Source organism: Mixophyes fleayi, chromosome 5, assembly GCF_038048845.1.
Source record: "Mixophyes fleayi isolate aMixFle1 chromosome 5, aMixFle1.hap1, whole genome shotgun sequence".
Lineage (NCBI taxonomy): Eukaryota > Metazoa > Chordata > Amphibia > Anura > Limnodynastidae > Mixophyes > Mixophyes fleayi.
Genome location: NC_134406.1, coordinates 75,954,561 through 76,026,649, shown reverse-complemented (window position 1 = coordinate 76,026,649; position 72,089 = coordinate 75,954,561). Strand labels below are relative to the sequence as shown.

At 39.9% G+C, this 72,089-nt stretch overlaps 1 protein-coding gene across 2 annotated transcripts; it reads left to right on the top strand.

The window, feature by feature from the left end:
* The first annotated feature begins 41,502 nt into the window (after positions 1-41,502).
* On the top strand, positions 41,503-70,512 carry ABHD5 (abhydrolase domain containing 5, lysophosphatidic acid acyltransferase). 2 transcript variants are annotated; one of them, XM_075212400.1, is made up of 7 exons: positions 41,503-41,727; positions 54,632-54,717; positions 56,826-57,198; positions 59,880-60,031; positions 63,585-63,696; positions 64,789-64,975; positions 67,604-70,512. In XM_075212400.1, the coding sequence occupies exons 1-7, from the start codon at positions 41,645-41,647 to the stop codon at positions 67,691-67,693; spliced, it is 1,083 nt and encodes a 360-aa protein (XP_075068501.1). In that variant the 5' UTR covers positions 41,503-41,644; the 3' UTR covers positions 67,694-70,512. The 2 variants fall into 2 exon arrangements, with proteins under 2 accessions (XP_075068501.1, XP_075068500.1); XM_075212399.1 differs by having other exon boundaries at positions 41,503-41,757.
* The last annotated feature ends 1,577 nt before the right edge of the window (positions 70,513-72,089 follow it).

Genomic DNA, 72,089 nt, shown 5'->3' with positions numbered 1-72,089 from the left:
CATACGTGTGGCCACATACTTTGTTTTTCACTGGGTTCTCCCTCTCCAACTGTGTTATAGGAGTGCTCTGGGTGACGGCAATCTCCTCATCTTCATCTTCCAAAGCTTAGTCTGCAGGGGCCGGTGACACCCCCATTTGTTTTCTCAGGTCTCTTAGCTGTTCTTTAAACTGGACATAGTTATTGTCCTGTCTCAGGGCCTCCTCTGTATTATTCTTCTGAAGTGGAGTATATCTCTTATGTACAAGCTCTCTTAAATCTGGAATCTCATCCAGTGGGTCACATTTTAACTTAAGTATGGTCTCCTCAACTGCATCTATATATTGGTAAAAATCCCTGTTCAATGCAGCGTATTCCAACATGACAGATTCCATGTTGTCTACATGTTCCATGTCACAGTCTGTCTGAAGAAGTTGTAATGTCACTCCGGTTGTAATATCAATTACTGTGTCTACATAAGTTTGGCAGCTCTTCAAGGATGAGAGGGAGGTATCCACAGAGGGGAATGAGATTAAAGATGCAGCACGAGCAGACATGGTTTAATAATGTAGAGTTCATTGACAGCACTGTTGGGCTTAAGGCAGCTATTGGTAGCTTGTTTTGTGGGGGCCAAAAAACAAACCAAGCATTTCAGCCACAAAAGTGGCACTTCTTGTCGCTGGAGTGTTTGCTTTGTTAAAATGTACATGTCCTTTTCAATACCTTACATAAAAGTGGATGGGAGGTGTAAAATCCATGTCCAGTGCAGAAGGAAAATGACCATGCACCTTTCTACACCTCAATGAATGCCACTACAAATACGTCCTCTACCCCTTTCCTTGTTTTAATGACGTTACAATGCAAGTTTAAATCTTATTTTTGCACTGTTCTGCACCAATGCACCAATGCACTCACTCCACCCAATTCTTCCCACCAGTCGGTGCAAACAGTGCCATATTGTTCCACAAACCTATGCACATCTTGATCCATGAACCCATAATAGAAATCTAGGTGCATCTGTATAAATCACATACTTGGCAACTTTTGTATTCTCCCATCTGGGATATCTCAAAGAGGAGGTCAAGTGTATAGAGCAGGGTGGAGCGTGACGCATGAAAACACACCTTTGAGACCACTGTACCACCAACTTCACTAGGAAGTGGGTGGGCTCCAGGAAAAAGACCTGCCCTCCCAATGAGCTAAATGAAATTCAGGAGTCTTCCGACAAATCTACACCACACCACCACCAATGAGGGTTTTTGTTAGGAACCCCTCCAGCCAGCACAACACAACCCGAAATCTACGCTGCCAATCAGGTGTTCACTGGAGCCCCTGATGGTGGGGACTGACTGGGCCGCAGACTGACAGAGGGTCGTGAAGTGTGTACCGGCTGGGGAGAACCCAGGCAAGAAGAGTCAGGTCCCCGCAGAGGTCAAGGGCCGGCAGCAGACAACAGTATCGGTAAACAAGCTGAGGTCAGGGGTCACAGGCAAATAGCAGAACCGGTAAGCAGGCCAGAGATCAGGGTCACAGGAAACACGAGCGAAGTCCAATTCAAAGCCAAGGGTCATACACGGGGAGTCAGTAGTGGTATCAAAATACAGGAACAGGAACTAGCAGGTCAGCAGACTGGAGCACAGAAGCTTTAACCGACAGTGAGGCTGCAGACCTCACTGCCTTAAATACTAGTGACCACCAATCAGAGCCTAGCTCTGAATCACACACAGCCCCCTGCCTGATTAATGTATGAGGCATTAATCAGCCCACAGGCTTGTTACATCAAGCCACAGGAAGTTTTATCTTCTGCGCATGCGCGCCCGGCTTCCTCCGTTGCCGGGACGCAGCGCAGGGCACAGAGCTTCCGACCGTTGTCTTGGCAACGGTCGGCCAGGATCCGGAAGTGACGCCCTGGTCGTCAAGGTGACGGCCGGGATGCCAGAGGGGGCCAGAAGCGAGCCGCGGCGGCTGTGAGTACCACCGCGGCTCGTGACAGTTTTAAGCTGCACCATAGCCATTTTGCATTTAGTAAAAGAGTCCCACTGTCTGCACAAAGTATTGGCAGCTGTTTTACAGGCTGAATTTATATTCATAAGAATACAGCCTATTAGTTTACTGAAAACTAATGATACGTTGTGGATGCTGACATTGGAGGAGAATATTATGTTCCTATGTGATGTCACTATTTTCTAATGAATTAAAAAGTTACCTGAATATAAGCTCAGCACAAGTCTATGCAAAGGGTGCACTTAAAATAATTGAGTGCAGTCTCACAGAAGTTGCTCCGCGGAATTGTTGAACAAAGCAAAATTTCTGAATGATTAGTGTTCATTTTTACCTGTAGATGTCACTACAATGCTGATTTTTTTTTTACATATCACACAATGTAAAGATATACAGCCATCATGAATTATATGATGCAGCAAGAAATTGAAAACTCATATGTCCTAGTTGTGACTATTTTGTTAGCATGTGCCCCTCTTTTGAGACTATGACATAAATTATTGTGAATACACCTCTTTATTACCTTGCAAAACTACTCCTACATCATTCCCACCTATGTTTTATTCGGAGTTTTAAATACTTGGGTCTATATATAATGTTTTATCTGAAAATGTGTATACCTTGCAAGAGATTTGAATGTGTCTACGTATATCATTGGAACAAATGCAAAAATGCATACGTTTAATATTAAAGCTCCTGTTTACTATTTTGCGGTGATAAAACAAAACCATGTTAAATAGGCTTCTCCATGCTAAGTATGGGGAAGCTTTCGCCAGAATCTCTTCACCGGCAGGGGCTACTGAAGCCTGTGATAGATAGAGAATCTTTGGCGAAAACATCCATTTACCTTAATAGAGCCTTAAATGTTTATTGGTTTTTGAATTGTCAGGATATACTTTTTTAAACTTTAAATTATAAGTGTAGCACAGAAACCCCAAGTGAGTCTTGCCGTTGAGATTTGCCTTGAGCATATCTAAACTGTTTCCTAGAACTAAGTTGATTGCGAAAATATACAATATCAAGGCTGGAGAGGCTCTACTGCAGGTGTTCTATTTCACATCAGATCATACACTAGTGTATTTAGATATAATACAGAATGAGTGGGATCTCCCCAAGATAAGATACTGGAGATACTGATAGTGACACATAACTATTACATAGCAGACCTTGTTCTTTGTACAATGAAGATTATTACAAGCCATATCTACAATACTTTCTTTTCTACACTGGGATATAACTACATGGGCCAGTAAAACTATAATCATATGTATTTATTTGTAGTTGTGAACTTTACCCTGGCAAGCTCACTCCTAATGTCCGCATGGAGCTGCTGTTGCCTCCTGTGGAGGGTACTCCAGTGACACAGATAATGCTTTTCAGCCCTATTGGCTGCATTTTTTTTCTGCACTGAGGACAAATTGTGGTGCTGGAGCCAAAAAGTGGTCGTTGACTATTGTCAGGGCCCTTAGCTCCATTTGTGTGAAGCTAGCCGCCCTCATGTTTACAAGTAAATGAGGATGTTCAGCATCCACTGATTGGCTAGCAGAACATGTGGGGCATAGGTATGTAAGTCGCGGTTCCTTTCAAGACCATATATAAAATGGCGGATACACTTTCCTTTCATTTGTCCCTAATGGACTACCTGTCATATCCCCTTCAAGCACAATAGTGGGCCGTACCAAGGCAATTAGGGGTGTTCCAACAGCTGGGCATTCACACACAAGAAATGGTGGGAAAATACACCTCTGCAAGCCTTGCCATTTTGTGACTCGTGCTCCATATTGAATTTAGAAACTATATAATGATTTTGTACAATGTCCCGTTCTGAGGAAGAGAGAGCTGGCAGCCAAAGTTCGCTTACAAAGAGGTTGAGGTGCTGGTGGAGCTAGTGATGGAGAGGCTGCACCATATAAACCACCAGCTATTCTCCCCAGTTCTGTCACCGAGGTTAAAAAGTGAACGCACATGTTTTTCAATTATATTATGCTCAGAATAAATTAGCAAAATGGCTGCCTTCAGTCAATATTATCAAACACATTTATTCCTCACATCCAGACTCTCTCCCAATTCTGTTGATTCTACCTTAAAAACATTGCCAGAATATGCCCTTTTCTAATTCAACATGCTACCAAAACTCTTATACATTCTCTCATCATCTCCTGTATTGACTACTGCAACCTCCTGCTATCTGGCATTCCTGACACCCATATATCCACACTTCAATCCATCCTAAATGCTGCTGCAAGACTGATCTTCCTCTCTTATCACTCCACATCTGCTGCACCTCTTTGCAAATCCATCCACTGGCTCCATGTGTCCTCCAGAATCTATTTCAAATTATTCACCCATACCTACAAAGCCCTCAACACCACCATCCCTACTTATATCTCAAATCTCATATCAAAATACTCTCCCTCCAGCCTTCTTAGATCCACCTCTGGCCTGCACCTTGTCTCATCTCTGGTAACCACCTCTCACTTGCCCCTACAAGACTTCTCCCGTGCTGCTTCCCACTTGTGGAATTCTCTACCATGCTCAATCAGGCTTTCCCACAACCTTCAAATCTTTAGACGTTCTCTAAATCTTATCTTATCTCTTATGATACTGTTCACACTAATACACCCTCACAACTGTCCCAATCTCAACTCTATCTAAGCCACACTCGCTCCTCTTGTTTCAGCTGTGCCCTCCTCCATTTAGAATGTAAGCTCTCTAATGAGCAGGGTCCTCCATACCCTGCATTTTCATGTCTGCATTTATTTTGTCTAGTTATCCTTGTTTTATATATGTCCTTGTTTCCATACTGTAAAACGCTGCAGAGGATTGTAGCACCTTACAAATCTACAATAATAATAGTAATAATAACACACAAATGTTGTGCAAGGCATGGGAATACCAAAACACAAAACCTTTACAAGAGAAAATACATTTAGAATTACATTGCGACCTGTTTAATGGTTTAAAAATTTGGCTACGGGTGAGTATCAGTCTGTAATTATTGTGTTACATGTAATCCCCAAAATGTACTTTTATATTGATAGGTATGTGTGCACCAGTATTTCTTAAATATTTGCCAGTATATATTGGAACATTCTTAACTTTGTACAGTTCACACAGGCGGGAGGACTTTAACTGCAGGCTTAAAGATAAACTCCAAGACCATGGCAGACATGCGAGGGGGACAGGTGGTGGACCCGTGGAGTCCTTGGACCTCAGCCCTCTGGAGAACACAGCACTGGCCTGCATCAATGTACAGCAGGTGCCAGGTATTGAACAGGTTGACACTGGTGAGAGTCCTCCCCCAAACACACAACAATCCCATCCAGGTAAATATTATACCATAATACATGCATTAAGTATTCAAATAATTTTAATGTTGTGACTAAACTTTTAATAGCCCCACCAATTATGTTTATGTTGCTTATATTTGCCTTTTTCAAAATGAGATTGACAACTTTTCTACACCGCCCCCCCTAAAGCCTAGTGCCCTAGACTGCAACCTAGTCAGCCTGTTAGATAATCTGGCCACGTGGTCAAGTTTGATATGGATTTACTGTGATCATCCCTTGGAGAATCACTAAGTGAAATGTATGCAAATGTAAAATTGCCATCAAGCCAAGGAAATGAAGTTTGCAGTTTATGCAGATTGTCAATTTATTTGGTGTAATTTTATCCTCTCATAAACCTCACATAAACACACATGAAAAAAAGTATACATTTCACATGTGAAATGACTAATGTGTGTAATGAAGTTTACTAGTAAACTAATCAACTTATGTGATGCTAAATGTTGGATGTTATGGACTCACTAAAACATACATAATTGTAATGTACTGTAATGTACTGTACATGCCGAGGATTACAGTGAGGGTGTATATAAACTCCCTGTCGAGGACACCAATGACATTGCAGAATAACATGGGGCACCTGAGGATACAGAAAGTCCTGCAGGTGGATCATAGACAGTGCTCATATGTCTGTTTCACTTAAGTTATTCAAAGAAATGAATGTCAACAGCACCAATGTGCAAGCGAAGCTAGGTCACACATGCAACACACACACTTTATCAAGCAACATTTTAAAAATTGTAATCAAGTATTTGAATAAACAGAGTCACTTAACACCAGCAACTGGGGCACCTGCAGCATCCACTGCTTCTGGGGAGTCAGAGGTTGTACCTTCTGCTTCTGTGCCTATTCCATCCCTTGCTCGGTGACCCAGAGGCATTTACGGTCCAGCAGCACTGGAAATATTGGACCAGGGGGAAAGTGAAAGTCAAAATGATATTTGAGTGTTTAACTTGTGTTTGTGAACGTCACTATTTTGCCTGTTTTTGGCACTAAATGCTCTGTTTTGAAAAAAAAAAAAATGGTTTCCTGGTTTCTTTGCAAAATTATAGTAATCATTGAGTTTGAAGCAAACACAAAGGTTCTTACATGTAAAGTGAGATGAAATCACATGTGAATTGAAGACAGAATGTTCTTGCAGTTCTGGAGGTCTAGGATCAACGTCATTTTCCTCCTGACCAGTAACCTTGACCTCTACCACCCATGGAACCCCACTCCAGATGGCAATATTTTGAAATATCACACACAAAGCTATAATGTCACACACAATATCTGGTGCATACGTAAGGGCTCCCTGAGACCAAAGTAATGGAATCGGGCTTATAAAAGCCTGAATGTCCTTTCTATAACCGATCTGGTTGAGGTATGAGTGGAATTATATGCAACCTCTTGCTGTGATTGTGGATGTAAAATGGAATTGAGGAGGAATGGGTATGCTTTATCTCCTTTGCAAAGAAAATAAAGGTAATTACATAATACATATGAGTATTATTCATTTTTTTTTATAACCAATGAGATTGTCACTAACAAGGTAATAGGAAAGCCTCACCTGCTGGTATCAGCGCTGCTATGTAAGGAGGCGCGGAGTCTAACCATGCCCCAGGTTTTCACCAGGAAACCCTGCAAGGAGTTTTGGACTCAGCTGCTGAGACGTGTCGGTTGCGGCCCTCCCAGGTAGCTACCAGCAAGGTCTGGTGAACAAACGAAGAAGTCGACAATCAGAACCGAGTGGGCAAAAAGGTACAGAGGCATCAGGCAGAAGAGTAGTCAGGAAGCCAGGGGTCGAAGCCAGGATATCAAAACATGAACCAGGGAGAATCCAAAGAGAGTGGTCAGACAGGCAGAGGTCAGAAATCCAGAAGGTAGCAAAAAATATATTTAACTCTAACAGGAGACAAGCTGGGAGACTGGATACTCTGGCACCCTAGCCTCTCATTGGTGGGAGTGGAGGTCGGCGGTCAAAAGTATCATAGGTGCTCCCCAGCCATTTACCAACCAGGCATTGAATCTGGAAAGATGCATCACATATAGCCTGGACATTGATCAAGTGGAAATGCTTTCTATTGGAAAACATACTGTAGTAGCAAGAGTTTGGTCAGCGGTGGTATTGTTGTAGGAATGTTGCGCAGTGGTTCTAGGTCACTCAGTACAATGCGCATAGAGTCCATGATGACATGACGTATAAGCCAATAGCAACGGACCACAACAGCATCTGCCATCCCAAAGAGGCCGACGCGTGGCCTGAAGACGTGACCCAGGGCCTGCAACACTGTACCAGTTGCTGGTTTCAGAGGGGACAGAGTTGGTCGTCCTCTGGAAAATTTGCTTGTGCAACGATTGGCTATATGTGAAAAAATAGAATAAATACATTCCCTTATGTATTGTGTTGGTTCCCCTTTGAAATTACACATTGTAAACAAAAAAAACCAGCTACCACAGCTTCTTCCTTGCTAATATAATTATTTTAATATTTTCAATTCAGTATAGTAAAGCGTGTAATGTTAGTATAAAAGAAAAAACAATTCATGTATGCAAGTAAGTATATACAGTACATATTGATAAAATATTTGTATGCAACTATGTATAAAGGAGAATAACATTTTTTAAGCAAACTAAAACTGCAAAGCTAATACATTGATAGAAATATCTTGCAATGCATATTTTGCAAATGCTTTGAAAGGGTCAGAAAGACAAATTATTATTATTATTATTGTTATCATCATTTATTTCTTAGGCGCCACAAGATTTCCACAGCGCCGTACACAGTACAAACAGTAGACTATACAGGGTGAAACAGTACAAAACAATAAACAAAAATACCAATACTTCAGGAACTCCAGGCAGGCTAATGCAATAAACACGGAGGACAGGAGGGAGAGGGCCCTGCTCATGTGAGCTTACATCCTAAGGGAGGGTAAACAGAACAGGCACAAGGGGACCCAGATGAGGCAAGGAGGAGAGAGCAAGATCGAGTGGAGGAGATGAGGGGGTTATGTGGATGGTTGGTAGGCTTTAAGGAAGAGGTGGGTTTTCAGTGCACGTTTGAAGGAGCACAGAGTAGGAGAGAGACGGATGGAACGAGGGAGGTCATTCCAGAGAAGGGGGGCTGCACGGGAAAAGTCTTGGATTCTGGAGTGGGAAGAGGTGATAAGAGTGGAGGAGAGGCGGCGATCATTGGCTGAGCGCAGGGAGCGGGCAGGAGTGTAAAAAGAGATAAGTGAAATGAAAACATCCGCACATGGTAACGTATGCAATGCTTTTAAATACATCCAAATCATTTTTCTTTGTTGTTACTGATACACATATGTGAAAGTTTCACTTATCTCTTTTCAGTATGCAGGTAGCAGTTTTATTTTTTTATTTTTTAGAAATGAAATGGCACAATGGCTACCCCCCCCCCCCGCCGCCATGATCTTATATAGTGTTTTATGAGATGAGTGGTAGCAGGTGTGCAGGTGAATTGTCAATCATCCCTTTAGGCTGTGAGAGCCAATGCTGTGTTTGATCAACAGTTTCTGACTAAACCAGGATTTAAATCTGGTGCATCTGTGTGGGAACCCCCTTAATGTACCAGGTCTAGGCTAGCCTGCCCTGCCCTCTGCCATTCCGACCTTTAAGTGTAGGCAGTCGTAAGTGTCATTAGTGTTCATTGGCACTACTCCCGATCTGGCATGCAGAAAGCTATTTCAGAAATGAACTTACGTCAATAGATGAATCAGGCCCTAAATGAACAAACATATTTATAAATTAAAAATGCTTAGGGAGAGAATTAAATTGAAGAAATCCTTCTGCAGGGACAACATTAATAAAAAGATCAAAATGGCCAGGAAAAAGAACACTTACCAGAAATAGTGAATTTGAAAAAAGAATTATCCATTTCATTGGAAAACAACAAATGGAATTTTATAGCAAAAGGTATTACCCACACTTAAAGATATGTACTCAGAAAAGCAGCCCTGGAAAACAACTTATGCTAGCCCACATTTATTAAAGCACCAATGAAAATAATCTTTCACCCTAATATCACATGGAACGCGAGAATTCATTGGACGATATGAGGTTGTCTCTCTCTGCACTGATATGAGAAATCAGTTTTTCTGGCTGGTGACAGAATAGATTGCTGGTCTGGGCTTGTATGAGGGCAAAACCTACTAGAAGAGTCCCTTCCTGCATCAATACATGCTGACACTGCGTATCATGCAATGATTAGAGGTAACCTGATCAAGATTTCCACTGCAGTGTCTTATTTTCTACATATATTCCATGTTGTACTTATAATTATTGTACTGATTTGCATGCTAATGTCACGGGTAATCTTGCATATAAGAAGCATTAGAATGCAGTATGGAGCAAAAGTGTGAATAATCTTCACTGATTGCACTGGCTTAAGTGGCCTTGACTAATGGGAAGGCAAGCTTAATGACTTTTGACTTAAACTGTTGTGACAATGGAAGTTATTTGCCACAGGCCTCTAAGAGAGGAGTTAAGTATTTAGTTGACATTCCGCAGGGCAATGCTGCAGAGTTACACATTTGTACAGTAGTCCACCTGGATTAAATAGATAAAGGTGGAGGACATATGTGTAACAAAATTAGAGTAAAGATTGTGATTTAACTTACATATTTTGGAGTGGTTTAGAAGTATCCTTTTCCACAGCTAACAGATGCTGACTGGGTGTGTCTGCACTGAGATGGATCAAGCAGAATACCTGAGGAGAACTCCTCTATAACTAACAGGTGGGAGTGTCACCTGTCCATCAAGATAAGACTGTGGGAGAAGTGTAAAGTATAAAAACCTGAGTTGTTCATTATGTGGTGTGACCGATTCCCAATAATTTGGCTGGTGTCTAGGGAGATGGTCTCTGTTATTAGGATCACAAGAAAGTGTGTGGAACTTTGTGTTACCAGTTACTTTGCCATCCTGACAATGAAAGCAGAGTACAAAGCAAAAACTTGTTCATGTGTGCATCACCAGAAGGGTGCCCGTGTCACACTATGCATTATTCCATTAAGAAAAAAAATCCACATAGTAGTAATGCTCTCCAGCATAGTGTATGCCATGTAATATCTAATGTCTTGTATCTAATACAAAAGGAATATCAGGAGAGAACCCATTATCAGATACTCTTTTTTTTTTTGAGACTTAAAAGTTCCAGCTCCCCAAACCATGGTATAAAGATGATGATGATCTTCAGAACGTGTGTGATTTAATAAATAAAGGTTTTAATAGCAAATAAATTAAAATCAGAGGCACCAATCCAAAAATATGACCAGCACCAGAGGTTATAGCTGTAGAGAGACAAACAGCATGGGGTTTCCCCAACAAAAAACACAATCAGCTTTAGGCTGAGCTGGTCACACTACAACAAGGAATCCCATAATGTCATAATGGGTGGTAGTCCTCAGCCTGGTCAGCACAAAGTTGAATTCCCTTGGAAATTGGGACCCCCTAGGTAAAACCAGCCATGTGCTATATATGTCATGATTGTAAAGCAGTAACATAACTGCCATTTAAAACAAACTGTGGAGCAGGTACTTTTGGGAAATTGCACTAAAAAGTAGGGATGTGCACCGGCGACTTTTGAGGTCTCGTGTTTTGTGTTTTGGATCCGGATTTTCATTATTTTTGGGGTTCGGATTTGTCTCGCAAAACACTTGACGAAAGGTCTCGGTTCGGATTTAAGGTTTTGGATTCGGATTTTTTTTGAAAAAAACATAAAAAGTTTAAAAATCAAGTTTTTGGGCTTATTTTCACTCCTACGCTATTATTAACCTCAATAACATTCAATAACAAGCATTTCAACTAATTTACAGTGTATTCTGAACACCTCAAAATATAGTTATTAGTCCAAAACGTTGCAACGAGGTATCTTTCTGGACTGCGTAGAAGAGTGGGTCACCACAATATATATAATAAGAAAACCATCAACTTGTATGATTCGCACCAATAAATGTACCTGGACTGCGTAGAGGAGTGGGTCACCACAATATATATAATAAGAAAACCATCAACATGTATGATGCGCACCAATAAATGTACCTGGACTGCGTAGAGGAGTGGGTCACCACAATATATATTAAAAACCCTGAACTTGTATGATTCGCACCAATAAATGTACTTGGACTACGTAGAGGAGTGGGTCACCACAATATATATTAAAAACCCTGAACTTGTATGATTCGCACCAATAAATGTACCTGGACTGCGTAGAGGAGTGGGTCACCACAATATATATTAAAAACCCTGAACTTTTATGATTCGCACCAATAAATGTATCTGGACTGCGTAGAGGAGTGGGTCACCACAATATATATAATAAGAAAACCATCAACTGGTATGAATCGCACCGAATAATGTACCTGGACTGCGTAGAAGAGTGGGTCTCCACAATATAAATTAAAAACCCTGAACTTGTAGGATTCGCACCAATAATGTACCTGGACTGCGTAGAGGAGTGGGTCACCACAATATAAATTAAAAACCCTGAACTTGTATGATTCGCACCAATAAATGTACCTGGACTGCGTAGAGGAGTGGGTCACCACAATATATATTAAAAACCCTGAACTTGTATGATTCGCAGCAATAAATGTATCTGGACTGCGTAGAGGAGTGGGTCACCACAATATATATAATAAGAAAACCATCAACTTGTATGATTCGCAGCAATAAATGTACCTGGACTGCGTAGAGGAGTGGGTCACCACAATATATATAATAAGAAAACCATCAACTTGTATGATTCGCACCAATAAATGTACCTGGACTGCGTAGAGGAGTGGGTCACCACAATATATATAATAAGAAAACCATCAACTTGTATGATGCGCACCAATAAATGTACCTGGACTGCGTAGAGGAGTGGGTCACCACAATATATATTAAAAACCCTGAACTTGTATGATTCGCACCAATAAATGTACTTGGACTGCGTAGAGGAGTGGGTCACCACAATATATATTAAAAACCCTGAACTTGTATGATTCGCACCAATAAATGTATCTGAACTGCGTAGAGGAGTGGGCACTGGGCACCACAATAAAATATATAAAAAACCTTCAACAGGTCTGCATTACACTGCACATACGGCTGCTCCTCCATCCTCTCCATCATATACATGTTGGAGTTTTAGCGTGTGACAACCTCTTGTTTTTGATAATGTCAGTGCATTTTGAATATTTTTCAATTTGCCCCACACCACTGAATGTACTTTATCTATGATACGCATCTATCTATCTTGACTGCGTAGTGTGGTGGCCCCGGTACACAATTTGGTAACGAGGCCACAATATAATTAAAAAACCCTCCACGGGTCAGAATTCCACCAAAAAAGGGTATGGACTGCGTAGTGTGGTGGCCCCGGTACACAATTTGGTACCGAGGCCACAATATAATTAAAAAATTGGGCATCAACTGTCACCGTTGTTTAATATCTGATACACCTAAATATGAACTGCACAGTGGAGTGGCCCCGGTAGTAAATTTGGTGCCGGGGCCACAATACCTCCTCCAACTTCCAAGTGTAGTGTTTATAAAGACAGACAGCGTCGAAGTGTTATTAGTTGACTTTCTTAACCCTAAAATTGTCCCTGTTGCAAATATTCGTGCAATGGACAGTTACTTTTTTATTGAAAGACTCAAGCTTTCAAGTGTAGTGTTTATAAAATATAAACAACAATACAGTAGTTTTAGAGCACGTCAATACCTCTTGTTTTAAATTATGACAGGGCATTTTACTTTTGGTTTAATTTCTTGAATTTGTTTAAATTTGGTTTTACTTTTTGAACATGGCAAACGACTGTTGATTGGTCATATAATGCAAAAAAAAAAGTTCCAAGATGGAATTGTCCTTGGGCCCTCACACCCACCCTTATGTTGTTGAATTAGGACATGCACACTTTAACAAACCAATCATTTCAGCGACAGGGCCTACCAAGCAACTTTGGCTGAAATGATTGGTTTGTTTGGGCCCCCACACCAAAAAAGCTATTCATCTCTCCCTGTACAGACTAAATGGGCTCTACTGAGGCAAGATGTCATCCTCATCCTCAACCTCTGATTCCTCTCCCCCTACAGTGTGTACTTCCTCCTCATCACACATTATCAATTCGTCCCCGCTGGACTCCACAACCACAGGTCCCTCTGTAGTATCTGGAGGGCAGTGCTGTACTTCATTGAGGAATTGATTATTCATTTTTATAAACATCATTTTTTCAACGTTGTGAGGAAGCAACCTCCTTCGCCGCTCACTGACCAGGTTCCCCGCTGCACTAAAAACTCTTTCCGAGTACACACTGGAGGGGGGACAACTCAGTTAAAACATAGAGCCAGTTTGTACAGGGGCTTCCAAACTGCCTTTTGGAGTTCTACCACGTCACTACCTCTAGTGAATTTAGATTGCAAGGCTTGTAAATATAAATACTTTGAAGATAAAAAAGCAGGCTGCACAGACTGTGGAGCTAGAAAGTTAAATTAAATGGACCACGTTACTTTGGTGGCTATCTATGCCCCCCCCCGCCCTACACTTGTAGTTGAATATAAATAAAGCAGCCTGCATAGACTGTAGAACTAGAAATTCAAATATACAAAGAAATGGACAAAGGCAGTTTGGTATCTGTCTGCATCAGATCCCCTCTCCACTAGGAGTAAAACAGAAAACTTTTCAGCCGTTATATAATCTAGAATATAAATAGAAATTGAGAAAGGCAATTTGGTATCTGTCTGCATCATAATCATCAACATCCTCCTCAGCGCCAGCTACATCAATATCCTCCTCCCGGTGTACAACATTCACACCTTCATTAGCCAAATCTGTAACTGGACTGTGGGTGATCCTTCCAGCATATGCAGAGGGCGTGCTGCAAATGCTGGATGGAGTCACCTCTTCCCGTACAGTGATGGGAAGGTCAGGGTTCACAACCAACAACACCCTTGGACTCGCCTTGGGGATTTGTGATGTCATCTGTTTAGAAGGCAGAGTTCTTTGCTGTTTTGTTGTTGTTGCTGACAGCATAACTCTCTTAAATTTTTTGTAGGGGGGGGAGGAGGAGGGCTTAGATCCTTGGGTGAAGCTGGACCACTAGTCATGAACACAGGCCAGGGCCTAAGCCGTTTCTTGCCACTACGTGTCGTAAATGGCATATTGCCAACTTTACGTTTCTCCTCAGATGATTTTAAGTTTCTCTTTTTGCTATTTTTTGAGAACTTGGGCTTTTTGGATTTTACATGCCCTGTACTAGGAGATTGGGCATCAGGCTTGCCAGACGACGTTGATGGCATTTCATCGTCTATGTCATGACTAGTGGCAGCAGCTTCAGCATTAGGAGGAAGTGGGTCTTGATCTTTCCCTACTTTATCCTTGGGAATAATGGGGAAATAACTATGCCCTTAGAAGCACAGAGCACAGGACACAGCACCACTGGACTGAACAGGACACGGCACAGGACCCAGCAGCACTACGGAACTCAGCAGGACAGAGCACAGGACACAGCACCACTGGACTGATACTGCAGAATGTGTGAACCTTGTAATATTGCAGTACCACTGGACTTTTACTGCTGAATGTGTGAACTTGGTAATATTGCAGTACCAATGGGCTTATACTGCAGGATTGGTTGTGCAAATTTTGTGGTAATTAAAAAAAATTAAATTAGTTTTTGGTATTTTTTTAAATAACTTTTTTTTATTTTTTTAAACACAGGGGAATATTGGGGAAATAACTATGCCCTTAGAAGCACAGAGCACAGGACACAGCACCACTGGACTGAACAGGACACAGCACAGGACCCAGCAGCACCACTGACCTCAGAAGGACAGAGCACAGCACACAGCACCACTGGACTGATACTGCAGAACACAGCACAGCACAGCACAGCACAGAACTAAACAGCACAGCACAGAACTAAACAGCACAGCACGAGATCTACCAGGACAGAGGACCACCTAACACACCCTCCCTCTACCCTGATCAATGCCCGAGTGAAGATGGCGGCGACTAGCGGGGAATTTATAGGATCCGAGTATCACGAGATCCGACAACGGGATTATGAGTCAGAGCCTCAGTTTCAGATTTGAATTTGGCGCCAATACCCGAATCTGTCTCGGATCCGACTCGGATCGGCAACGTTCGGGTGGGCTCGGATTTCAGAAATCCGAGTGCGCTCATCTCTACTAAAAAGGAATATTCAGTACTTGGGATATTATGTTGATTTGTGCACTAGAGATTTGTGACATTGTTTTGGATTTGGCTGCTATCATTAAGGCAGTTTCATGCAGTTTTATTTCTGTAAATGTTTTCTGAGATAGTCAGGGAGGTAGTCTTCCTGTAACAGTAATTTTGAGTTGTGGCATTGTTTCTGGATTTAGTTACTCTCATTACTGTAGTTTTAAAGTTTTTCTGCAGATATATTGTGTGATAGTCACATGATTGTACATGAATTTTGTACATGAATTTTGTAAGCATTATGCAGAGGAAATTCTTATAAGCTTATTTTGTTGCTGTGTTTGGTTATAGTATTAGGAGCAACCAAGTCTAGATATATACAAGTCCACAAGTAGAAGCTCATCTTTGACATAATGATTTAATAAAGGAAATTATCATTTTAAATACTGGCTGAAAGAAACTCAATTATTGTAAGTATTGGTAAAACATTGCTGTGGGAATCTGGATATTGCTTTGGACTATGCTAAATTGTTCAAAAAGTATACTCCAGCCTACGCCCAGGAAATAAAAGTAGAAAGATGTCTTCAAGGTGGGAAGCTGGGTTTCTCCAGATAGATATTAATTGTGAAGTAAAGGGTGCTAGGGAGCATCATGACACAACATTCTTGCTATTTAATCTTTTACTTAACTATTTTATTGGATAAGCAATCAAGTCATAATACTCAGCCATCTGTCCCAGAAGGACACTGCTGTACAAAACTTGCTCTTCATAAAAGCAATGCTGAAGTAGATTGTGACTGGGTCCACAAACATCACAATTACATCTGAACTGCACATACAGTGCCAGCTCACTCTAAATGATTCACCAAGAACCTGACACAGCCTTCCTGCCAGGTAAATGTACTATGTAACTATGAGTCAAGTTTTCACTCAAGGTGACACTCTGAAAGCCAGAATTACTGGTAACATATTTCACAGCCTGTTCTTCCTAATGACGATGTGACATTTTTTTCTCCCACCAGAACCATAATAGTTATAAACAGGTAATAGAACCAGTGCCAAGCTAAAGACTAAGGAGCAATACACAGTACTAAACTATAGAGAAGTTTCCGTGACATCTTTGCTGGTTTTGAAGGGGTGCAGTATCCATGTGTCTATCTAGTGATAGTGGGGCTCCTTTAGGGAAAGGAAAGGATTCCTGTAATGTCAGCTACCTTTGGAGGAGGTAGTGATTTGGGCTTACAGTTCATGTAAGTGCACCATGCCACCATAACTGGGCTTTCAACCACATTGGGATCCCTCCATTTTAAATATGCCTCATGTCCTACCAGTTTGAGTGACATGTATGCCCAACAGTTTGGTACAATAGGGCACCCATGTAATCAAGCAGGTGTGTCCCACTGATAATGAAGTGTTGAAAAGAAGAAACTGGAGAACTTAAGTGTCTCTAAAAAATGTACACCCAAAACCTTTTCCCATAAACCACTATAACTGCAAGAGTCACTCTCTCATGACTTCTGCGTTGTTTGGTAAAATGTGGCTTGTCCATTGGGCTGTGAACTGTGTCAGTCCAGCTCACTTTTCATAACATACTCCAGTGGGGGACCCGCACAATTCTACTTATTGATGCCTTTGACCCTACTTTGTCCAAGAAGAGTAGTAGCTAGTAACCAAGACTGACATTAGGAGGAAGACATTACAGTCAGCACAAGTATCAGATTTATAACTAGCTTGGCTTGCTATGGTGGTTAACTCAGATAAACAATTTGTAAGCGTATTGTCATGTTTTCCTTATGAAGAGCAACTGTGCGGATATGCTATTCCACTGAAGTCTTGCGACTGTCTACAATAATAAGGCCATGTTGGTCAACTGCTTGCTAGCTCAAACCATATTTCACATAACAAAATTGCTGACTTAAAAATAAATATTTTTCCTTTTTTCATTGTTTGTACCAACCCACAGTAACAAAATTACTATTCTTGTTATGGTATATTTGGGGAATATACCATGCAGATATCATGAAAGTATAGACTTTCAAAGAGTACAAATATTATGCTATAAAGAGAATCAACCTGAAATAAATGGATTGCTTGTTTCTGAAATTAACATCTATGATTCTTTCCCTTTCAGGATATCTGAGAACACTACTCTTTATTAATAATTGTTTGTATAATTCTGAAGTACATTTATGAATGGGTCCACAAATATCACAATTATTATCTGCAAAAACAGTGCCAGCTAATGACTCATTCTAAATCAACCACAGAAAACCTGACACAGCCTCCCTGCCAGGTAAATGTACTATGTAACTAAACTCTTAAAATAGAAACTGTCCAATTTGTCTATTGCTGGCAATATACCAAACATGAGAAAAGGCTGCCCTGTAACCCACATTTATCAAAATCACTCAAATTTCATGGCCACTTGTGTGCTCACTGTGTCATTACTATAAAAGGAATGTGTTTATGAAACTCATTGTTTTCCTAGTATAACTTGTATAGGAGTCTTTGCCCGTGATAGCAGGACAACAGCTATCATGGGCAAAGAGCAAGATAGCTGTCTGCATTACGAAGGTGTAATCAGCCAATGAAACAGCTCCCTATGAGCTGAGCCCCCTCTAGCAGATTTGCTGCAGTGCAGTTATGTCACCGCACTTTGAAATACCTTCTAGTTGCTGACATCACTGGGCATCAGTGTAGAACTTCCATGAAAACCTCAGCATGTGGAAGCTGAATGTCCTACCTTGGCCAGAGGTCAAGGATTTGGGCAAATATCAACATGAAGAATAAAGATAATAATGTTGGAGCAACTGCATTGCAGATACACCTGATAAAAATAATATGACACTCTCTGGCTTAAGGTTCAAATGGAGTATGTATATCAGGCAGGCCGGTTAACATTCCAGGCTGTTTTATTCCTTGCACTTGCCCATCTTTCATATAGCCTCACAAAAACATAACTGATGTTGCTAATGACAATGAGGGGAATAGACAATTTCTGCCTCCTCCTAACTATCATTGTTAATATAACGAGTACACAAAACAAGTTGCCTAAACAGCAGGCTGTGCTATCAAACACAGACACATTACCAATGGTAGGCCTCAAGACTATTAGCTGATTGTCCTTTTTTATCCTCAGAAAACTGCTACTTGGCTAACGCCCAGATTTTTAAATGCATTAGTGTAGCACAATGGCAGAATAACATCATGCACATCATGAAGTTCAGTTACGAAATAGATCTGAGGTGTAGTGCAAAACTTCCTGATTTTACATCAGTGTGCTGGGATAGCCCGCCCAACGCACTTGAAGGTGCACATTTAGGGCCTGATTAAAGGATGCATACTGAGCTCAATGTGCAATTAGTTTTAAAATGCATGTAAAACTGCATGGTACCAGGGCCACAATACCTACTCCAACTGGACTGAATACCACTGCACAGATGTCTTCTCCTACCTCCTCCAACTGGTCTAAATTCCACTTGACAACTGGTTGCTCCTACATCCTCTGCAGCATATACAGGGTGTAGTTCCAGCGTGTCATTACCTCTTGTTTTTGACAATGACAGGTCATTTCAATTAAATTTGGATTTGCCCCCAACACTTAATGTATTTTAATATCTGATACGCATGTATGTGGACTGCGTAGTGGAGTGGCCCCGGTACCCAATTTGGTACCGGGGCCACAATATATCACCCTCAACGGGTCAGAATTCCACTGCACAGATGGCGGACACCGGATGCACGTCTAACACCAACATAGCTGTTAAGGCCACTTTTTTTTTTTTTTGTAACTACAAAAAAAAAACACCTTGCGATAGAAATGGCAGTTCCTCTTTTTTGGAAATACAGAAAGAAAGCAAGTAGTAATAGAAATGGCAGTTCCTCTTTTTTGGAAATACAGAAAGAAAGAAAGTAGTAATAGAAATGGCAGTTCCTCTTTTTGGGAACTACATATACAATTAAAGTATTAAATAGAAGTGGCAGTTCCTCTTTTTGGGAACTACATATACAATTAAAGTATTAAATAGAAGTGGCAGTTCCTCTTTTTGGGAACTACATATACAATTAAAGTATTAAATAGAAGTGGCAGTTCCTCTTTTTGGGAACTACATATACAATTAAAGTATTAAAAACTGTGGCTGAAATGATTGGTTTGTTTGGGCCCCCACACAAAAAAAGCTATTCATCTGTCCCTGTACAAACTAAACTGGCTCTACTGAGGCAAGATGTCGTCCTCATCCTCTGATTCCTGGTCCCCTTCAGTGTGTACTTCCTCATCCTCACACATCATCAATTCGTCCCCGCTGGACTCCACAACCACAGGTCCCTCTGTACTATCTGGAGGGCAGTGCTGTACTTGATTGAGGAATTGATAATTCATTTTTATGAACATCATTTTTTCAACGTTCTGAGGAAGCAACCTCCTTCGCCGCTTACTGACCAGGTTTCCCGCTGCATTAAAAACTCTTTCCGAGTACACACTGGAGGGGGGGACAACTCAGGTAAAATAGAGCCAATTTGTACAGGGGCGTCCAAACTGCCTTTTTTTCCTGCCAGTAACAATATGGACTGTCTGACATGTCTATTTGGATGGTGTCAGCAAAATAATCCTCCACCATTTTTTCAATTGTGACAGCATCCAATGCAGCGACAGTAGACATGTCTGCAATGGTTGGCAGGTCCTTCAGTCCGAACCAGATGTTCTCAGCATCCCCGCCAGCGGGTCTTTTAGGAAAACTGAGTTTTTTCTTCGCAGCCACAGGTGTGGAAGAAAATGAAGGACAAAACGCACCGCTGGACTCAGCAAGGACAGAGCACTGGACTGATGCACCACTGAACTCAGCAAGGACAGAGCACTGGACTGATGCACCACTGGACTCAGCAAGGACAGAGCACTGGACTGATGCACCACTGGACTCAGCAAGGACAGAGCACTGGACTGATGCACCACTGGACTCCGCAAGGACAGAGCACTGGACTGATGCACCACTGGACTCCGCAAGGACAGAGCACTGGACTGATGCACCACTGGACTCAGCAAGGACAGAGCCCTGGACTGATGCACCACTGGACTCAGCAAGGACAGAGCACTGGACTGATGCACCACTGGGACTCAGCAGGACAGAGCACTGGACAGATGCACCACTGGGACTCTTTTTATGGAAGAATTTTTAATACTTTTAAAATAAAATATGCACTTAGCAGAACAAAGCACAGGACAAAAGCACCGCTGGACTCAGCAAGGACAGAGCACTGGACTCAGCAGGACAGAACACTGGCCAAAGCACCACTGGACTGAACAGGACAGAGCACAGGACAAAAGCACCACTGGACTCAGCAGGACAGAGCACTGGCAAAAGCACCACTGGACTCAGCAGGACAGAGCACAGCACAGCACAGCACGAGAAATAGCAGGACAGAGGACCACCTAACACACCCTCCCTCTTCCCTGATCAATGCCCGGGTGAAGATGGCGGCGGCAAGCGGGGAATTTTAAGGTTCCGAGTATCGCGAGATCCGACAGCGGGATTATGACTCAGAGCCTCGTTTTAAGTTTCGGAATTGGCGGGAATACCCGGACAGTGCTCGGATCTGACTCGGATCCGCATTGTTCGGGGGGGGCTCGGATTCCAGGAATCCGAGTCCGCTCATCCTTAGTATACGTATGCCCGAATTCAACAAGAAATGAATGTGATGATATGTGTGGTGATGAATATGGCTGCTCTTCTAGACAGGACACTGCAACACATACATATGAGGAATATAAACTCACAAAAGAATGCACAGAAAATGAAAAAAAAAACTATACAATTAGGGCCTGATTCATTAAGGAGAGCAAATAAAAAAAAGAGGTACATTTCACCCTAGACAAAATCATGTTACAATGCAAGGGGTGCAAAGTAGTTTCTTACTTAGCACCTAACTACTACTACTACTAACTACTGTGTTGCATAATATGAATTGGGGCCACTATTGTGCTGCATAATATGAATTGGGGGCACTACTGTGCTGCATAATATGAATTGGGGGCACTACTGTGCTGCATAATATGGACTGGGGGCACTACTGTATGGCATAATATGACCCGGGGGTACTACTGGGTTTAAAGATATGAACTGCAGACACTACTGTGTGGCATAATATGACTTGGGAGCACTATGTTTGACACAATATGACCTGGGGGCACTACTGTGTTGTATAAGATGAACTAGGGGCACTACTGTTTTGCATAGGATGAACATGGGACACTACTGTGTGGCATAATATGACCTGGAGCATAATATGAAGTGTAAAAGGTAGAATAAGTTGGGGGCAGCTCACATTCTTGTTTAGTAAGTTAATTTCAGTGGAAACAGCTTGAATAAGCCCATAGCTTTAAGATGTTCCAAAGGGCTTCTTTAAAATCCACCAGGAAACCTTTTACTTCAGCATGGTAACACTAAGACCGAAGAAAAGCAAATGTGACGAAAGGGGGAATTAACGACATGAAAATAGTGCAGGTCCCACCCCTTGGGTAGTGCTAGACATGCCCCTCCAGCATTGCAGAGTATCCCTCTCTAGATTTACCTGGGTGAACACCCTAATGAAATGTGCTGCGCACACCTATGAATGGCAGTAATGATTACCAGACAGTAATGAGATGGTGGCAGAATGGTAAGAATTTCTAGTGATTGAGGGTGACATTCCGTAGCCATGTAATGCCAGCACATTTGTAAATCTAGTACAAAGTGCACCCTTGTCTGCTGCATTATCACATTTATTTTTTATTGATTATGAGTTTTATTGAATGATTACAACTTAAACAGTAAAGCATGCACAAAACATGATTAGTCATTTTACAGGGGGAAAACCAGATACTTCAACTTAAAAAGTAACATAGAGACCAATACACGGTACAACAATAAAAAAAGGCAAATTATTTTATTACTTGTTTCCCTCTTGTTAACATTCAAATTCAACTAACTCACAATACTGTATATAAAAACAATACATTAATGAGCTATAGCACAAATCCTGTTTTGTGACATCACACTCCTACTATTGTGTAAGGCACATTTGCAGGCATTACCTGCTTTGTGAGACTGCAATAAGCCTTTATTTCTCTGTAAAAGGTCTCAAATTCTCTTTAATTTCTGAAGTGTCGAACAGGTCCCATCTGTATACTTATAAAAATAACAATACACCTTCCACTTGCAGTTCTGCGGGACAGTGCATTTGTACGTACACTTCATGCATGTTTTATAAAAGTCAGCAAATACTTCAAACTAACAAGTCAGAAAGTTTTAGACAAAATGGCAAACTATCCAGTGGCTTTTAATGTAGATAAATGTAGGGTACATACTTTTATGCAAATGCAGTTTTATGATGAAGTACATGGACTGTGTGCCAAAATTGAAGCATCTATTGGGGCGCAAAAGTTTATGTGCATTGGTTGCTGAGTGTCTCCTTTTGCACCCACATTCAAAAATGAGATTGTTATTGTTAGGAGTGGATTATTTAAAAAGATAAAAGGGTGGCTGGCACGGTGGCATGTGCCATAAATCTTGCCGATAGGAGGCCCAGGCTATGGGTTCAAGTCCCCTTTCTGCACACTGCAAGAGAATTGAGCAGAACAGCAAACAACCCATGCATCCTAGAAAAAGGGGCTGAGAAGGTACATTTAGTCATACTTGCCAAGTTTTCCTTGTTGGCTTCAGGGAGATCCTGGGGGAGGTGGGAGTGCAGGGGCGGGGCTTGACAAATCGCATCATTTTGGCACCGCCCACTAAACGATTGTCACAATTTTGTCACAACAATGAAACAATGTGAATAAAACAAACCAACAACCAAATAACATACAGTGATCCTTACATCGACAATTTAGCATTATCAAAGCGGCAGGGGACCCAGAAAGATAAAAAAGATTTGTCTGCAATGCTTCATTTCCACACAATAGAAAAACAAGTTGTTGGGGTTTTTTTTAGTTCTTTTTTTGTTCCCTATGAGGGAAAGAAGGAGATAGGCAAAGATGGATGAGGGGAGAAGTGGGGAAGGGGAAGAAGTTGAAAGAGAAAAAAAAGTAACAGGAGGGGTTCATTATGGCCCCAGGAGCAGATGTGTCCTGCACATCAACCTCCCGAGAGCACTAAGAAGCCTAAAAAGATAGATGGGTCCCCCTCTCCATAGAAAAAGGGGGTGAGAAAGGCCCTTTAGGGTGTCCTGTGTCCGTCTCTGCGGGGCCCTATAGATGCATAAATAACAGGGAAAAATAGATAATAAAGAAAAGAAAATGTAAAACTCACAGGGGAGCGTCTTACTGGGTAGCGGGCATTGAGGAATGGTAGAAGTGGATCCCATACCTTTTGAAAGTGTAAGATTTTGTCATGGAGGAGACTGGTAATATATTCCACTGAGGCCACGTACCAGACCCGAGAAACTATGCTTTGGAGGCTCAGAGGGTGGGGGGACTTCCAGTCTTTAGCTATTTCTATATGCGTCGCGACACAAACATGTTGTACCAGCTTATTACTGTGTTTAGTTAGGGATTTGACAGGGGAGGACAATAGCATTACCAATGGGTCCTGGGACACCTCAACATCCAAAATTCTGGTGATAAGAGCAGAAACCTAGGACAATAAGTTGGAAACGCTAGGACATGTCCACCAAGTGTGGTAGAAATGCCCCACACCCAACAAGCCCTCCAGCACAAATCTGACATACCTGGATACATTTTGTACAGTCTAGCAGGCACCATATACCACCTTGTATATACTTTATAGTTGTTTTCTCTAATCAACGTGTTAATGGAAATCTTGGATGTCCTAAGTCTGAGCTGAGACCATCCCTCTTGACCCAGATTTTTTTGAGTTTCAAGTATCGATGCGGCCTCGAATGGTTCAGTGGGATTGGTTTTAGGATTCAGAAAGGTGTGATAAACAAGAGATACCAATCCTGAGTCTCCAATTTGATATAAACAACTCCTCTCAAAAGGTGTGGGCTTACGTAATTTAGTCATTTTACATTGAGCTTGTATAAAGCCTTTTATTTGAATGTAAGCAAAGTACAGGGATGAAGGAAGGCCTGTCTTCTCTCAAATCCGGGAAGGTCTGTAGAGCAAATTCCCCCAATATGTGAATGAACTGAGTGATGCCAACTTTCTGCCACAGTGATGAGTATGAGAAGGAATTACCTACCAGGAAATGTGGGTGGTGCCATAGCGGCGTGAGAGGGGAAGGGAATGAAGTGAGTTTCCATCTTTTATGAAGCTTGTCCCAAATATCAAGTGTGGATTGTATAGTAGGGTGAGAATAGACTGCGGCCGGTCTTTGACTCCAGGGGAGCCAGGGGAGAAATTTCAGAGGGTGATCTGGTGTGAGTGCGTTCTCTAGGTCGATCCATCTTTTAGTCCACAGGTACTTTAATAATTTTAAATTTAATATATATCTTAATAGTAAAGGTATTCCCTCCTAGTAAATACCAAATTATATAAAAATATATATAATCTAATAAAATATTCTACAAACAAATTACATTCATAGCAGAGTTTATACTCAAAAGGATTTGGTCATTTTCTGGAAATATAAAACCACATGCATTTATTGGAAAAAGATTAAAAAACAACCAATTAACAGATTGAAAATACCCGATTACACCGTCCTAGTGGCATTGATTCTATATGAGCAGAGGTTGAAGTAGATATTTAGAAGTGCAGGTATGATAAGGTGAAGAGCTCATCTGTTGACCCAGAAACTTTAAGGATTTTGATAGTGTGAAATGAATTTAAGATTCTTTTTAACACTATGGGGTAAATGTATCAAGCTGAGAGTTTTTCGGCGAGTTTGAAAAGTGGAGATGTTGCCTATAGCAACCAATCAGATTCTAGCTGGCATTTTGTAGAATGTACTAAATAAATGATAGCTAGAATCTGATTGGCTTTTCAAACCCGCCGAAAAAATCTCAGCTTGATACATTTACCCCTATATGGTATAATATAAAACATATTACATGATGTAAGGTTATCCAACCGGTGTCCCTTCCCCGTCTCCTGTGTTATATAATCTATCCTTAATGTCTCCTGTGTTCCTACATCTCACTAATGTCTTTCTTGTGTTTGTTCACCTCTTTTTTATGTCTTCCTTCTCTTTTTCCTTATCTGTTTCCTTTGTCTGTCCACACACTCCATGTAAGCCTATCTTTATCCCAGGTAATCCCCTGTCTTGCTGACACCACCAGCTCTCCTTTGTGTCTCATCATCTGCTTCTCTCTCTATTTTGAGAAATAACTTCTCTGGTGCTCAAAAACACTTGACCCTCAGACAGTCTGTGTTGCTCCCACAGTAACCCTTAGTTAGGAAAAGGAGGGTCCAGATAGAATGCAAAGGTGAAAAGTATTTAGTTGGCTGTATGCTCAGTCACAATGTTCTGTTGGTCACAGGGTTGTTGTGTTATGTAAGCTGTGTAGATTGTGGTATCAGCGTAACTTAGGGAGCATAAGATGGTGGTTGAGGAATATTATAAGCTTGTCTGAAGAGATGGGTTTTCAGAGAACGCTTGAAGGTTTGAAGACTAGAGGAAAGTCTTATTGTGCGAGGGAGGGAATTCCACAAAGTGGGTGCAGCCCGAAAAAAGTCCTGTAACCAGGAATGGGAGGATGTGATGAGAGTGGAAGAAGAGAGACGCAGATCTTGTGCAGAACAGAGGTGTCGAGTTGGGAGATATTTTGAGACAAGTGAGAAGATGTATGTCGGTGCAATTTTGTTGATGGCCTTGTACGTTGGTAGAAATATTTTATATTGGATTCACTGAAAAACAGGCAACCATGTAGAGACTGACAGAGTGGCACAACAGAGGAAGAACAATTTACAAGGAAAATCAATCTAGCCTCTGGGTACAAAATAGATTGTAGGGGTTTGAGTCTGCTTTTTGGGAAGGCCAGTAAGGAGGGAATTGCAATAGTCGAAGCGGGTGATGATGAGTGCATGAATTAAGGTTTTTGCAGTGTCTTGTGCGAGATATGTGCGTATTCTGGAAATGTTTTTTAGATGTATGTAACATGATTTAAATATAGAGTCGATGTGGGGAACAAAGGATAGTTGTGAGTCAAGGATTACACCTAGGCAGCAAGCTTGCGAGGTGGGATTTGGGGCCATGTTATTAACAGAAATAGAAATGTCAGGCAGGAAGCTTCTGCTTGTGGGTGGGAATATTATTAATTCTGTTTTTTGAAAGACTGAGTTTGAGTTGACGAGAGGACATCCAAGATGAAATGGTAGAAAGACGGTCAGTTACACGAGACAACACAGATGGTGAGAGATCAGGATAGGATAGATAAATTTGTGGATCATCCGCATACAGATGATACTGAAATCCGAAGGAGCTTATTAGTTTTCCAAGAGAAGTGGTATAGCTATTGAATAGCAGAAGACCTAGGACTGAGGCTTGTGATACTCCAACTGCGAAAGGAAGCTCCGCAGTGCCGTACAGTAGGGAAGACAGGGACATACATAAAACAGTACATACGTACAACAAGAACAGACAAGGTAGACAAAATGAATGGAGACATGAAAATAAAGGGTATGGAGGACCCTGCTCATTAGAGAGCTTATATACTACTGGGAAGAGGGCACAGCTGAAACAAGAGGAGTGAATGTGGCTTAGAGTGGAGATTGGGATAGTTCTGAGAATGCATTAGTGTAAATAGTTATTGAGGATAAGGTCACCTCTAAAAAAATAATGGGTTTTCAGCAAGCATCTAAAGATTTGAAGGCTGTGGGAAAGTCTGATTGAGCATGGTAGGGAATTCCATAACTGGGGAGCACCACAGGAGAAGTCTTGTAGGCGGAAGTGAGAGGTGATTATCAGAGACGAGACAAGGCGCAGGCAAGAGGTTGAGCTAAGAGGGCGGTAGGGAGAATATTTTGATGTGAGATTTGAGATGTATGCAGGGGTGTTGTTGTTGAGGGCTCTGCAGGTAAGGGTGAGTAATTTGAATTTGATTCTGGAGGACACAGGAAGCTCAGTGTAGGGATTTGAAAAGTGGTGCAGCATATGTGGAGCGGATGATCAGTCTTGCAGCAGCATTTAGGATGGGTTGATGTGTAGATATATGGGTGTCAGGAATGGCAGATAGCAGGATGTTGTAATAGTCAAGACGGGAGATGATGAGAGAATGGATAAGAGTTTTGGTAACATGTTGAGTAAAAAAAGGGCGCATTCTGGCAATGTTTTTAAGGTGAAGTTGACAGGACTGCGAGAGAGTCTGGATGTGAGGAATAAAGCAGAGGGCGGAGTCAAGTGTGACAACAAGGCAGCGGGCTTCGGAGACTGAGGAAATTGTGGTGTTATTTACAGTGAGGGAGATTTGAGGGCAGGTGGCGACTCTAGCAGGAGGGAAGATAATAAGTTCTGTTTTGTACATGTTGAGCTTGAGTTAGCGTTGGGATATCCATGTGCAGTTAGCAGAAAGACAGTTGGTTACACGAGATAGTACAGAAGGAAAGAGGTCAGGGGAAGAAATACAGATTTGGGTGTCATCAGTGTTGAGGTGGTATTGGAGGCCGAATGAGAGAATTAGTGCCCCAAGAGAAGAAGAGTACAATGAAAAAAGTAAAGGGGCAAGAACAGAGCCTTGTGGGGTTCCAACAGATAGTAGGAGTGGAGGGGAGGATGTGCTAGAGGTAGAATCACTAAATGAGCGGTTCGATAGGTAGGAAGTGAACCAGGTAAGGACTGTGTCATGAAGGCCAATGGAGTGAAGGGTGTGTAAGAGAAGAGGATGATCAACAGTATCAAAAGCAGCAGAGAGGTCTAGGAGAATGAGTATGGAGAAATTACCATTAGATTTTGAGTAAGTAGATTAGTTACTTTTGTGAGAGCAGTTTCAGTGAAATGTTGGGGGTGGAAGCCTGATTGCAAAGAGTTGAGAATGGAATGAGAGAAGAAAAAGTGAGGCAGGTGTTTGTACACTAATCGCTCAAGTAGTTTGGAGTCAAAGGGGGGGGAGAAATAGGGCGGTAGTTGGAGAGAGAGGCTGGATTGAGAGATGATTTCTTTAGAATAGGTGAGACGAGCGCATGTTTAAAGGTGGATGGAAATGTGCCAGTGGAAAGAGACAGGTTGAAGAGGTGAGTTAGAGGTGGGCATGCAGTGGAGGAGAGGGAGCAGAGTAGTTAGGAGGGAATAGGTTTGAGTGGACAGGTTGTAGGGTGAGATGATAAAATGAATGCAGAGACTTCGTCTCCAGTTACTGGAGAGAATGAAATAAAGGTGGATTGGAGAATGTAGGTAATGGTGGGTAGAGTGAGTGGAATTTGGCATGAGGAAATATCTTGTCGAATGATTTCAATTTTATCTTTGAAATAGGTGGCAAAATCACAGGCAGTGAGGGAGGAATAGGAGAAGGTGCAGGTGGGCAGAGAATTGAGTTGAATGTGGCAAAGAGGCAACGTGGGTTAGGAGATTGAGTGGATATTAGAGATTTGAAGAATGTTTGTTTGGCAATTGAAAGGGCAGTACTGTAAGATGAAAGGATGAATTTATAGTGGAGGAAATCGGGATAGGAACGAGATGTCCTCCAGTGGTGCTCTGCAGTGCGGGAGCACTTTTGCAGGTAGTGAGTCTGTTTGTTGTGCCATGGCTGGGGTTTGGATTGTTGGAGACTATATGTAGTATCTGGAGCTGCATTGTCTAGGGCTGAAGTAAGTGTTTAGTTAGTTAGAAAGAGGCAGCCTGATTAGAACAGGACAATGCAGTCATTGGAGAAAATAGTTGTTTTGTTGTGAGTTGTATGTTATATAAATGTTATATAATGTTATAAACATACAAAACAAGTATGTTTGTTTTGCAGTGTCCAGAGCATTTCAATAGGAGTGGTAGATAGCAGTATATGTGATTAAATCATTAGAGGTACAAGATTTATGCGATGTTCTGCTTTTCGAGAAAGTTTTTGTAGAATTTGTGTTACTTTAGTGTGCCACGGTTGACAACGAGGTCTGCGCAGAGTATGAATAGTTGGTAGAGCCACTTGATCAAGGGCTGTTGCTAGGGTTTCGTGAAAATGAGATACTGCCCTTTCGGGGGGATGTAGTAGTTGAGGAGAAAAGGTGTTGAACAGAGGTGGAAAGCTGTTGAAAATCAATAGAGTTGATATTCCTGCGGGTATGAGGAGGCTTGGAACAGTTTGACAGCGGGGAGGGTAAAGAACTGGGGGTGAGCAAATAAGATGATGATGATGCGAGAGGGGGAATGGAGTGTTAAGGAAATCAGAAGCTGAGCATAGTCTAGAGAACACAAGATCAAGACAGTGGTCTTCCTGATGAGTAGCGGAGTCAATCGACTGGGAGAGGCCAAGTGTGGAGGATAGACAGAGCAGTTTTGAAGCAGCATTGGAACGTGGATTAGTAATAGGGATGTTGAAATCACCCATGATGATGGTGGGGATGTCAGGAGATAAGAAGTGAGGGAGCCATGCATTGAAGTGTTCAAGAAGTTGCTGGTGTGGTCTAGGAGAGCGATAGATGACAACACGCAAAGAGAAAAAAAATACTAACAGTATGTACTTCAAAAGATGTGAATGTAAGAGATGGGACATTTGGTAGAACTGTGGGGAGAGAAGTAGTCAAACCCCAACTCCTTGTCTGCCTCCATGTCTGGGAGTGTGGGTGAAATAGAGACCACCATGTGAAAGGGCTGCAGGTGAGGCAGTGTCTGATTGCATGAGCCATGTTTCTGTTATTACCAAAAAGTTGAGGTTGTTTGAGAGGAAGAGGTTGTGTATGGAGGTAAGTTTGTTATAAACAGAGAGTGAGTTCCAAACGGCACATTTAAAAGACTTTGGAAGAGATGGGAGACAGTTGATGCGTTTGAGGCTTGCCGGATTTTGATAGCGTTCAGATATAGGTGTGTGAAAGAGAAGTGAGGGAGACCTGTATTAGGTGATATATCACCAGCTAATAGAAGCAGAGAGGAAGAAAGACAGGAAAGATGATTGTAAGATGTGTGTCCTTTTAGTTTCCGGCGACAGGGTGAGGCTGTTAAAATTATTGAATTTAAATAGGAAAAGAGTTCATGAGTATTCACTAGAGGTGAGTGAAGTAATGAAGAGGCAATGTGGACAGAGATGTGTGTTGCAGCATGGTGAAGGATGATATAGTCCTAAAGATAATGCCATGAAAAGAGAGTGAGAAAAATAATTTGGCAAACATTGGGATTTATGAGTAAAATAACAAAAATTTAGGGAATTATAAGCATTATCTATTTGCAATGTCCTGTGCAATCAGAGAAGTAGTGCAGAGTGAGTCTGCAGTCGATGTTTATTCCTGGATGTCTGGATAATATGGATCAATGATGCGGGGAGCCATGTGGAGGAGTGAGTGGAAGTGTTAAATGGAGAGTAATAAGACACAAGTGATGGAGTAGCTAAGTTATTGCAGAGTCATGAGAGAGGAGAGTGATTCAAACTCAGTTTCATTTCTTTATACTTGTGATGGCAGACAGAGCCTTGAGTAGAATTGAAAGTACAATGATTAGATAGAGGACTGAAACAGCTGTAGCATGGGTACAGAGTGGCTGAGCAAGTAGTACAGCAGGCTTATTAAACAGAAGGGATGTTGCAGGGAAAATAAACTGACAGATAAAACAAAGTTTCATGAGCTGAGAAGAAAATAAGATCAGAGTCCAAAACAGTGTTAACTTTTCTGTGGATAACTAATTCACTACTATCTGATGTAATCTCTTATAATGGAGGTATGATTCACACGCAGCTGTGAGGAAATCGGTTTATCAGCTTAGGAGAAGATTGATTTTGTTTCCCTAATCGGTGACTACAAATACCATACCACTTTCTTGGATAACGATGATCTATCTATAGCCACCAGGACTCTTGAATTTTCTGAATAATTGGTATATGCAATAATCAGATTTATTGTCAATCTACCAGTACTGTGTTGAATATTTTTTACGGCAATTTAAGATTTTTATTTTTCAATGCAAAATACTCATTACAGCAACATTCATGTATTAAATGAATTACCATAGTTAAGGAACATCAACATTTGAATATTTATATTATATTGGACAACATATGCCTAAATATGCAGTTTCTTATGCTCCTTGGAGGTGCTAAAGCAGTCCTAATGAATGTATAGGCCAAGTCCTGCACAACCTCTGAGGATGTATAAAAATCAAATCCTTTTGTAGAGAAAAAAATGATATGTGGACTCCTTGCTACAAAGAGAATGCTCTGTAAATGAGCCCTCTCTACTACTTCAATCTAGTTTAAAAACAATCCTGTCCCCCAAAGCAAAATCTAATTTTTGCATGTAGTTGTAAAAGCAAGTACACAACTCTGCCTTGTCCGCCTTCAGCAAGAAATGCCTCAATCCACCCAAATCCTCCCATCAGAAGATGCCCCTGTGGTAATAAATGGTCCCACAACTGTGGCCCCATCCCACCTGGCAGAGGCAGGCTGGGGCGGCAGGAGATTCAGGGCAGGCAAGGGTCATACACAAGAGAACTGGTAGAATGCACAGGGAGACAGAGAACAACACAGGAAGCAACACAGGAGTCAGGTGCAGGTAACCTGTTGCTCTGATACTCTCTGTGTCAGAGCAGCTACTTTATAGCAAGGGATTAAAATCCTCGCTTCTTGATCACATGACCGCAACACAATAGAGCCGCTCACCTGGATGCTAGATTGCGCGAGCAGTTGCAGGACGGGACCAATAAGCGAGGATAGGGTAAGTACCTGACATCGGCAGGTTGTAGTCCTACAACTTCTGATAGCAGTAGCAATTTATCAGCTCAGCAAACCTCTATATCACTTGTAGCAGGTCAACCTCCGTCTCTCAAACTAACCATCCCCTCTCTCTAATCTCTATTGCCCTTGCAAAAAAAATATCTCAGTCCAGAATTATGAAAAGTGCATAACACAAAGCCACATCTTTAGGACTACCCACAGTATCCCAAATCTCTTCACTCTAAGAGTAGTATCTCACTCCACCAGCAAATAATTAATATAACCAGTTATAGTTATCTGCAATTCCATCACTCCAAAGCTCCTTGTTTGAACTATCCTTCAATGGCTGCTGTTTTCCACTCTATCCCAAATGGCAACTTAAAGTTTCTGTTTTTTCTCTCTTCATAGCATCTCTCTCACTACGTTGCTGCTGTCTCTCTCTGCTTCAGCTGTTTCCTCTTCTCTCACACACTCAGTGTCTTCCTTCCTCAGCTCCTTCTTCACCCTCTTCTCTCTTAGATCTCTCCTCACCGACTCTGACTCCACCCCCCTGTTTTGGCACCTTTTTCTTTCCTTTGAGCAGGTATATACACTAGGCAGGCTTAACTCTTCCTCTGGCATCTCCCCAGCAGCAGTGGTAGTTGGTGGGAAATGTAGTTTTTCTCCTATCCTGGCACATGCGTAGTTGAACAGCGACGCCTGCGTCACATTCATAAGTTAAATTCAAATTCATTCACATAGAACACTATTGGTTTTTTTTTCTTTCATTTTCTATACTGAGAAAAGCAATATTTCTTCACACGATTTGAACACATAATACCAAAAAGTGGCAAGTATGCAATAACTCAATAGGACAATAAAGAGCACCATTAAAATGTATGGATAATAACAACAGATACTGCGCTGTGATTTTGACTGCAATTTTTATTTTTATACTGACCAAACTACAATGAGTTAATCTGAATAAATTAATGAACCGTGGTTTTAAAGAGGTATTTCATTCTTAGCCCTCCCTTTACAATATACAAATTAATCTACAGTGCTTCATAATCCCAGATAGTAAAGTCATACAAAATCTCCCCTTTGATGCAATACCCCAGTAGCTTCACTGATTGAAGTTCTGATTGCACGTGGCATGCACCATAGGCAATGGTCTAGTGCAGGGGTCGGCAACCCCCGGCTTTGAAGTGTGAAGAGAAGGGGGCATAACTGTGACATAAAAGGCATTGGGGGCAACTGTGGAACACTGTGTTTCTGGGGCAACTGAGGCATACTATGTGTTTCTGGGGGCAACTGTGGCATATTATGTGTTTCTGGGGGCAACTGTGGCATATTATGTGTTTCTGGGGCAACTGTGGCTTACTATGTATTTCTGGGGCAACTGTGGCATACTATGTGTTTCTGGGGGCAACTGTGGCATACTATGTATTTAGGGGGGCAACTGTGGCATACTATGTGTTTCTGGGGGCAACTGTGGCATACTATGTATTTAGGGGGGCAACTGTGGCATACTATGTGTTTCTGTGGGCAATTGTGGCAAAGTATGAATTGGGGGCACAACTATGTGGCATAAGATGAATTGGGGGCACAATTATGAGGTATGATGTGAACTGTGGCACTACTGTGCGGCATAACATTTTATTTTTTTTGCTGGTCCCTTACTGTTAATATGATATTAGCCTCATAAAATGAGAAATAATTATATATATATATAGCCACCGAGAGGGGAGGGGACGGCTACAAATTGCCTGGGCCTGCATGGTGGCCCGAGTTCCTTCTGGAGACCTAATTTTGAAAAAAAAAAATATTTTAAAAGTACTTTTTTAAAATTTTTTTTGTTAAGTGCAGGGGGATCGGTAGTGGCTAAATCCCCTTCAGCTCAGGTACCTTCAGATGCCAGGTCATGTGACTGCAGTGATCACATGGTACTCGGCAGGCTGCTGGATATCTTCCCATGCTGTGCAGTGGAGAATAAGGTAAGAAGAAGGTGTGCTGGAGAGGGGGCATTTGTGACGAAAGGTGATGGAGAGGGGCATGTGTCACTAAAGGTGCTGGGCAGAGGGGGGGCAAGTGTGATTAAAGCATGTGGGCAGAGGGGACATATGTGAGCAAAGCTGCTGAGCAAGGGGCATGTGTGAGTAATGCATTTTTCTGTAAGACGGTGGCCTGGTGCTTTTCACCTGCTAGACACGCCCCCAATGATGTACTGCCACGCCCCCAATTGTACGACCACTTGCATGGTAAAAAAAAGGTTGTGCCGCGGCGGCACAACATTTTTTTAACTATGCTTAACTATAAGGGAGGACACATGAAGTTGCTGTACTGGGGCCATGAATTTCTCTAGGCAGCTCTGTATGTATGTATGTATGTATGTATGTATGTGTATGTGTGTGTGTATATATATATATATATACACACACACACAACTGGCACACCTGGGCTTGACTAGATTTTAGCCGGCACTCCGATAGAAAAAGGTTGCCAACCCCTGGTCTAGTGAATATAAACTATGGAGACTGCTTACATTAAGGTTACCAGGGACACATTAGAGTGCAGTGAGATGTGAGGTGAATGGCTCAATACCATCAATACCTTATACCTTAATGACTGATGGTTGGACAGCTAATTTTAAAAATGAGGGCATAGTGACTAATTTACAATGCAATCAATCCCTGTTACGAACGCCCAGTCTGTCCCAGATACAGCAATCTTAACAGCTGGCCATGACTGGCGTCACCTTAGTCACTTAGCAATGAATACACCTTTTCTGCCACCACAAAGGATTTATTATGGTGTCCTTATGTTCACCAAAACCACTTATTAATGTTTCACACTTAAATCACATACACATGTAGCATGAGCCTCCCTGGGCTTCGTAACTTCACAAAGAATCACAGAGAGCAACTAGATTAAATCTATTTAATCTGAAAAATGGTTCCAAGGCTTAGTTACAAAAAAAGTTTAAAACAAGACATATATTAAGTTGCACAAGTAAGTTTCAGAAAATAAAATAGGAAATAAAACCAGAGTCACTACTTACTAGTTAAGACTTGGTGTGTGAGGGAACACAATTGAGAAAAATTGAACATTTCAGTCTTGATAGACCCCTCATGAAAATGCGCACGGTATTGTCTAAGGCAGAATATTTTAAACCTATATCCACATAGCCCTCACCCCCCACCTTTGGAGTTTAGCTGTCAAGAAGGACACATTGATCTCCCAAATGTCACAGGGCTTTCGAAATGAGCTAGGGATGTCCTGAGATCAAAATTGTTCACAGGAGTGCTCATCTCTGCTCGTTCTGCTTGGCTAGATGGTTTACAACTTTAGGGCTACAAACTCCTCAGAGATGCCTATCTCTCCCTGATCTGGCTAATTTTAACACATTATTGACATTTGCATAGGTTCAAACTCATGTCATCTAGCAAAGCACACGTTGAGATTACATTACAAGGTTACATACAATATACATTGTTATACCTGAATATTAAGCGAAAATAACAATAATACATAATCGTCACAAGGCTCAATCGGATTGCTAGTATACAATACAGATCCCAATCGTATGGCTAGTTTACAATACAGACCATAATAAGATAGTTAGCGTACAGTGCAAACCCCAAACCTGGTGGCTAGTGTAAAAAACACAAACCCGAATCCTGGGGAATAGTATAGAAAGCAGTTATTATTAAAAACAAACAATGGGCCTAAACACAACGCTCTAAACGAGTATTTTTCATTAGAAATTAAGTTTTCATCTATTTTGCTAACATACACCTAAATAAATCCTGGTGCAAGTAGGTGTCTTTAGTGGTCACATAATTAATTGGAGTCCACTTGTGTGCAGTTAAAGCATACCTCCCAAGATGTCTGTCCCCTGCAACAGGACAGGGGGCATGGCCACGGCGCCACTGCAAACATGTCCCTGGGTAAGATAACGGCCTAAAATTGGGAATGTCCCGCTGAAATCAGGACAGTTGGGAGGTATGGTTAAAGAGTTTTAATTAATTTCAAAATAAATACACCTGTCTGTGAAAGATCCCACAGCTGATAAGTACATATTCAAGCAAGAATGTCACCATGAAGAGCAAAGAAATGTCACTTAATGATTTCCAGCAAGGATGTGGGAGACCTACCTATCAAGTGGAGGTAGTTTCTATAGTTTGAAAAAAACATCAATGAACTTTTTTCTGGCATAAGCCTATTAGGGCAAGTGATGACAAAAACACTGTATTTACCATCAAGTATGGGGGTTTAAGCATAAAAATATGGTGATGCTGTTCTATTTCAGGGACTAGAAAACTTGTCAAATTAGAGGACAAAATGGACAGATCAAGATATTTACGTATCTTGGAAGAAACCCTTCTGTAGCTTAAAAAAAAATCAATGGCTCAGTTAAAGGTCATGACTGAAACCCATCGACTAATCTGTAAAATTATTGAAAGAGTACAGTTTACCAATTGTATACATCCAACCTGATGAAACTCAAGTAATATTACAAAGAAGAATGGGTGACAATTACTGTGTTTAGATATGCAAAGCTGGTGGACAGATCCAAATAATCTCACAGCTAAAGGTGCATGGGTGATGAATACTTATGTAATCAACTAGTGTCTGTTTTTAATGAATTATTTATTAAAACCAATTTTTGAGGTTTTTTTTTTTATCTCACATTAGAGACTATTTTGTATTGATCAGTGGTAAGAATTCCTGAATATTTCCGTGTTGCAAGAAAATAAAATGTTAAAAAGCCAAATTTGATGAACACTATTTTAGCTACAATAACAGATGATGATGCATCACGAGTAAGCGCTCTGCACCCCTAATACAAATGGACTAAATTGACATGGAAACTGGGCCATTCCATAAAAGAACAGCTGACAGTTACATAACTTTGTATCATGTGCAGGCAGGTGAATGACATGTTGGGCTGATGTATTATGTAAAGTATTGCAAGGAAAACATTCCCTTGTCATTCAGGAAAAGCCATTTAATTCTAGCTACCAAAAGGTAGCTGGGACTAGAAAACAAATAAATCCAGTAAGGTTGTTGTATTTTGTCACTTTAACTTAGACATGCACAGTATTTTATCAGTTTATTTAATATATTTCTATAGGCAGACACTCACTTATGCACTCCAAAAATCAATGTATATAAATTGAACATGAAAATAAAGATGTTTAACAGGTAGTGATCCCTTTCAGTGAACCTTTGCTAAATAAGCATTTCCCACTGTGTATTCAGCTTAATAAATATAAATGTGTTATATCAGAAATACACATCAAAAATCGCTAATGGGTTTGTGGGTGAAATATTGTATAGTTATCATTATATTATTTAGTAAATTTGGTTGCCTGTGAGTGATTACCCACCTAAAACAAAGTAGGAAATTGTATGGGATCAGTGGGTAAAAATAATCTACTTGACTTGCTTAATACGCTTGCAGCTGTATAGATTTCCTAACATATAAAACAAACAAACAAGGCATCCAGTTGAGTTAATACTGACATAGAATGACAGTTCATATCTAAGAGGGATTTGGGAAGCATTGTGCAGAGGTTGGCCGTTCTTTCTTAAGCTGTCGTGCTTCACTGGGTCCTTCCTGAAAAGACAACTAATGAATGTGGGGTTAGAAAATCCAGCCAGTATACACAAGAAATGACACACTCTTAATGCAAGCTTTACTTTTATGTTATGGAAAATCACATTTCACAAACAGATGATTATCGGGCTACGTGGGAGCAGATGTCATAAATAATCCAACTAAGCAATGTAGTCTGCCCTGTTTAAGTTTTTTTTATCCAATTTCTGTAATTCACACAGGAGGAAAGACTGAATAGACTACAACGCAATCATATATTCTAAATAAAACACAGGCTATATCTGTAGAGGTCTTAACCCATAAATGTATGCACACAGACAATTTCTCTTTCTTGGCACATCATACATTTTTACGGATCACTAGCACACGTCCTACTTTTTTAATCTCTGGCCAGTCCATCATCCAATTAAAATGCCTGCGTACACACATAATAACCCCTCCTATATGATATAATAGCCATGTTCACATGGCTGTTTTTTTAGCGAGCTACCTGCCTTTTCACCGGTGAACAGAGAAGAGATGGATACACATCAATGATATCTATGGAGAGATGGACTGACAGAGAACACATACAATATACCCAGGGCCGGTGCTAGCCTCCATGGCGCCCTAGGCATTTTTACAAATCGGCGCCCCAGCCCCCCCCACCGCAACAATCGGCGCTCTCCTCCCCCCTCACCCCGTCTTTCCTTACCTCACCACCGCCGCCTCTCTGCTCCGTCTCCTCCCCTCCACTCACTGACACTAGGAGCAGAGAGGCGGCGGTGGTGAGCAATAGCCTCTTCCCCCCTCCCCCGTGCATCTGAATGCTGTGCGGCGGCCGTGACAGGTATGGTCAGCGGTCGCTCCAGAGCCCGGCGCCCTAGGCAAGTGCCTAACCTTGCCTAATGGGAGCGCCGAGCCTGAATATACCGTCTCTCTGCTCAGTCGTCCACTTCTATTAAGCACCAAATTTACTTAACTTCTGTGCATACATGGCCGTAGTATTCAAAATATTTCCACTGCTTCACTGTATTTTCATATAATTTTAAACTATAATACCTTGCTCAGTTGCTGTTTACCGTAATTTGATACGTCATTTGTGTGCTGCATTTGGGGTGCTGTATCCTATAAGCCAGTGACCTATGACAATCCAGGTGTTGTGAAACTACAAGTCCCAGCATGCTTTGCCAATATATAGCAGCTTATTGCTGGAAGGGTATGATGGGACTTGTAGTTTCACAACACCTGGAGTGTCACAGTTAAGCCAACACTGCTATAAGCCTTACATTTTGCTACATTAAAAAAGATAGCATGCAGTACTGATTTCAGAAGGGTGGGTGCAAATGCAATGGTTTGTGCAGCCAAGCGCTTGGCTCGAAAAAAGAGTAAGAGCAGACATTGGAAAAACGTATTTGTATCTGAGGAGACAAAGAAGGATAGTTAAGGATGACAATCATTTTTATGGATGGACAGTTTAACATTTCTAAAAAAATATGATTTTCCCGTTCACAGATTATTTCCTAGATATCAGGTTTCACCTTCAGACATTTATAGTTACCTACTCTCGGAAACTTGTTTCCGGGAGAGGGGCATGACTGGAGGACGGGAAGGGGCGGAGCGCGTCCAAACGTGTCGTTTTGGACCCGCCCCTGCGACGTAAATGACGTTTTCTCGGGGGCACAATTCTCAGTGAATCGCGCCATTTTAACAAGGGAATTCCGGGATGTGGGAGAAATGCCAGGGAGTCTCCCAGACTTTCCGGGAGAGTTGGCAAGTATGGTTTTGTGGATTGTACATCCCTGCAACTTTTATGAAATGCAATGCTACTTTTGCCCAAATTCACCACATTCACCAATGTGATTAGCACTTTGAATGAATTTACTAACTGTATCCCTAATTGGCGCCTGGAGGTGGTCCAATTGTATGAGCCATAATGTGAAACAACTGAAAACTTTACATTCCATCATCTTTATAAACAAAATTATCATGCACATTTTATATGAAAAGCAAAGTAAGCTGTCATTTTGATCAGGATTCCTTAATTATAGTTCAGATGTATCTAGTACATTGTTAGTTTTTCTGTTGCAGGATGCAAACAAAACACAGTGTACAAATAATGATTATGCTGCTCTGGCATAGTCCCTGACAATATCGCTACACAGCACAATATGTTCTAATCTCTAAAACAAAAGTAAAAGCTTGGCAGCAATACTGGGACTCAGGAATGTGATCTCTCCTTGCCTTTTACTGTCCTACAGACAATCCTTAGGGTTTAAAACCAGGGGGTGAAGTATTTCACCTGTTTTTCAGCATTCTCTCCTCAGTATGGACAAGTGCACTTTACTACTTATCCTGTTCTGTATGCTGGATGTAATTTCCTGAATCAGTCCTTATCCTGTATGTATGGGCATTTACACAATAACACTGTTACAACACTTGCTTGACTATTTAATCCCTCTGCCTGAGCAACATTTTCTGCATTCTTAATTGTTTTGCATTGTTGTCCTCACTGACTCAGCTTGTTCAATGATTGTCTTCCTGTCACCCTGATCTTGTTTACTGTTTAGGAACCTGTGCTGCCTCTCCATGAACCCCCACTGACTTTGACACTGTACTTCCCACCATGACCTCAAGCAGTTTCTGATCATCCTCTTGTTAGCAGCTTCCTAACAATATCAGCCTGTAAGCTGCGTCCTATGGGTTCTTGAAGGTAAATTCCATCACTCCCCTGCAGGGTATCTGTTATCGGGTTCCCTAATACATTTTGTGCTCCAAGTTAGCAGCCCAAATCACTACCAGCGTAGTAGGTCCACATCTGGGCTGAGCATTACATTTCACAACCACAATTTGCATCCTTTGTGGTTAGAATTTTACACGGTCATTGGGTCACTGTGTCCAATTTGTTTGAGAATACCATCTAAATGGGTGACTTCTAAGCTTCACACCAGGGAATATATTTACAAAACTGCGGGTTTGAAAAAGTGGAGATGTTGCCTAGAGCAACCAATCAGATTCTAGCTGTCATTTTGTAGAAAGTACTAGATGAATGCTGACTAGAATCTGATTGGTTGCTATAGGCAACATCTCCACTTTTTCAAACCCGCAGCTTAGTAAATATACCCCAAGAACTCAAAGCACACAAAGCTTTTCAACTTGTTTGCAGTTTCGATTTTTAATTTACGCAAACAATTTAAATGCAACCAATAGTGCAATACTGTTCAAAATCACCAAGACTAAGCTCCACCACAATACTCATAAAGCTGATATCTGTTGTGTCTGTGAACAGTAAGTTCAGTTCTAGGTATCACACTACATAAACTCTCTGGTAGAAGATGGCCTATTCCGAATTCTACTATATAAATGTAGTAGATGAAGTTTGTTAATCAGGGTTTTGTGGGCTACTATGCCCACTTTATCAACAGCAGTCAAAATGTTCAGGCAGGTCTGTACTACAGTAGAATAAAGGTTATTTTACTATACTTATTTAAAGTGGCATAATAATGGGAACAAAATGCACATTCAAAAACTCTTCTTTACCAGGCATGGGAGCCTTACAAACCGGTGCAGTAACATTATAAAGGAATACGCATCGTTTGTTACTTTGTGACACCCCACTCAGCCAACACAAACAATCATGCCCACAAGAAAGATGGCGCCGCAATGTTCCCATGCCGGATCACATGACTCGTCGTAGACGCCTTGTTTCGTATGTCTATGAAAGGTGACGCAGAAAGGGGCGATTCTTACGTTCTCACAACAAACCGCAGCTGAGCCTGGACGGTTTCGGGTCATTAGTGAGGTCTCCCGTGCAGGGCGAAGGCGAGAGGTGATCTGTACGGACACAGCCTGCTGTAGGAGGATGGCGGACGACGCGGAGCTGCCGGTGTCCTCCTCTGACAAAGGACTGATAGGCAGCCTGAGTGCGGCCGCCTGGTCTCTTGTGTACGTACCAGCGAGGCAGCTAGACAGAGAGTGAGTGCGCGCTCTGACTCACCGGGTAACGCTCGGCTAGTGGGCTATAGTGTGTACATAACGGGAGAGATCAGTGCTCCCGTCTTCTGTGGGTTCTATCGCGATGACAGGGCAGAGAGGGGACGGGGTAGAGACTGCCTGACCTGACACCTAAAACTGGAAACTCCTATACATAGAACAGATGTAGGCAATCTGTGGATTTACAGCTGGAACTACAAGTCCCAGCATGCTGTAGATAGCATTCTGTGAACTGTAGTAATATAATAGTTGGAGAGTCTCCGGCTTCATAACACTGGCTATTATGGAATATATTACCAGCACATATGTCCCATTGCCTTTCTGTGGTATAGAAATATACTTTTTAATTGTTTTTCTTTTGACAGTGATGGGTGGAAAATTACAGGTTGGTTCCAGAAGTGTCTCTTTGGTTCCATAATGTATACCTTGTATAACCTTGTACATTTTGTTAAGCTTTGCGTTGTTTGTTTACCATTGTTTTGTGATCATTTCTGTTTAAAATTCTGCTTTGGTGCACCACGGTTTCTGTGTACCCAAAAAGTGTATCATCTTTTTAATACATTTGATGTAATACTTTTCAAATGACACAGAGGTACACAACTTTGGGCTTTGCAATTCTTATAGGAGGCGCTGGCTGACTGTCACACATTCCCTGTCAAGGTGAAGTGTCACATCTGTTACTGCTGTGATGAGCATATACATGTTGCAGTTATGTACAGTCACTAATAGGATGATCATATCGATGTGACATGTTTGTAATGACAAGGAGGCTAGAACTGCTTTATAGATGTGACTCTTGTACTAGGACTGTCATATAGAAGTGCTATTTCATAATTACTAGACACTCAGACTGCTATATAGTTGTTACTCCTGTTTACATGAATCTGGATAGGACTGCTGTATAAATGTGTCATTTGTTTTATTACCAGGAGTTTGGTATATGATGTACAACTCCTACTGGTATTTATCGATCAGGTTTTAGATTACAGTGTGTCTGTTGCTGCTGTGTTGGAGTTTAAAAAGTCCATTTTATTTCAAAGATTCAAGTGTTTCAGTTAGTGTAACTTTATTCAGGGATAACACATATTATGTTTGTTTTTGTATATTTGCTGTTGGTAACAGAGGGCTCAGATAAAATGACTAGTCCAGTACTACTCATATTGTGATGACAAGATTTTTTAAGAGTTGACTGTACTTTGTATAGTTGCATATCATTTGTAAAACTATTTTAACTCAGGGAAATATAGGAGTATATACTTTAAATGAGTGCACTCCTGTACTGCAAGACACACGTTTTTCCTCTGGTGCAAGCAGATATAGGGCTAGATTTACTAAACGGCAGGTTTGAAAAAGTGGAGATGTTGCCTATAGCAACCAATCAGATTCTCTCTCTGTCACTTATTTAGTACAGTCTACAAAATGATAGATAGAATCTGATTGGTTGCTATAGGCAACATCTCTACTTTTTCAAACCTGCAGTTTAGTAAATCTAGCCCATAGAGATCACCCTTCCTGTTCAAAAGTTTCACACAAAAGTTAAAAAAAGAAAAAGTTCCAAAGGAGTTTAATTCAGGATTGTAAATGGCACTAAATTGTGCTGGTTTGTGCTTTTAACAACCAAGGATTAAATATAGTCCTGAGGGTTTTTGTTTTTCTTAAACTCATTTTTTCTGTGCTGTTTTTGCAATTGTTTTTACAAATGAAATCTAACAATCTATAGGATATTTTAAGAAGCCAAGGAAGGTGTGCATTAATTGACATCAATAGAAATGGCACCAGCAATAACATTTTTTTAGGTGCATCGGCAACCTGGCTTGGCTCCTGGGATTTTGCCATAGCAACTTTTAAAACCCAGAATTGCTATCCACATTCTTTCCACCTGTTTATACGCAATCACCCTATACAGTGCATTTGCCAGAAACCATCACAACTGGTTCTGACAATTACAACCTGCAGGTACAGTGTTGTGATGAACAGTCCTATTAAAGTAATCAGTGCCGTAATACAGTATTTGTCAGAAACCCCATTGACAACATGAACGGGGCTCCAATCTCTAGGAACCAGTTGTAATAGTTCATGTTTGATGCAGTGAAGGTGGGAAGTCATTTAGGATCCAGAGGCTGGTATAATATGATGACTATGTAACATTTGTTATCTGTTAATGTGCACCGCCACAAAAAAAGCATGGCTTGTCAATTGCCAGAATAGTAGATTTCTATTGTCAAAACCACATAAGATATTGTGATTTATGTAATCTTGTCCCTATATTGAGATTATAGAGTCTGAAGGGTATGCAGCAATATTTAAACTTGCCACCTCTACCCTAACCCAGTTGATGGGGTTGAACAAAAAATATAATCTAACTGGAGGAAAAGTCCAATGTACACTTATTGATGCACAACAATTTTTTCAGCCCACATTTCTTTCAGAGAAACAATTACCTATTTCATATTGTTTTGATATTTCATTACACAAAGAAACACACATGGATGGTCTTTCATGCGTGTGAGTGTTACTAACATTGAAAATGATCTACTGTCATTTATATCACTGAGTTATGTTTTCTAAGTGCATTGTGCAGCGGTAAAGGGGTGTTGCATGTCCAGATGACTATTTTATTGGTTTATATACACCTTTCTTCAGTTGCTAATAAATACATTGCTCCTGTCTGTTTTCCACCAAGACACCCAACCGACAAAAGTTTTTTATGTCTGTATATCCCTGGATATGACCCTGGACTGAGAAGATAGATGTGTACAGTGCACAGCTGAGCTTATTTTTGTTGTATCCATAAACAAGTAAAATAAGCAACTATCTATAAATGCTTTGGTGAAAGCACAATGAAGGCAAAAAATAAAGTAGTGTTTTAATTTTTCTGTAAGCAGACATGCTGCTGGTAATGTTTTCCTTTTGGAATTTGTAGTTTCACTTTTACCACTGAATGTTATATTAGATCAGTGGTCAGGGAACAGGGGTAAATTACCCCAAATGGGGTAAAAATGAAATTCCTGGGGGTAATGCGACCGATTCACATGCTGTCAGTTGGATTGTAGACCCCTTTAATTGTGAAATTGCTGTTTTACCAGAAGAGCCTCAAGGGTTGGCAGAGGCACTTCTTGAGCTTCGATGCAATAATGAAGCACGTATTGCATTTGAAAACAAAGCAGATCTGTCATATTTTTGGTTGTCAACAGCTGCAAAGGCATTCAAAATTGCACATGAGGAGGCAGTCAAAAAGTTGCTGCCTTTTGCAACAACCTACCTTTGTGAACAAGGATTTTCCACTCTAACGAACATAAAAACAAAGCAGAGAAATAGATTGGACGCTGAAGACTGTATCCAAATTGCTCTGACATCAAAATGCCCCAATATTGATGCTCTCGTATCAAAAATGAAGCAACATCATTTCTACCAAAACCTGAAGTTTTGAAGTTGAAGCTTTCAAAGAAATTTTTAATAGATTCAATAAAATTGAATTCCAATAATTAATAATATATGATTTCCTTCCTTTCAAATCAAGGGAGTAAAGTCAGGGTATCTAAATATATTTTGGGGTAAAAGGTAAAAAAGTTCCCCGACCCCTGTATTAGATGAACCATTCGTTATGTTTTGGGAAAACATCTTTTGTGTCTGTTTATTTGTGATTTACAGACATAAATTGCTCTGTGGTTATTCTGCGCTTTCATTTAAATACCTGTCCCTGTGAGCGAGAATTTAGGTTTCCTCAATCTCTTAGTGCAGTTGTATACTTTAAGAAGCTGTTTGTCATATAACTCTATATGCCTGTTAACATAATGGTTCTTCTACCTGTTGAATTCCAAGTAAGGCATTTAAATATGTTCAATGTATATAGTACTAAATTATTCCAGCGCTAACCAAGATGGTTATTGCAATACAGAATTAAAATGTATCTGTGCACAAAAACGTGATTGAGAACAGATAAAAATGTAAGATATCCCTTTGGTTTAATCTGTGTGCATAATTAATATGTATTCAGCATTTTAATAGGTTCCTCTGGTCAGCTTTGTTACTAAATAGTAGAATTCCTGGAATACTTGGGTGCTTTAACAAAGTGTCTATTGTATGCAATCACTTGGTTATGTAATTGCAGAGTGTTTGAGGGTGCTGGTTTAATTATGAAGGATAAGGTGATCACATTTGGCATGCAGTGGTAACCAGCACTTGAGGATCCTTGCAATGACCTTGAGTAAATAGAGTAGGCAACAACCAGGAAACTCAACAGCTCCCGACTGCAAATGGGTATGAGGTTATTGGGACAAATAGGTTAAACACACAATTTTTTTATTTTATTTTTATGCTCGTGGTCTCACTCCCCTCTAATGTTTATGTAGTATATTTGCTTATGCAGAAAGCAGATTAATTGAAAGGGTTTTCCACTTTTAATAACCTTTTTTACTGTATCCCCTCTCTTCCCAATCAAAGGATTTTGGTGGGGTTTTCACTTAGAACCTCTAACATTTACTCTGTTTAAGTCAGTAATGTGAACCTGGCCACACTGCAGTGTGACCTAAGTTGTCTGATCCCATTCTGCCTCATTTTCTGCTTATTACAAAGTAGTCAAGGAGATCGGGAGCCGCCTGCTGGGGAGCCGCAGGTGAAGGCTCAGATGTGCCGCCTGTTGGCCACCACTGATTTAGACCGTTGGTCAGGACTTCTGCCTGTGCCATCACATTTGGTGCTGCTAGATGAAGATAGGATATTACTTCTAATGTCCTATCTTCATCTATAAGATAGTAATATCCTATCTTATTTACTGACAGTATATACAAGTTGGATGTGTGAACATGTTTCATATATAGATGTGTTTGACACCACAATCTTCCTGCACTAGTTTGGCAGAAAGTTCATATCAGTTACTCTATGCTTTTGGGGGCCCTCAGTCCATGACTACCTGCTTTCTTCATTTCCCTCCTCGTATCATGACAGTGTCTCTGTCCTATGGCTGGCAAATTTTAGCCCGGGGAACGAGACCTAGCTCAGCAGCCTATTAGGAACATTTTAAAGGTCAAAAAAAAATGCAGGTAGCCCAGTGACATAGCCCAATGTAGCCCACTATGGGACCAGCCCAGGGGGCCAGTGTCCCCCCAGATCAGCCAGCCCCTGAAGTAGACTATACCTTAGAGTACTTGATAATGTTTTCAGTTTATAAATAAGATACTGATCTAAACATTCAGATTGGCTACAGGTTGCTATAATCCTGCCCATTGCTTTTCATGCATTATGTTTTTGCCAATATGATCTTATACTGAAAGTGCTCTTTAACATATGGGAAAATGGCCGGGCAGCGTTGTAGAATTTTAAACACAGGGCATTGGTGGGAACTACACCATTAGCTTTATTTTTATTTATTTTTTTATGAGCTTTTCATGCATTTGTTAAAGTGGGAAAAGCACAAAGGTGGGAAGCTATGAATGAAACTTAAGAAAAAATAAGTTATACATTTACAACACTCGGATACACTTCTAAAAATGGCACTTTGCACATCAGTGTTGTTGTTTATTTAATTTCTTTGTCTTACTGGGGGGGGCGATCTCTTATCAGTTCCTTAACGTTTTGTACTCAAAATGCTACTTTAACTGCTTGATATATTTTTAAAAAAAGACTACGAGCGCACTAAACCAGAGGTCAGCCGCAGACTAGTATGCATTTAAATTCCCAGACCTTTCTCTATCTGCTTGTTACAAGCTAGCACAAGTCATCCTTTTTGAACCTCCATTGCTTCAGTGTACAGCATATTACAATTGGCACTACAATAGGGCGACACATCTTCAGCCTGAACGGCAGCCTCCGTGCCATGTAAAGGGATTTTTTTTATTTTTTTTTTACTGAGAGTGAAAGAAAAGCCTCCTTAGTTAAATACATGATAACCATACAAGCTGGACTCAGTCTGGGTCTGAGATACATGGTGAATTGTTAAACATGACAACTGTACAGCCTGTTTTTATTTTTGTTAAATATCTAAGAGGTTTGGCGTTACCCATCAGTAACAGCAGACACTTACCACCTCTTCTCTATTTGTTCATCCCCATCAAATTCTTTGATACTTCTATTTTATGCACATGTAGTTATCTATCCCCCCCCCCCCCCGCACCCCCCAAAAAGTGTCATGTTTGCAATTCAAATGGTGTGTCCTACTATATGCATAAATATGACTTGCCATTTTAACTTAATTTGTAATCTACCAGAAGAAGGGCCCTTAGTTCTTAACACTTGCAGTGACTTTCTATAGAGTTGGCAATTTAAGGAATCCACTTTTTTATTTTGTTAGGGTTTTTATTTTTCATTTTGGATGTGCTTTCCTCTTTCATGATTTTACATTCTCTCTTCATGACCATATCTATATTTCATTGTGTTAGATGGACTAAATTTAATACCTGATCATTAAATAGTCTATAGAAAGTGTATATATTCTTTCTTTTTTTTATTCTATTTTTAGAATTGCTTAACCTCCATAAAACCTATGGCCTATATACATTTTTTTACATATTCAATCCTTGAAAATTCACAGTGAACACTAAAACGTGAAGTGAAGAGGAATGTTAAGAATGTGGCAAAATATGTATATAGGTCACAAGCTGTGTCTGGCTTTTCGTCACGTTTATCATGGACTGAAGTTTAGTTTCTTGACAAGTTCATTGCTCCACAGGTAAATGTAATGCCAACATTCACAACGTTTACTTTCATCATCCTGTGCTTTGTGTTTTGTTTGTCTTCCTCTTCTGTAAAATGTTATTTCCTTTTTTCTGTTCTGGGCAAGGGGGGTTTGAACCTGCTAATCTCTGTCCACTCCAGGTGCCCTGCATTTGAAGAACACTGTTTATTTTTTGCAGCATACTTGGCAGAATAACCTTCTCCTGAGTCCTCTGTAGTCATGCCTGAAAGCGCTATGATTTATGGCTTGTTGAGCACTGGCAGATATCCAGACACCATACATCACTCTCATAATTGAACCTTCCTCACTGAAATACAGTTTCAAGCTTTTTATTGCTAATCATTTTTGCAAAGCTGTTCTAGCTAGAATGGCAGTTATCAGAAAAATTAGCAAATCTCACCTGGCACAAAGTAGACTGTGAGTTTCAGTTAATTCAGGTAGTAATTGTGAAATTCGGTTGCCACAAGTGTGTCCCAAATAATTCAGTTGACCAGGACATATGTTTTTAGAAAAGCTTATTAATTATATTTGTATGTATGCAATTAGCTGGGATAAAATTACTGTCCTGTAATGTGATTGTGAAATCCCTCCCAGGAATCTGTACAACTGCCTGTGTGGCTATACTCCTCAATGCCGCTGCACATGGCTTACCACAATTGCTGGTAAGTGGAGTGGGGCAGTTTTGCCTTATGTTTGGTTTAGGATGCATTGAGGCTGTTATTTTGGGCAGGGTTCTTAGGGTTGGGCTCAGGGGCAGATTGGGAACTTAAAGTTGCCCTGGAAAAAAGTCTGACAATGGCCTTGTGTGGGTGTGGCCAAATAAATGGTAGGTGAGGCCCAGTATGTGTGTGCACCCAGTGTGAGTGCCCATTGTATGTACCTGAGTATGTGTGCCCTTTTCTTGTCTCTTTCCCTAACTGTGGCTGATGGTGTCTTTAGCTCATTTGCTGCCTGTCAGGATGTTGGGAGTCCTACTTGGAAATATAATGGGTACATAAACTTTAGAAAACTTCAACCAGCCCTTAAATCAGTTCACACGCTTAATAATTGGGTCTCCCTTCGTCCCAACATTAAAATAATAGTGTTCACACTTGATAAATATTATTATTATTATTATTATTATTAATTTTTATTTATAAGGCGCCACAAGGCGTCCGCAGTGCCGTACAGAGACAAATAAATTGCAATACAATGGGAGACAGCACAGTACAGTAAACAGTAAGCACAGCAACTCAGTAAGCTCAATGCACAGCTAGAGAGGGCGGGGAAGGGGGAGGGAGGATCCGCAAATGACGGGGCCCAAGAAGGAGAGCGCGGAAGACAGGGAGACCCCCAGGGGGGAGGAGGGAGCGAGAGTGGACGTGGGGTGGAGGACCCTCGAGGAGGAGGCCTAAGTAGCTGGAGAGCAGAGTTAGAAGTGGTGGAAACAGGAGGAGAGATGGCCCTGCTCAGAGGAGCGTACAATCTAAGGGGAGGGGTGGACAGACAGAGAGACGCAGGGGAGAGAGGGAGAGTAGGAGGACGGAGGCAGAAGATAAGGTAGGAAGTTAAGTGGGAGAAAGAAAGGCTTTAAGAAAAAGGTGGGTTTTTAGGGCCCGTTTGAAACTGGACAGATTAGGGGAAGTTCTGATGGAGGGAGGGAGCTTGTTCCAGTGGAGGGGGGCAGCGCGGGTGAAGTCTTGGATACGCGCGTGGGAGGAGGTTATAAGGTGGGGAAGAGAGGCGACGGTCAGAGGCAGAACGGAGAGGGCGGGATGGAGCATGAATAGAGAAGAGAGTGGAGATGTAGGACGCAGTGGAGTTGGCGAGGGCCTTGTAGGCGAGTGTGAGGAGCTTAGAGGATTCGGAAGGGGAATGGGAGCCAGTGAAGGGCTAGGTAGAGGGGGAGACAGAAGAGGAGCGGCGAGAAAGGAAAATAAACCTAGCGGCAGCGTTAAGAACAGATCGAAGGGGATCGAGATGAGAGTGGGGGAGGCCAGTGAGGAGGAGGTTGCAGTAGTCCAGGCGAAATAGAAATAGATCTATTTCCTACCAAACAGCCCCAACATAGGTTTATTTATTAAGTGGGAATACTATATCCCTACCTCCAAACCAATAAATAGCATTTAAGCGTCATAAATATAACAATTTCCCACAACCATCCGTGGTGTTATATAATTCATATTCACATTTAATAAATAGCCCTCCTCCCCAACTCGGCTCCACATTCAATTAATAGCCCCAAACCACCCCAGCATTCAACTAAAGGTCCCACCACCTCATATTAAATTAATAGGCCCATTATTAAATTAAATTACCCCACAAATAAAATAGCACCCTTTAGTCACCACCTACCTGACTTCCACATTATATTATAATAAGCCCCCCTACCCTCACCCCATTACACTGCCATAACACACACACACATAAGGTCCCTCGCACCCCTCACGCTTACCTTGTTCCAGCCGAGCTTCCTGCACTGCACACATGCGACAGCACCTGTAACATGATGTGTGTCTCATGTGACATCGTTTATTATGGGATTGGCCGAGGCCATGCATGGGGGAAAATGAGATCCGCAGTCTCTAGAAGGAAGTTGGATTTGAGCAAGCCTACATCCACAGAAGATCTGTGGTCAGTTCTCCAAGATGTTTGGAACAATCGCTCTGCTGAGTTCCTTAAACTGTGTGCAAGTTTACCTAGAAGAACGGAAACTGTTTTGAAGGCCAAGGGTAGTCGCGCCAAATATTGATTTGATTCAGATTTCTCTTCTGCCCATTCACTTTGCATTTCGTTAATTGATAAAAATAAACTATAAACACTTTTACTTTTGAAAGCATTCTTATTTTGCAGCATTTTTTCCACACCTGCCTAAGACTTTTGCACAGTATTGTGTGTGTGTGTGTGTGTGTGTGTGTGTGTGTGTGTGTGTGTGGCTTTCCCATATAAAGCTCAGTAGGAACTAGTGCATAGATTTTGGTTTTGTGGTGAGCAAATCAACATTGTTAGTGCTATTTGTATTTCTTGGAAATGCTTGACTGCCAAAAGTTCTTCGAAAGAATATCTGGAATATAACCTTGTACAAACTGTTCCGGCTGCTCCTAATCATGTTGTGTTTTGAAATCAGCCGATTTCATGTGTAAACATGAACACGCTGGGAAAAGCCTCTGGATCTCTGTTATAATCTAAAGCAAAGGTTCTTTCATCCCCAAGAGCCAAAAGCCAGCACAACATTTATCAAACATGTCCACAGCTAGATTGTGTATTGTATTTGAATGTTATGTTTTGTTTTTTGATGCCTTTGTGCCAATGTTAGATAAAGGTAGCACTGTGGTCCTATGGTAGGAGAATTGTGCAAGATGCTTTTCTCAAAACTCCTTTCCCTCATGTAGTAGAATTGCAGAAGGTTCAATGCAGTGACCCCATGGTTTAAGAACTAACCTCACTGACTTCTTGGATTCCATGCAGCGTTAAATTACAAATGACTATGTGTAGGGTAGTCCTTAGAAGCTCCTGGGAGCCGATCCAGTGGGGTAAGAGTCTGCCTCCAGAACTGCAGGCCTGGACATGGAGATTTCGCTGTTCTACTGACTTGGGGGGCAGCTGTATCCAGTGGAAAGACTTTTTAGAATGGTCCTAATAAGAATAAGTCTACTTATTACTTATCTGTGTGGAGTTTGTATGTTCTCTCTGTGTTTGCGTGGGTTTCCTCTGGCTGCTCTGAATTCCTCCCACTCTCCAAAAACATACTGGTAGGTTAATTGGCCGCTATCAAAATTGACCCTAGTCTCTCTCTCCCTCTGTCTGTGTGTGTGTGTTAGGGAATTTAGACTGTAAGCTCCAATAGGGCAGGGACTGATATGAGTGAGTTCTCTGTACAGCGCTGCGGAATCAGTGGCGCTATATAAATGGTGATGATGATTGTATTTGTGTTTAAAAAAAAGTCCTTTCTTCTATGTACTGCTCAGTAAGAATAATATTATCCTAACGACTTCTCTTATTATTCTGCTATAATGATTCCAGCTGAAGCCGGAGTTCTCTGTGAAGCCCTGCACAGTGGAATATTTTATTATAAATTTAGATTTGTCTTAAGTGCTCCTAGAACCAGGATTATCAGGCTTATTTACTAGAATATCACTTATCACTGCAAGTGTCATTTTTAACTTGAATTACTTTTCAGCGCATTTAACGTTTTATTGCTATGGTAGCTCAGCAATACTCGGCTGCCGCAGTGTAGAGTATTCAGAGTGGGTTTTCCCTAATTACTGCTGGGTAATAATAGTTTTATTTGAAACTAAAAACTAGGGCTTAAAAGTATTTGCGATATAAAAATGGTTAAAAAAATGCTAAAGAGCCTAATTCACACACATCCCAGCCCAATCACGCCAACATTTCATTTACACTCATTTCTTACTAAAGCCCAGTTTTACTTCTCCATCCCTTTCAAGGGGCAAAACAGCTTAGTATTTTGTTATTACAATGTTTTTTGTAAATAACCATACCTAACCTACCACAAAAATATCAGTTATTACTGAATAAATAGTAAAAATCCACAGAAAAGCGTGTGTAATTTAACAAGTTATAATGCTGTTATTAGATGCCTCATGTACGTTTCATGCATAATTTCGTTATTTTTTTGTTGTTGAAATCTCCATCAAAGTTTTAAGAATTTTACACTCAACCTCCTCCTGACTGGCATCATGCCTACAATTCTGTGGTCTGTATGTTGGCAAGAGTCCGGAAAGGTTGCGTGATTAGTATTGGCATATACAATCTACACTGCATAAAGGAACAGTCCTTGACCTGTTGTGAAACAGCAGCACCAGTTTATCAAATATGTCATTTATGAAGCTGCATGTACGCAACAGCACACAGCGAAACTGCACAGTAAAAGAAAACACCAGATAGCAAAATGGAATTGAAATAATGTGGTCAAAGGTATCCATTAGAAACTACTCAGTAAATACAAATTGAGCGCTGTGTGATCTAACATGACCTAAAATGACCACCTGTCACTGAATTTGGCTTTATATTTTACAAATCGGTGTTTGACCACATATTTTGCTTAGCCATTCAAAATGATATTCTTAACCTAGCAACTAGGGTGATTTTCAGGGTTGCTGGAGGGCACGCAATAGACTGGAAATTTGCTTGTCTCCAAGTAGATAATACTGCTATATATGGCTAGAAAGCAAACCATTTCTTTCTGCACAAATGTTTACGTATGCTACATTCTGAAAGCATTTGCAATCCGTTATCCGGCATGTACGGACGTTGCCATTTGTATTGTACATTTTTATGCAAATATGATTTTTAATATAACTGCTTTTTGTGTTTTTTTTTTTGTTTTTTTTTTGTCTATGTAGTTGTCGAAATCCACACCTTTTTAAATTGGCAGATTTTTTTTGTAAATCGTTTATCATTCGGTCTTTTCAACATGAATGCTTTGAATTTTTTGTGGCAGCCTCTATAGGACAAAAGGCATCTAGAAAGTGATGCCATGTGACTGATCTACTGTAAGATGCCTCATTGGTCTAAGACCTCTACACGGGGGCCACTTGCCCTTTTGAGGATGTTTAGGTTTCCATTTAAAATTGTTGCAGTAAGATTTGTTTTATACACTCTTGTTCCCAAGTGCTTATAAGCTGTCAGTCATTGTTTGTTTACAGGTCAGTTTACCTTATTATTGTGGAAAGGTGCACTTTTCGGCTAGTGTAATAAAAACCTACAAAAGCACAAATGTTGCATAATAATGACATTCCCAACGTCCCCTCACTCCCTCATAATTTAAATTAAGCCATGAATCATGCTAAATCTGGGTATTTAGGAGGAAAACTGAAAAGCTTAAATTAATGTAGAGGGTGATCCAAAAGTGGAGGTAGATTGAAGAGAAGTTTTTAAATTCCACATTGTGCATTTTCTGGAGTATCTGCAAATATTGGTGCATCCTTCATTTTATGCGGGTGTTACCAAAGACTGTGTCGTGGGCGTGTACCTTTTAAAATGTGCTTGGTGGGTAGTTTGGTGCAAATGAAAAAAATAAGGGTTGCTTATTTTTACCATTACTTTTTTCCAAAATTAAATTGAGTTTCCAAAACTTCAGTAGTCATTGAATGTGTTTTGAAATCATTACTTATTTACTTTTTTGTAACTGAAGAAGAGATGTACTGCATATAACATGCTAAATATTGTTCTGTGTTATAGATCAGGCTGGCTTTCCAGCTGGCTCCCTGCCTGGTGCCCCACATCTATGGCTCATCTCAAGGAGGCTGAAGAGAAAATGCTGAAGTGTATGTTAAAATAAGTTATTACTTACTTGTTCAGGGCCTGCATGTTAGACTTTGAGAAATGTTCTGGTTAACACTTGCATAAATATATTTTATTATTTCTAATATTCATGCAGCCTTAACTTTGGGATGGTGTCACGGGGTGTCTTAACTATCATGCTCAATGATGTCACATGAAGGGTCTAATTGTTTGAGCATATTTAAAATTTTTTTACAGCAGTGTTTTTCAACAAGTGTTCAAAGCACTTGATAGAAAGGATCTATAGCCCATTATATTTCCGCAGTCTCTGTCACAGAGCATTTAAAGCGCTCATTACTAGCTGTGAGCTGTAAAAATTGTGCACTTTTCAAGCTATGAAAAAATGTGATTTAAAGCTAGGCATGAGTGCTTTTGAATCTAGTAAAGCGCTCTTGTGATAATGCACACATGCCTCTACTCTTAAGCTATGTGGACAGAGAATGCTAGTTAAATGCGAAGCACATTAGTATATGCACTAGAGAAAACGCAAACTACTCGGACCTGTGTCTACCCACACTGAACACTGCGCACACTTCCCATCGCACAAATCCTTGTGTTTTTTACACCAGATTAACGCTTCTGAAGGCTGCAGTCGGCATAAAGATTGCTGAAAAATAAACACTTGTCATAAACCTTAGTGGAAAGTGTTCTTTGCAAGCCAGGTTCATTGATAAAATGGTACTTACCATACACAAACCTGTATCAAAGCCTTTTCATTCTTATTAAGAGTCTCCACCTCATGTGTTTAAAATCACTATTTTAATTGGTATACTACTGTCATATCAACCTAGAGTTACATGTATAGAAATTCATGAAATGTAACAAAATGGCTTCTCAAAGCCACAATGATTTGTATCTATTAAAGCTAATTAAATAAATATAATTTCTAAGTTTTAGCATTGCACATTTATAGTTTGCAATGTGCTATTTTCTATTGTAGCTTTTAGATATATTTTCCTTATTTGTGTGTACGACGTGTATATGTTAAATTTTTTGTAACTTTGTTGCATATTTTAGAGGAAATATACCAGTTCTACAACTGCATTCATACTTGTTTAACATGATATTGATATTGATGTGCATTATAACTGCATAGAGAGCCCTAAAAGATAACTTCACTCAAAACTGTTGTTTGTTTTTTTAAAATAAAATTAATGATTTAAATGTGATCCCAACTAAAGACCTAGTCTGAGCTGTTCACTGGAACAATCAAGCTTTCTGATGGCTTTAACTGCCCCACAACGTTCTCCTCTCACTGTTTGCCGCTCTGCCTGTATTAAATAGGCCAAGCAGATGGCCTCTACCTACTTAAGCAAAAAATGTAGGGGGGCATCGACATCCACTTGGTAGTAAGAGGAGAGAAGTGTCGTGTAAATGTATAGCTGTTGTGTATCCTAACAGATTCGTCAATTTGCCCTTTCAAAGGAAGCGGGACTTTTTTTTTTTTTTTTTTTTTAAAAGCTTAACTCCTAGAACAGCATCTAAAATGTTATGACATGACTGGTACGCTAAGTTGCTACATGCATTTAAGACCCTACTATGCAATGTCAACATTGTCATGGTATTCTTGTTCTACTTGGAAGCTACGTGTGTTATGTGTACTTTACTTATAGATAATACGTACATTTATATATAATCATCTGGTTGGTTAATACATTGTCAGAGAGGTCTGGAAGAGTAGAATTTAAGTTTTACATTTTGCTTGTAAAAGCGAACTGTTCTTTATGTGAATAATTGCCTTCATATTTTGAAAGGGACGCTACTCTCTAAAACTGATGTAGCTGCCAGATATGCAATCACAGGAAAAGGTCCTCACTGGTTGCCAGGGACAGTCAGTGGTGGGGAAGGGGGGATTCAATTGTGCACAAGGCCCATCAGCCTCAATGCAGAGATTGGTCCCCCTCTCCAGTATCAGTAGTGCTGGGCTTTTGAATAAGCTTATGCCATAATAGTGGGAGCTCAACCTCATTTGAATTGCCCAGATTGGATGCATTTCCTAAGCCTTTTGCTCAGTTCTTCAGTTAGAAATAGTAGATGAATTTGTCACTCTAATGGTGTAAACATGTGCAAGTCTTGTTTCCTCTATGTGCAGGTATAACAAGCGCATACAGCAAAGAACACGTATTAATACGTGGTGGAAACCAGATCTGGACCTTGTCATTCATGCAGCCACTCTCACACAAGACTCCACTGGTTTTGCTACATGGCTTTGGAGGGGGTGTTGGACTGTGGGTACTCAACTTTGAAAATATTTGCCAAAACAGAACTGTCTATGCCTTTGACATCCTGGGATTTGGACGCAGCAGTCGGCCGCACTTTGAAGACAATGCAGAGAAGGCAGAGATGCAGTTTGTGCAGTCAATAGAAGAGTGGAGGATAGCCCTAGGTCTGGAGCATATGATTTTACTAGGACACAATCTGGGAGCGTATTTAGCTTCTGCTTACTCCTTGAAATACCCGTCGAGGTATGTGATAATAGTGGGGGGGGTTTGTGTGGTGTAAAGATGCTTTAAAAAGTTTTCCATTTAAGAATGCAGTCAGTTAAAAAAACATAAAATATATATATATATATATATATATATATATATATATATATATATATATATATATATATATATATATATATATATATATATATATATTACAGATTTTATTCTTGTGAATTTCTTTATAAATTACAGTTGCTTCTATTGTATTATCCTCAATAACATTTAATTTATTTGTTGGGTTCATTATGCCTGCACATGTTTGTCTTATTACATATCTTAAAAACTACATACTAGTCAATCCTGCCACTTGATGCACACTGAAGAAATTGGTCACATATATACATAGTTGGCCAGTTTGGATGAAATCTAGCAGCTTGGCTCAGTACTGGTGAATATTAGGAGATACACAGGCCAATACCGATCCTCTTTTGAACACATTTACTAACCTGCACCATAATCTGGTTTTAATTATTATCCTCAGGCTGTTTTGCAGACACAATTAAAGTCCAGATCAGCATGCAAATTCATGTATACACAATAAACACGTTTTGCAAGATTTAACTTCAGATCTGTGCTCTTCATCTGTCATAACCATCAGCTGAAAAGATCCTGACTCTGCACACTCCATAGAGATCTATGGACACTGCCAGTTGTGAGTGCATACACTCTACAGAATTGCAAGGACATTGTTGAACGAGATTTTTAGTTTGGTTTAAACATCAAATCAAACGATAAGATGAGCTTTGGAACGATAACCGTTCACCTTTGGAAGGTACACACTAATGCGATATCGCGCCGAACGGTCATTTATCGTGTGATTGGCTCTGTACTTTGTACCCAGCCTTAGTGACCCATTTTGTTGGATTTTAATTTCCTTTTTTTTTGTATTTAATATCGGATATAAAGCTAAATCTTAGATTTCAGTTACTTAATTTAAAACATTGCTTATAATCATGGGCAGCACGGTGGCTTAGGGGTCAGCACCTCTACCTCACAGAGGTTTCCTCCCACAATCCAAAAACTTACTAGTAGGTTAATTGGCTGCTATCAAAATTGACCCTACTTTGTTTGTGTGTGTGTTAGGGAATGTAGACTGTAAGCTTTATTGGGGCAGGGACTGATGTCAGTGCGTTTGTTTTAAAACGCATGTAAATCAGTTCTGCGCACTCCCAAATTCATCAAGGAGCGGATCTTAAGATATGTGTGCTGATGAATTAGGGTGTAGGTATGTTGTGCTCTACTGCACAATGTGGATTATAAATTCGCAAAAGCACAGGAACAAAAATATATAGAATTAATGCCATCAGTTAATAAAAAAAGGCATTCAGAGAAATAAAAGTGTAGTATTTCACCTTTTAGCAAAGCTGATTGAAAAGCTATGGTGAGACTGGCTCATATATGACAATATCAATATGGTGATGTCATTACTTGCCATATTAAATACAAATTTACAAACCTTTATGCGGGGTAAATTAATAAGTGACAAACTGCACTGAGTTATACGTTCTATATAATTGCATATGTTAATAAAACAAGGTGCTGCATTCTGTCTACATACATTTCTAAACCCTTAATAAAAATGTATACAACCTTACTGCCAACCAGTAGCAGTAAGGTTATTTTAAGTCTATTATAAAATCTCTTTGTGCTTGGGGAAACTTTTTTTTTTTTTTTTTTTTTTTTCTTCCCCCCCCCCCCCCCCCTGATTATTTAAGACAGATGTGGGGGAGTGTTTAGTGTCATTAAAAATTGAGTTGTAATAAGCACTCCTGAAATGGTAACAGCAGGTCTTACTGAATGTGGCTTATGCAGTAGCTGAGTGGGTTCCAGGGACAAATACACAGTCAAGGGAGGGGTCTTAATGACAGTGTAGATTCCGCTTTAATGTTTGATACCATCGCAGTAGCTCAAACGGTGAAATTTCTGATCCTGAGGGAGAGCTGTGACTTCCCTAGGCTACAGCACATGAAGCGTGATGGGCACTAAAAGGTTCAGTGCAGTGTCTGTCTATCTTTACATCTCCAGCATGATTGTGCACATTTGTGCGGGGACTGGTGACATAGCAGTAGGGACACATCATTTAATTTCTAAGTCTCCCAGCAATTGTTATGTTACATTTGCTAGTGTGTAGCTTTAAATCACATTCAAGGACAATCAGCAGTTACAAGTACAGAACCCCAATCATTTATTTTAAGACTTCACAAGCGAAGATATTTTTATAAAAGATAAATTATAGCATTATTTTTACGAATAATGTGATGGGGTTTTTATCTTTAGAGTAGAACTCCACCCACAAATAATAGTTTTGGTTTTGTGTGCAGTTCACCATATTAAGATACATAACATTAATAGAAAGCTATTTCAAGACCATTCTGTGACCATGTAATTGTTTATATGCATAATAGGGTTATTTAGCAAGTTAAGCCCATTACTGCTGACCCACCCCTAGGACACATGGACAGGTGAGTTATGTGTGCACAAGACTCCTCGCGTGCTCACTGTTCAACTCATGTTGCTTGACTTGTATAAAGGGTACAATGGCTTAGGAGACCATAACATCCTAATTAGAGCAGATTATTTTCCACTACCTAGACTGGTGTATTTTTACAGGACAGGTCAACTTAAAATTTATTTTTATTCTTGTAATTTTACTATAGGGTAAAAAGCCTAATTTTGGTAGAGCCATGGGGATTTCCAGAAAGACCTGACAACGCAGAGGAAAGACCAATTCCAATCTGGATTAAAGCAGTTGGTGCCGTATTGAGTCCATTTAACCCTTTAGCAGGACTTCGCTTAGCGGGACCACTGGGTGAGTAAATTGAAATGATTAAAATGATTTTTATCGCAGAGGGTAGTTGGTTTTACTTGTGGTACTTATTTACTGTTACTATTTAGACATATGTAATATAAAGCTTTGGTTCATTTTGACCTGCAGTCTGCATAAGCAGTGGTGGAACTACTGCTAGTGAAGGAGCTTGAGCCATTACTAGGCCCGGAGGGAAGGGATGCCAGGTAATGGCAGGTCACTCTACCGAGGACCTCAGAAGAGCCGAGCAGGGGCTTCTTCTGAGCATGTGCCCTGAGCGGTGCTTCACTCTTCCGCCGTCTGACCTGCACATGCTCAGAAGAGCAGGGGCCTTCTCTGTGCATGAGCTAGACAGACACATACTCTACTCAGAAGAACAGAGCTGGGGCTCAAGAGGCTGATGCCAGGCCCTACCCTGAATGTTGCTAAGGGGACCAGCGATGCACTGCTCCAACCCTGTGCATCAGCCTCAGCCAGGAACTTTAGGTGTATTTAGTTAGGTGTAAAATTGTGATTTGCTTCAGTAAGTGCATTCTAAAAAATTTTTGAATGTGTTGTGTAAAATGTACGCTAATAAAGGTCACCTTCACTACCAGAATTGTAGCAAATTTCGACCACTGGCTTTACACAGTGCCAATTTCATTTTGATATTTGAGTCATATGGTATGTCTTAACAAATGTACGACTATTGGTATCTGATTGTGTACAATTATCTTATAGTATTGCCCACAGTTTTCAGGTTTTTGTTTTGTTTTATTATACCTTTTCTGGTATAAAAGTGTTCCCATACATTTTATATTGTGAATCCCCTCTCTTGTAAGGCTAGGTACACACTGAGATAAAACATCAGTCAGAAAATTCTTCAAACGATTGTACCTACGACTGAAAGTCCAATCAGTCTGACGATTTATGCATACACACTGACACAGTTTATCTTCAGATCTGTGCTCTTCATCTGGTCCTTTATTCTTCAGAGAATGACAGCACAATATTCATTCATTCATTGTCACACTGATTAAAACCGCCTTGATATAGCTATCCACATGTCCTAACGAATTTCGTTAGCTTCTGTGACTCTGAAACAAAATATTCTGTCTCAGAATAAACAAATGAATTATTCCTTCTACAGCACTCACTACATTTATTCACCGGGACATTCATTGCTAGCATCGGCTGAAAAGAACAGGACTCTGTAAACTCTATGGAGATCGTGAGCATGAGTGCATACATACTACATGATTGGTCGGTGATTGGTTGGAAAATATTAAACAGTACAACCAACCAAATGAGACGACAATCGACACTTTAGAATGATTTTCGACTATCATGTCACTATACACACTAACCCGACTTCTGACCGAACGGTCATATGTCGGCTGATTTGCCCAATTATTGAACAAAAACACATTAGGCTAGGTATGTACCTAGCCTGAATGTATATTATCTGTATAATCTGTTTATTTATAGCACAAGTAGAACATATAAGTACAGTATACACAATATAATCTGGGTACAGTTAACAGACATGCTTAAAGTGACATCTGGAGCTTGCCAATAGATACTGAGGGACTAACTCCAGCTTATCAACTGCAGTGTTCCTGTTGGACTACTAGTATGTGTGTTTATTTATTTTTGGGGTTTTTTCTTCTTTCCCACTAAAGTGTCATTCTGTTCGGAAGGCACTGGAGTTTGCCTTTTTAGTCACTTTTTTTGCAGGTGGTAACTATAATAAACCAGTAGTGGCTTAAATTGGATGATTACAACAATTTTGACTCCAGAACTGGCAATGTCTCTTATGATCTTTTGAAAGGTTTGTATAAATGTGTACAAATAAGAAGGCCATTAATAAATATAACACAATTTGTGGTCACTGATATAACTCTAAATTTGCCACTCAGTGTTTGGAGGAGTAAACTAATTAGGAGGGAAGCAGATATCTATTCTTATTTTTGGTCTTTGGATGCACTACCTACACTTTTTTTTTTTTTTTGTGTGGTGTATAATATAGTTTGTAAACTAGCACATTTGACAAGCTAACTAATGGAACTTTGTGATGTTTTCTACTTATTTGCCTGTGCTATATAAAGTTACTTTATACTTGTATACAGTAGGTTATAACCTGATATGCAGGCTGTATTACACTAAAGACATCCATCTTTTGTGAGCTTGATGTACATTCATGCTTTAGAATGTTTGTTTTTGTTAAAAAAAAAAAAAAGTCTAAATAATTTTTCAATAAAACACTATTTAGAAAATAATAATTTACTTTTACAACCTACATATCATGTTTTTCCATCAGTGTTACCTTCACAATTTGTTGTACTGATGTCCATGTTCTTCCATTTTTCAAGAACACTGTGCATTTTCTGCATCCATTAGTGTAACAAAATTACCAAGACAGCCATGTTTAAAATAAATGTGAACTCCCACGGTAGTCCTAATTGTAGCTTGTTCTGCAAAACGCTCTTCCGAGTGAATTGGTATCGAGATTACATGGATAAGCGTTTGGGAATAACGTAACCTGATTTTCTGAAAATGATGTGTCTGCCTACAAGGTGCTCAGTGATAAATTTTATGAGGAGACTTTGACCTAATTAAATTACCACTCTGTTCTCCTCTTCCAGCAAATGAGTCCTTTGCTATCTTCCCCTTGGCACACTTACTCATTACAGTATCATTTCACTACGTTGACCTGTTTTATGTAACAAAATAAAAAATGAAGTGGTTTAATTCTAGCCTCTAGGCTACTTTTATTCAGCAGATGATGCAAATGTGAAGTGTTTAAAACTTACATATACTGTAATTGATTTGGGACTGATTTTAAGAAAGGGGAAAAAAATGCTCATTATGTTTAGTACTGTTCTATTGTATTGGTTGGAATTCCTCACCCTACTGATTAGTTTCATAGCCCAATTCAATGTTTTTAGAATTAATAGTTAGCATATTTTAATATTGTTGGGTAGCATTGAATCTGCAAATGGCAAGTCATGGTGATAAGTGCATTGCACTGCTTTATTTGCATGCACTCTAATATCCATGGAACACAATGGTTAATTTTTTTGCTTGAAGCATATGTATCATTGTTCGCCATCCTAAAGTGAACATGACTGGTCACATGAGTGTTTTAGCGTAATGGACAAAATCAGGTCACTATTCTTGCAGTTAAAATATTCTTTTGAGTTTCGATTAGAGCCTGCATAAATGCATGGGACCACTCATGCAATAAATAAACCCAAAAGAATAACTTTAAATGAAATGTTGCAAAATTTATTTTTTGCTTGTGAAAGTGACAATTAAGGTTGGCCTTCTGCAGCTTCAGGGCAGGTGACAGGATTGGCACTGCTGCTTTTGATTTCTATTGATGTAACCAAAGTACAGCACTTAGTTTTCCTTAGCATGGATTAAGCTTCCACTTGTCCTGCCCTAACTTTGTTCTTCTGGAAGCAAGTTGGTAGCTCTTCTGACTGCAAGAAAATGATACTGCATTGCATTATGCCTGGTAGTCCCCATCATGTTCTACAATGTATCTTATCTAAAAATATATTTTTCTAAACAGGTCTAAGTCTTGTTCAGCGGCTGAGGCCAGATTTCAAGAAAAAGTATGCCTCCATGTTTGAGGATGATACTGTAACAGAATATATTTACCACTGCAATGTACAATCCCCAAGGTGAGTTTAGTTTATTTTTTCATTAAAATCTGTTCATGTTCTTCCACTCTTTCACATATTGTGAGGTTGTTTGTATGTAGTATTCTGTATTTAAAAGGGCTCACTCTAATGTCTAACTTTTTCTTCTGCTGACTGTCCCATTCTTAATGCCTAAAATAATTTTTGTAACTACGCATGCCTTTTTTTTTTATTTTTTTATTTTAACACATTTTTTATGCACCATCCAGGTTTGTGATTTTACCAATACATTCTATTGTACTGGTAATACTTGCTAACACATGAGAAATAATGTATGCTGCTTTGTAATTTAAATTTAACGTCATAATTGACTTATTTTTCAGTTTTTATACGCTTTTCATATGTTTACGAACAAAAAACGAATCAAAAATTGATAGGTTGGAATGAGCTTCAAATCAGTCGGCTTAATGTGACGTTAAATTTAATGTATGAATTTCAGCGTAACATCCTGACTTGCTTCATTGCTGGTTTACTAGAACAGGGGCTGTCAGAGACACTTTGATGAATTTAGGAAATTTGCCTTTTAGTATATGTAACATTCTGTAAGGCTGCCGATGCCCATATGTGGTGGTCACTGGTATATAAATGTACCAGTTGCGTTTGCACACAGCAGAGGCAACCATTTTGTGGCTGTACCAATATTCATAGAAATGCAACATAATTCATAAATAACCAACAACAAACCCCCCCCTCCCTCCCCCTAAAATAAAAGCAAAACAAAAACACTGCAGTAAATAAGCTGTAGGAATATTAGCTCAGCCCACAAAAGCGCTTGCTTTGAGTCTACAGTATTCTGTCGTCATATTGTATACAACACTGAGGTTATTATGGTAATAGTGCACTTAAATACCGTTTATTACGGTAGTTTCAACGCCGTCTTTCTGCCAGCAGCTTCCTTAGCTGCGAGCAGAAAGTCTGGTTAATATTGCCGTAATAACGTTAATGGGTTTTACGCGGCGCTACTTCGGGGGGGAATTGAATTCCCCCCTGAGAAGATGAGAAAAATGATGTTTGTGTACTAGTAAACATTGTATTATGAAAAAGAAAACACAGACTATTACTTCTTGGTTTCAGTGGTGAGACGGCTTTCCGGAATATGACCATACCGTATGGTTGGGCTCGAAGACCGATGTTGCAGCGTATTGATAAAATGCATCAAGACATTCCAATCACTGTGATCTACGGAGCACGGTCTTGTATCGATGGGAACTCCGGGAGCACCATTCAGTCACTGCGGCCAAACTCATACGTGACCACAATTGTATGTCTTTAGAAGTTGTCTTTTTTTTTTTAAGAATCCTACCTGAACTAAATATATTTTAGTTATTAAATTGCCCTTTATAGACCTAGAGGGCCTCATAGTACAAAGCAATAGTAGATGGATAGTGATGTTTAGTATGATTTAAGGCATAATAATAAAAGTATACCCAGTTATTGAAAAAAGAAATATATTTCTTGAGTGTTTGCCAATATAAATGTGACCTTATTGTATAAAAATATTATTATGATCTAGTTTCTGTAATGGTGCTAGTTAGACTGCTTGGAGAGCTCATTATTCAGGACAGGCACCTTTCATTGTCGTCTTCCTACCTTTTATTTCTAAGGAGAGATCTGCTATTAATCTTATTAAAGTGTGAGAAGCCTCTGGCTATAATGGCTTTGGGGGTGTATCCCAGTGACGAGGGATAAGTGTGACATCATTGGGGGCGGAGCATGGCCATGTTTGGGGGAAAAAACAGAATATGTGAGCAGGCAAAGAAAGGGGCACATGTCATGCCTGAATTTGGGATAACACAAAACTATGACAAGCATACAAAGTGCAGTGTGCTAGTCGCAATTGGACAAAATGTTTCAGGTATCTTAAAATTAATAAATTTTGCTTAAAAGCTATTAACTTCTTAATAAGGACCTGTCACTATATTATAATCTAATAAAAGGACTAGATGGCAATCCAGAGCCAGTGTGGATGAGGACAGACTTGGCATACATTCTAATAGTTTACATAAGAATGTTCACCCACCACACCTGATTACCCTGGTTTTGAAGGCGCAAAATAAGCAATGGACTAGAAAATCCTCATTGGTTTATAAAATCAACCAAGCTATTGCAAGAGGTAAATGCAAAACTCAAATGATTGCCCTTGTTTTCACCGCAGGAAATTCCAGCCAAATATATCCAAATTTCCTAGGTATCAAAAAGAAGATGATTGTTATATATTTAAGACCGGCTATAATATCTAGAGTTTACATTAAAAACACTTTTACTTTTTAAAGTAAGTAATAAACCATTCACACAATTGTAATTATTAGTCTGCTAAAAATAGAGCAATGAATTTATTTGACTGATAGTAGCAGAACACACACTACTGCTGTTGGCTAACCTTTAGCCTTGCAATAGTCCAAAGTCTAGTTTTACTCTTGATTCTCTTACGGGTGGAGTTGTGTCTTAGATGAATATCATGAAACAGTAGTAGGCTGTTTCAGTGGTGAGAAGTTGTCAGATGTGTATTTCAGTAAATCTGGCCACACACACTTGTGTGGATTCTATACCGTTCTCTAGTTGAGAACTAAATGTCCATAGAAACACTCCCTTTTTACCATAAGGTTATTTGAGGCTGCAGATTGACCAGCTCTAGAAAGTCCTCTCTAACCTGGCTAAACACCTGCCAAATGGGTGAGTGGCTGCCAAGTGAGAACCCAGTACAATAAAAATAATTGTCATCAGGCCACACAAAAGTTTGATAAAAGCAAAGTGTTTGTGTGTGTGTGTGTGTATTTGGCTATCATGAAACATGTTGTGATACAGCCATTCATCTGGATCACCAAACGACCAAAGCTGGTACAGTGCAGGAATCCCCTAACCCTGTTTAGTAACACAGGTGGGCCAGGATAAGATCAGTTTTGAATACCCCAAAACCATGATTCATGATTTAGTGACTGCTTCATTTTGGCAGCAGGCCCAGATAAATACTTTCCTCCAGAATAGGCGATTGTGTTTTAAGAGAACGCTTAGTTGACCATCCCTTCAGAGACAAATGGGTTAAGCAGAGATTCCTCACAGATGTAGTGCCTCACCTATTTGTCACTCTAGCAAAAGCCCAAATAGGGTACTGTCCTCAGAAAAGGCGAGACCATAGCAGTGTTCTCTAAGGATTATTATAATTATTGTTGCCTCCCCCACACCATCCTAGATCTCTTGCACTGCTTCATATTAATTTATTCACCCATCAGGCAACACAGCCTGTCTCACTCAAGTGGGGTTGAGCTTGGAACTTTATACTTCTTCACCCAATGAAGCTCAGCAAAAGCGAAACATGTTTAGAAGACTAGCCTATGCTAACCATTTCCTAGGGGTGGGGATCTAGACATTAAGGGCATTTACCTCCTTGGTTAGGGGTGAGACTATAGAGGTTGGGGCCCTATCTAACAATTGTAACTGCAAAATTTTCCTGAAAAATTGCCATCTTATAAATTAACACCTTAGTTGGGAATTGTCATAAGTTAATGTTGAATGTATGATATGATGTGATATAGACATAATAATGAATCATGATATGACACAAATATGCATCATTTGAAGTGTATTCACTATAGATGTATGAACAACCCAAACAATTTTAACATTACAGAACCATGTCACCTGTAGGCCATGCTTACTGTATAATATAGGATTACTTGCATTTCTTGCACATGCAAGCAATACATTTTTTGCACAGCAGTGAGTTTGTTTTCCAGAGCAGGAAAATAAGTAATCTTAATAAATTCATATAATGTTTGTTCATAAGTCAATAATATTCCTCACAATGCTTCATTCCAATATTTATGTTCTTGTATGTATATAATTTATATGTGCCTCGTATTAATACTAATTATTATTTGTCTTTCTTTAGGCAATTCGAGGTGCTGGCCATTATGTGTTTGCTGACCAGCCAGAGGATTTCAACCAAAAAGTTTCAGAAATATGTGATTCTGTGGATTGACCTGAAAAACTTTTGTCAAGTTTCTCGTTGGACTCGTCTCCTCAACTTGTAGTAGAATGTAAACAATATAATGCAGAATACAGCATTTTCTCCGGTCAATGGTGCTTTCCCCTTTAAAGACACTTGAGCCAGAAATGTGCCTTTTTTTGTAGGAACTGATTTTAGATGAACACTGTACAGCTTTTACATGTTTCCAGAGTGTTTATATTTTTACTGTTTAAATTTCAAAGACGCTATATCTAATTTTGTGGTATACATAGATATATATATATATTTACAAAACAATATATTAGTCATTTATAACGTTTTAACTGCAATATAGGCCTTGTGCTGAACTACTCCAAGGACATATGTATCCTGTTTGTTTTCAAGCCTTTGACTCCATGCATGTTGCGACCATGCTAATTAACAGGGTGTACATTTGTTATTTTCTATTTATTTTTGTGTTGTTAAACAATCCTTTTATGTGTGCCAAGTACTGCGTATGAGATGTGTGCCTGAGAGTCTTGATTAATTGTGCGGTGTCTGTTTTAAGACTAAAACCCTGTGAGCGATGGATAAAAGAAAACACTACCAGCATTTTACTTGGTAGGTACAAACACAAATATCACCGCCATAATCACTGCAATAAGAAGATACAATCTAGTAGATTATATCTACAATCTCATTGAAGTTAAACGCAAGATGTGTTTAATTTCCCGCAATCTGAAAACCTTCTAAATCCTGCCTTGGATCTTTCTGAGGAGCGAACTCAGGTGTTGTGGGTGGCAGCCATATTACATTTGCAATGAATAATCAATGAAAGATTTGTACAGAGATGCTTCTGTATTGATTCTAGTAAATGTGTGTGTTTGTGTTTGTGTTTGTGTGTGTGCTATATGTATATACATAATTATAATCCAAAACTGGAGTGTAATCAAGCTTGAATTTGAAAAGTCTTTCACTCCATCAGGTTAATAGGAAGGTAAGGTTGTGTATAGCCATGCACCCTGTCACATAACCCCTCTAAAAGTGTTTTATCAGCAGAATGTATGGTAGAACTAATGTTAAAAGGGTTCTACATATAAACATTTATATAGTTATTGTTCCCAACCATTTATGGCTCTTATATCATGATCATTAGTCAGTTATTTATGCTTAAATAGCGTGTGATCCAATGCTGATCAAGCAGCATGTACAGCTCAAACCACTAATCTCTCAGTTCCCATCCTGCATGGTTATGGAATTGATTGCTCTGTAGATCAGTGTTGTGCAGCTATCCTTTTCTGTCTAATACACTGTAGTGTGCTAAATTTAATAGTGAAACCTATTACTTCAATATGCAAAAAGTTATAGGGATATATGTACTAAACTGTGGGTTTGAAAAAGTGGAGATGTTGCCTATAGCAACCAGTCAGGTTCTAGTTATTTAGTACATTCTGCAAAATGACAGCTAGAATCTGATTGCTATAGGCAACATCTCCAGTTCTTCAAATCCGTGGTTTAGTAAATATACCCCATAGACAGGTACAAAAGTTGCATGGAAATGTGTGTATGTACAGACCCATCAAATCTGATTTTATGCAAACTGGGGCAGGGAGACCTACACTGGAGTCACAGCTGCATAAATGTAAATTAAAATATCATTCATAAATGAGAATAATAGTTGGGTGGAATGCACAACACAACTTTTTAACTGGAGAAGCATTTTACAACCTAAACCAGGGTTTCCCAAACCCAGTCCTCAGGGCTCCCCAACAGTGCAGGTTTTCTGGATCCCACGTGACATAATAAGGACCATCTGGGGATCTGTTACAATGTGTCAGTCAGTAATGAATACACCTGTGCTCCAGCAAGGAGATATGGAAAACCTGCACTGTTGGGGAGCCCTGAGGACTGGGTTTGGGAAACCCTGGACTAAACACAGTAACCTTAAAAATAACAACTTAAAAACTCACATTCCTACTAGATAAAATGGAAATTTAAATAGGTCTTCCTCTTACTTACACACCTAAAACAAAAATTGACCTGGATAAACCTCTGCACGAAGCATATGTGGACAATACAGTATTTTCAAGTTGCACTGATTAAACTTTATCTAAATCTCATAAACTGTTTAATTTGTGATGTTCATTTTTTTTTTGTCTTTAAGTAGTATATATAGTATATTTAATTGTATAGTTTTTCTTTTTTTTTTTTTAGCATTGCATATAACGAATTGTGTTTTGAAGCATTGTAAGCTAGCTGCTAGATGAGTCACCAGTATGTAAAGAAGTAATATAAATTAAGTTCATAATCTACTACAAATACAATATATATATTTAGATGAAATGAACAGTAAAGTATTACTTTACCGCTAAGTGTTGCCATAGCGACCTATCTAGAGGTGCGGAAATAGCAGTTTATTTTATTTTTGTAGTGGAATAAAAAATCACCAGTTGGAGCAAAGTGTAGAAATGGCACTTTTACATTTCAAATTTATAAACCGCAATGTCTGGACATTGATGCCTAGGTATGAGCCAAATATATGTTGGCACATTTATGGAAATGTGCATATATTTTATTTAAATGGAAAATATATATATTAAACCTTTTGTGTGTTAACTGTTAAAAACCTGCAACTTTTTTTGAGGGTTTTTTATTCTAATTATATAACATAAATATGTATTTTGTTTTCTTCACTGGGAATACTCAAATTTCATGATAGCCATAATAGACACTTAATTTAATGTTTTTAAAGAAATATTATTATTTGGAGTATGGTACTTCAACTTTGAAATATTATAGAATATTGCTGAATTAATGATACTGGAATGCAATAAAATGTTTGACTAACTCTGTATCCTATTCGTGATTTATTATCATTTAAAAGGTCTGTCCGTAGTGTAATAAATTCAGTGTCTTCTAGAATGGCATTTGATGTCTAAACCATGTCTTTGTTTGTACCATAATCTTTTGTATGTCATTCAAAAACCTCCTATTAGACTTGTTCATGGGTGATTTATCCTTTTAGTACAACAGCTTTAGTGTGTGATCTAATGGCAATGATAGGTCAGACTTCATTGGTGTATAGCTCTGTAAGGTTCTGATATAATGTCAAAGGGTAATGGCCATAACCCCTCAATTTGTAAATGGAAGGGATTTACAGTTTACACAAGTTGCTGAAAAGTTTTCTCGAAGAACACTTGCACAGAGACTACAAATTGTGAGCAGGCCTTCCAGAGTTTAATATGGACTTTTAATATTTGATGTGAGTGCAATTGACTGATTTAAAGCGGTAACTATATGGTATCCTTGTTTTGTTTAACAAAAAAAAAAAAAGACAGTGTGTGCTTTGCTTGTCGTCATTAAAATACATACTAAATAGGTGCTTTCTTGTTTTGTTTAACAAAAAAAAAAAAAAAAAAAGAACACCTATTTAGTATGTATTTTAATGACGACAAGCAAAGCACACACTGTCCTTTTTTTTTTTTTTTTTTTTTTTTCTTTCTCTTTCCCAAGACGGGTGTGAGAAAGCACTTTTTATATAGACCACCAACTTGAGTGATCACATTCCAATTCAGCACAGATTCCGTAGAACTTTCAGTTTTGCAGGGCAAAGGTGAGCACTAATGCAAAAGACCTAAGACTTACTTAAAACATTACATACATGACTGTCTTTATTTTGTTTCTTGTATGGTAATAGCCAACAACAATTGGTTGAAGCATTATTGATGAGCACTAAACAGGTTCCCTGTAGGTGTGAATTATCCTAATCTAATCTGAATCACATTTACAAGGATTGTGCACACTGTAGTACATTTCCAACTTGCGCCAAGTGATTCCAACTATAATGAATCTACCTTGTGTAAGAACTCTGGTGTCTTTCCTTAGGCAGGAGAAAAGAACTGGAAAATTTAATGCAAAATAATGTGCATTTCTAAGAGGTGGCAGTGGTTAAGACACTATTGAAAGAGGATTATCAATGCTCACTTAGATTTGCAGAAGACTTCTACAAGAAACTAAAGGGATTCTGGGAAATAAATAATTGATGTAACATCTTCTGAAGGGTGACTTCTGTAAACAGATTAACTACCACTATCATAGAAACTACATAGTCATATAACAAGATTTTATACAATCATCCCACGATGCTTACATAAGACAAATGCAAAGGGGAAATCAATAATAATAAAATAATACAGGGCTAGGGTCCCTTATATGTGGTATTGTTTAGATGTTATTTTTGGTTTACACGCTGTTAAAGATGGCCAGAATCTGATAAATGATCAGAGCTAGAGCTTCCCAATGCTACAGAACATTTATTTATGCTACATACAGTGGCTAAACTACTGCTGTTGCAAGGGGTACAGGAGCTACAGTGCTAGGAAGTGAATGGGGGTGGACCAAGTGATGCTGCTCCATCCACCTGATACCC

Excerpts from the sequence above, each read along its gene's own strand:
- ABHD5 (XM_075212399.1), top strand. The coding sequence starts at position 41,645 with ATGGCGGACGACGCGGAGCTGCCGGTGTCCTCCTCTGACAAAGGACTG. Across the intron at positions 54,718-56,825 it reads TGAAGAGAAAATGCTGAAGT|GTATAACAAGCGCATACAGC; the intron begins GTATGTTAAAAT and ends CTCTATGTGCAG. Across the intron at positions 60,032-63,584 it reads TCGCTTAGCGGGACCACTGG|GTCTAAGTCTTGTTCAGCGG; the intron begins GTGAGTAAATTG and ends TTTTCTAAACAG.